Source organism: Cydia amplana, chromosome 21 (assembly GCF_948474715.1).
Source record: "Cydia amplana chromosome 21, ilCydAmpl1.1, whole genome shotgun sequence".
Classification (NCBI taxonomy): Eukaryota; Metazoa; Arthropoda; class Insecta; order Lepidoptera; family Tortricidae; genus Cydia; species Cydia amplana.
In genome coordinates, this window is record NC_086089.1 from 11,426,077 (window position 1) to 11,498,165 (window position 72,089).

General features: G+C 40.3%; 4 protein-coding genes across 4 annotated transcripts; 2 read left to right on the forward strand and 2 right to left on the reverse strand.

Annotated features, from left to right (window-relative positions):
• Positions 1-3,475: 3,475 nt before the first annotated feature.
• Positions 3,476-7,421, reverse strand: LOC134658143 (uncharacterized). Its single transcript, XM_063513752.1, has 7 exons — positions 7,240-7,421; positions 6,557-6,695; positions 5,865-5,936; positions 5,171-5,239; positions 4,343-4,405; positions 4,014-4,130; positions 3,476-3,510 (listed from the first exon to the last, which is right to left on the reverse strand). Exons 1-7 carry the CDS (start codon positions 7,366-7,368, stop codon positions 3,476-3,478), a joined length of 624 nt encoding a protein of 207 aa, XP_063369822.1. The 5' UTR covers positions 7,369-7,421.
• Positions 7,422-12,875: 5,454 nt separating this feature from the next.
• On the forward strand, positions 12,876-23,456 carry LOC134658257 (large ribosomal subunit protein mL39). Its single transcript, XM_063513870.1, has 8 exons — positions 12,876-13,017; positions 13,092-13,271; positions 13,896-13,996; positions 14,853-14,994; positions 19,003-19,218; positions 20,519-20,632; positions 21,887-21,996; positions 23,391-23,456. The coding sequence occupies exons 1-8, from the start codon at positions 12,945-12,947 to the stop codon at positions 23,454-23,456; spliced, it is 1,002 nt and encodes a 333-aa protein (XP_063369940.1). The 5' UTR covers positions 12,876-12,944.
• Positions 23,457-24,024: 568 nt separating this feature from the next.
• Positions 24,025-31,321, reverse strand: LOC134657937 (gastrulation defective protein 1 homolog). Its single transcript, XM_063513531.1, has 6 exons — positions 30,958-31,321; positions 29,905-30,129; positions 29,069-29,180; positions 28,316-28,511; positions 27,028-27,224; positions 24,025-24,965 (listed from the first exon to the last, which is right to left on the reverse strand). The coding sequence occupies exons 1-6, from the start codon at positions 31,234-31,236 to the stop codon at positions 24,040-24,042; spliced, it is 1,935 nt and encodes a 644-aa protein (XP_063369601.1). The 5' UTR covers positions 31,237-31,321; the 3' UTR covers positions 24,025-24,039.
• A 612-nt stretch (positions 31,322-31,933) lies between these two features.
• On the forward strand, positions 31,934-59,135 carry LOC134657969 (digestive cysteine proteinase 1). The gene is made up of 15 exons (XM_063513575.1): positions 31,934-31,967; positions 33,755-33,841; positions 35,994-36,081; positions 40,491-40,596; positions 41,128-41,251; positions 41,789-41,924; positions 44,201-44,316; positions 46,110-46,224; positions 47,025-47,227; positions 50,158-50,259; positions 52,411-52,537; positions 53,380-53,485; positions 55,692-55,781; positions 57,871-57,968; positions 58,947-59,135. The coding sequence occupies exons 2-15, from the start codon at positions 33,787-33,789 to the stop codon at positions 59,131-59,133; spliced, it is 1,653 nt and encodes a 550-aa protein (XP_063369645.1). The 5' UTR covers positions 31,934-31,967; positions 33,755-33,786; the 3' UTR covers positions 59,134-59,135.
• The last annotated feature ends 12,954 nt before the right edge of the window (positions 59,136-72,089 follow it).

Below are 72,089 nucleotides of genomic sequence, written 5' to 3' on the forward strand. Positions count from 1 at the left end.
ATGGATTATGTAAATATGTAATTTAATGTAAATAGGTTTCAAATATTTTGCATGCCTACTAGTATAGGTAAGGTATGACATTATCTGGACATAATAATATTGACTCTACTATCTTATCTGTACATAATGTTAAGCAAATAAACGCATTTCATTTCATGACAGTATAATTACTAGAATTGATTGTAAATGAATCTATACTTGGTCAACCAGATCTTGACAGTAGAAAAAGGCGGCAAATTTGAAAAATGTAGGCGCGAAGGGATATCGTCCCATAGAAAATTTGAATTTCGCGCCTTTTTTTACTGACATGATTTGGTTGACCGGCTATATCCTTCAATTAAAAGTATTTTTAATTCTAATGTACTTCTTTTCCGTACCTTTCCTAAACACTGACGCATAGCACGTTCTCTAAAATCAAAAAATAGAGCAGTGGTTTCCTAACCTTTTCAGTCCGGTCACCCCTATGACTAACTAGGGAACCTGATTTTACCCCTCCTCCTAATGGTAATAAAAAATAAAACGTACGTTTGTTGTATTGTTATATTAGGTTAGCTTATTACCCCCGTAAAATACCAGTTTTACCCCCAAGGGGGTAATTACCCCAGGTTAGGAACCACTGGAATAGAGTGTATAGAGAGTTACTGTCATACTTGTCATAGGCCAAAGGTTATGGCGCCATTGCTCGAAAAAGATTGCACATTACCTTTGGTTTACTGTCGAGTAGATGGCGTTAATTTTAACATTTAAATATTAACACATCAGTGAAAGAATAAGGATCAAAGTCAAATGGCGTTCTAACAGTTTTAAACTTCTGTCGAAAGATGGCAGTAAATTTACTGTGGATACATAATTTACTTTGACAATTCGCCTCTATTTCAAATTCTCTTTGCTAATATCAACCAGGGATGTTGCGAACATCCGCATTCGCAACCGCGGAACTTCCGCATTATTTTCAACATCTGCATCCGTATCCGCATAAAATCGATGCGGAGCTTATGCGGATGCGGATGTCGAACAAGTCGGTACAGGAACGTCTTAGCATCGGCGTAAGTGCTAGACTGCTAGGTAATTTAGTCATTAGCCAAAAAAACCTATTAGAAATGAGCAGTCAAGCGTGAGTGGGACTTAATGTACGGAACCATTGGAACGCGAGTCCGACTCGCACTTAGCCGGTTTTTTGAAATAAAAATTACTAAAATGTAATATTTGACGTTTTTTATGTACCTATCTTGACATCCGCATCCGCGGATGTGAGCCTTTAAAAATCCGCATCCGCATCCGCGGATGTCAAAAAATCGACATCCGCAACATCCCTGATATCAACCGTCTCGGGCTGTCACGTCGGCGACATTTCGTCGTCGAGCGGCGCCACAGACATACAATAAATAATAGTACTAGGTACAGAGGATTCACTCTAACACGTCTATTACGACAGGTATGACCGCTAGGTGGCGCAAGCGCGAGCAGGCGTCCGTTCCGTAGCGGTGCGCGGCTGTCTTCATGGTTTACAACAAGCTCAAAACTAATGGTTGGCAGAGCACGCCTGTCTACCAAGGGCGTATTTAAAGGTCATGCAGAATTTGGTTTCAACCACTTTCTACATAGCTTAAAACCACTGTTTTTCTACCATGTTGCAGAAACTGGTTGTCTGCCGTCTGGCACGTGCTTAACGCCCTTCAGGCGCGTTAATTTTTAGGGTTCCGTAGCCAAATGGCAAAAAACGGAACCCTTATAGATTCGTCATGTCTGTCTGTCTGTCTGTCCGTCTGTCTGTCCGTCCGTATGTCACAGCCACTTTTCTCCGAAACTATAAGAACTATACTGTTGAAACTTGGTAAGTAGATGTATTCTGTGAACCGCATTAAGATTTTCACACAAAAATAGAAAAAAAACAATAAATTTTTGGGGTTCCCCATACTTCGAACTGAAACTCAAAAATTTTTTTTTCATCAAACCCATACGTGTGGGGTATCTATGGATAGGTCTTTAAAAATGATATTGAGGTTTCTAATATCATTTTTTTCTAAACTGAATAGTTTGCGCGAGAGACACTTCCAAAGTGGTAAAATGTGTGTCCCCCCCCCCCGTAACTTCTAAAATAAGAGAATGATAAAACTAAAAAAAATATATGATGTACATTACCATGTAAACTTCCACCGAAAATTGGTTTGAACGAGATCTAGTAAGTAGTTTTTTTTTATACGTCTTAAATCGCCTAAATACGGAACCCTTCATGGGCGAGTCCGACTCGCACTTGGCCGCTTTTCCTACATTTGATCGGTACGCGCGTTCGCCTACGCTCGTATAAAAAGCTAGTCTGAATCGCCCTAAAGCGTTTTAAAAATAAGTGACCAAATCGTCTATTTGACGAAAAAATATCTATAATAACAGTTTTAGATGATTAACGGTTAGTTTCACTAGACTTATATGGAACGTGATTACCTTTTGTATTGTTTTCGAGCTCACGTTATTTCGACGCAGTTTCATGCATATTGTTGAAGCTGCGTCGTGTGTGTGTGTGTGAAATATTGCCTATTAGATCTGTGCGGAAAGAGAAGAGTCGTGGAATGTATGGGGCCCAATACATTCCACGACTCTTCTATTTCCGCACAGACTCTATCGATTCCACTTCACGCACAATATTATTAAGAACTTATATTAGGTGCCAAGTTTGAAGATAATTAGATAAACACACTGCGGATAATTTTTAAGTTAAAAAACAATAATGTGCTCCTGTTATTCATTTATTATTCATTCATTCATTCATTATTCTACCCTTCATTCGAGACCTCGTCTGCGTACAGTCAGCAGCAGAAGTTGCTAAGCGGGCGAGGTGTTCCAAATGATCTTGACGCGCTCTTATTCTCTTAATAATAAAGTAGCTTCAAGATCATTTTGAACACCTCGTCCGCTTAGCAACTTTTGCTGCTGACTGTACTGAATAAAAAGGTTCAACTCCATTTTCACGTTTCTTTCTGTGATAAAAAAACACAATGCGAAGACAGGCATGTTACAAATTAAACTTAAATAAAAAAATATATTAAGTAGAGTCAAACTCTAGCCTCGTAAGGCCCAATGTGCATTACAATGTACACTCTGTTTCAATCTGATTCGAACCTTTTAAAAACTAAATAAGGTAGGATTTCTTTTGTTTCATTGTTTTAAAGCAAACGAATGTCACCCTAATCTACTATACAACAACGTTCAAATTAAAAATAGGGAAACATTAGTGAGGCTGTATCCACCGTGTTTCCTCTTCTGGTGTCTTGTCAAATATGATTTCCGACTGAATTTGTAATCACACTGGCTACACTGAAAAGGCTTCTCGTCAGTGTGTGTCGTTTCGTGATTTCGTATGGTTGTCCTTTGGCTGCACTTGTATTCGCAGTGACTACATGTGTACGGTTTCTCTCCAGTGTGTGTCCTCTGGTGTATTAGCAAGTTTCCTTTCTGCCTGCAGCTGTAGTCGCAATAGCTACATTTCAATGGCTTCGCCCCAGTGTGTATCATCTGGTGTAATTGTAAGTGTGATTTGCGACTGCATTTTTTATCACAGTAGTTACAAGTATAAGGTTTCTCGCTAGTGTGTGTTCTTATGTGACATTGAAAGTGCCCTTTGTGACGAGATTTGTAACCGCAGTGACTACATTTATAAAAAGGTTTCTCTCTGTTGTATGTCCTCTTGTGTATCTTCTGGTCACCAACAATCCCAAGGTGTTTATGTAAATCACTTTTAAACGGACTTTTGTATTTACAGGGAGTAAAATTAACAAGCTTGTCTTCAGTGTGAGTTTTTAAATGAGCGTGCAAATTTCTCTTGTAAATCGTTGTATACTCACATTCGGCACAAGTGAAATTTGTTACACCGTGTTCGATTTTCTCGTGCTCTAATAAAAGCGATTCAGTTTGGAATGTAGAACTACAAAAATCACAAGCAAATTCCTTAGGTCCACTAGATAAGTGAGTGTTTTGTATGTGTTTCCTTAAAATAGACTTGTTTTTGAAATGCTTGCCACAGTGTTCGCATGTGTATGGTTTGTCTCCACTGTGAACAGTCGCGTCGTCGCGGAGGCGCTCGAGCACCACGGAACAAGCCTTCGCGAGCTGCTCCCTGGCGCGGGCGTCGGGCACTGAAACACAAATTAATTTAACTAATTGTTAATAACCTTTGAGAGTATTTGTGGGCACCGGTAGGGTGAAAAAATTAAAAAAGTGTGTGTGTGTGTGTGTGTGTGTGTGTGTGTGTGTGCGTGTGTCAGTTGAGACGAACGCATTTTCAAAACTCCGCAAATTTACAGTTTAACAACTGTAGGGAAAAAATTATATCTAAGTATGTACTCACCTGACAGCGGCTCATCCTCCCCGCTCGCCCCTCCGGCCGCCATGTTTAACCGGAGCATGTCATCTAGAGCAACACACACTATATTAAACCCCATGTTCTGCGCAGTAACCAGGACTGAGTGAAAATTCTTCAATGCAATAGTTCAGGGGTCACCAAAGGCACCAAATGGCAGACCGCCGGAGCCGACCTATTTTATTTTCTGTTAATTTAATAAACTCAAGGAGAGACGGACCGCGATGGTCATTTTATTTTAAGAACCGGACCCTTGAAGAAACTAATTGGTGACTTCTGCAATAGTTGATTACTTCATTTACTTTTACATTTTTTAGTGTTCTTACACAATACGAAAGATAATATTAAATACCATACAAAGATTATATGTTATCCTCATACCCATATATTTTGAGTATGGTCAAGGAATTTAATTTCAGTACCATTTCGTACCTTGTCACAGTGACAATAGTATGGGGTCCCTAGTTACTTTTACATATTGATTGTTGCTGTGACATGGTACTGAAACTAAATTAGGTGCACTCCTCGGTTTGTCCTTATAAGTAAACTTGACGTTGGCAAAGTGCCCTGGCAGCAAAAGTCATTCTTACAAAAAAAAACTAAATTCTTTGACTGTACATAACTTCACTGGGTGATCACATTATTTATGCAGATATCATAAATATAAATTCAGCCAGCTGCTGCTCTAGTCACATCTTCTAAATCTGTTCTTAGAAAGTTCCCGTTCAGATTAGGTATTATTTCTCAATGTTCTTAACTATTGACAACTGTTTTATTGAACACTAGCCTAGCTACCCGCCCCGGATTCGTACTCACGCAGTATTTCATCAGGTGTCCCGTCCATCCATGCATCCAGTGTCTCTAGCTTGAGGGGGGGCTCTTCACCTGAAGCAAACATACAAGTTTATAAGCAACAGGCTAGTTAGGTCACAAGCTATTCAAACCTAGCAACCAATACTATGAACCAAAGACCCATTAGCAACAAAGACCAACCAACAACAAACACACATGCCACAAACAAACAAACAACAACAACAAACAAACAAACGGCCACAAGATGTCGACTAGGCCCACAATGTCAACAACTTAGACAAGCAAATACATGTGTCTTTTAATACTTAACTATTTCAGGGCGGATGGCACGACAGGTGTGTCACCAATGTTTTTAACGTGTGGCGCATGACACGATAGGCGTCCCATCATATTCTATGGCGTAAGGCACGCCTGTCGTGTCATGAAATAATTGTCCGCCGCCACAACCAAGTTTTCGAAAATCCAACATGCAACAAATCAGTTAACAATGACTTTATCTGAGGATTGCTAGATACAGGCAACATCAGTTGTGGTAACTGCCTGCTTATTAAACACTAATTATTATTATTATATTGTTTAATACACTAGCAGCTGAAAGCTGATGCGTGTATATCACTGTACTTGTTTTTTTTTAACAATTAACGTTCATTTTTTTTTGTTGTTTTAAGTATTGTTATTCATTGCACGGGAGACTCACCAGATACAGGCTCACTGGCCCCGTCTTCATCCTGCATTTCTGGATATTCTGCCTCGACTGCAGATTCGTCCTCTAGACCAAACAAACAACACAAATCACATTATCTTCCTCTTAAATATACATTCAAACTGAGATTTTAAAGAAGTCCTATAACACTATCTGTCAGGACAATGTGCAGTCAATCCTTAGCACGGGCCCCCTGTACACTCTAGGCACAGACAAGTTATCCTCTAGACTGAGCATAGTAACGCTACCCCCTCTGCCAATTATACGGTAGTTTTACTCCATCTTCGAGTCAATCACGGCACGGGATTCGCTCACCTCGTCCCCCGCACCCCCGTATTTTTGTCAGCATCGGTTTCATGAAATAATTGCTCTAAACTCAGTCTAGAGGATTCCTAGTCTATGACTCTAGGCAACGGTCCATCACATATGAGCTAAGAGCGGTTGGGTTGAGCTGGAGCGAGACCAGGAGGGTCACAGAAGATAGGATGGTGTGACGCGAGCTTGTGAAGACCCTTTGCAACTCTGGGGTGCCATAAAGCAACAACCCTTAGCAAGAGTGTGTATGGTGGCGCCATCTAGCATTCAAGTTTAAAGTGTGATTGTAGCATTGTCATTTAATGGACTTCTGTAAGTTCTGTAATCTGTATAGAGCTCAAATTCACTACTTGTTTGATGTGTGGTGCTACCTTTGATGTTCTCTTCCTGCAGCAGCGCCTGCAGCTCCTCCTGGCTGCGCTGCACTTGCAGCTTGAAGGCGCACGCGTCTCGCAGGCGGCACACACACATTGAGCAGATGCCGCACGAGCTTGAGCCGCCTAGCACCAGCTGCAAGCACAGAATAAATAACAGTACTAGGTACAGAAGGTTCACTCTTTAACACACGCGTCTATTATGACAGATATGACCGCTAGGTAGCGCAAGCGCGAGCAGGCGTCCGTTCCGTAGCGATGCGCGACAACTACTATGGCTAGACACCACACCAAAATTGGCCTGGGCCGCATGTACTTGTAGCGACGCGATGAAATCGCGGAGTGAGCCATGCCTGCTGCAAGGTAAATTTAATAATGAATGAAGTGATAACTTCACAATGTTTCCAACAATAACATCCAACTCTGACTTACCATTTTTTTTAAATGTATTATTATTTATAAAGCAGGCAGGCAGTTCAAATAACTGATAATGCCTGTATCCAGACTATCCAGAGTCATCAACAGAGTTTTCCGTGTTGAGTAAAATTTGCGTTGTGCTTATCTAATTTGTTCTTGAACTCATTGACACTTTGGGCCGATACTACGTCTTTTGGGAGTTTGTTCCAAGCTTTGACCACTCTGTGTACGTTTTGCTATACTGACAAGAATATTGTACTTACATGTATATCGAAGCTCTCTTTGATCATGTCGGCATACATCTCCGTTATGCCGAGATGTGTGTACGGCGTCATCAGGTCCTTGTCCGGAGCACGCCGCAGGCAGCAGCGACACGCATGCATCACGTCCATCACGGCAACCGCTACGTTGTTTGTATGTACATGGTATGTACTCGCCAATCGACACAAGTAGCCCTCCGTGTGCCTTCGTCTGACAAACTCCCAGAGCGGGAATGTCTATATAAATAAAATAAACCGAAAGTAAAAATTCAAATCATTCTAAAGTAATCTAGCCACGAACGAGCAGTGTCAAAAGTAAATAAAACAAAATGAATTGTGGTTTAGTTTCGTAGTTGTTTTCATTAACAAGCGAAGCTAAGCTAACCTCAAATGTCTCAAAACAGGCAAAAGTGTCAAACTCAAAACCTAAATTTGACAGATACCACAGACACAGATTTCATATTTAAGCAACATCCCAACAACATCCAGATGAAGTTACTTATGAGTGCGACGCATCAAGGTCGCGGTGCGGTGCGATAGTGTGTTAACACTTTAATGTTTATGGGTGCGGTTCATGAAGGTCGCGGTGCGGTGCGGTAGTGTGTTAAGGATATTACACAAAATAAAGTTGGTCAAGCAAATCTAGTCAGTGAAAAAAGGCGCGAAATTCAAATTTTCTTTGGGACGATATCCCTTCGCGCCTACATTTTTCAAATTTGCCGCCTTTTTCTACTGACAAGATCTGCTTGACCATCTATAGATACGTAGCAGGGATGTTGCGGATGCAGATTTTTTGACATCCGCGGATGCAGATATTTAATGGCTCACATCCGCGGATGCGTATGTCAAGATTAGGTACTTAAAAAACGTCAAATATTACATTTTTAGTATTTGAGCAAGAATATAGGTGCGTTATACTTAATAAACAGTAACTTGGCCGACTTTTCTGGATCTAGACGATTTCGTTATAGGTAATGACGAAATTACCTAGCACTTACGTCGCCGCTAAGACGTTCTTGTACCGACTTGTTCGACATCCGCATCCGCATAAGCTCCGCATCGATTTTATGCGGATGCGGATGTTGAAAATAATGCGGAAGTTCCGCGGTTGCCGATGCGGATGCGGATGTTCGCAACATCCCATACGTAGTATCTTCTTAAGCCCTCTACACACTCGTGCGTGAATCGGGCTATCTCAGAAGCTGGGGTTTTAAAGCAGAGTCTAGACGAGTTGAGCAAATCGACCGATTTGATCAGGAAAATAATTGGCGCCAATCTCATCTAGCGTTCACACGTACACAGTTTAATCACCAGAGATTGGCGCCAATTATTTTCCTGATCAAATTGGTCGATTTGCTCCGCTCGTCTGGACACGGCTATACACACACAAAAATAACACTAGCTACTAGCTAGAGGAATGAAAAATAAAACAATAAAAATTAACAGCACCAACATTTCATTTCCTGCAAGTTTTTATTCATTTAAAAATTTATGATGTATTTAGTGGCAAAAATTCAAAACTAGTTATTAGCCTGTTTGGCCCGAATGGCCCGTGTAAGCAAAATATTAAACAAAATAACAAAAAGTTCGTATGTATGTATTGAGTGTTGACACATATACGCAAACAGGATATCGGCACACCGGCACGACACCGGGAACTAATGGGGCTGTTCATAATCTATTTTTGACCCCCCCCTCCCTAAAATCATCCAAAAATCATGCTTCGAATGACACAGTTTCCTCCTACGTCATGCTACCATCATCCGATGTCTGTTGTCCAGATCCCCCCAATTTGAAATGACGTAATATATTAATTTATAAATAGCCCCTAACCCTATGCCGAGAACACATGGGTCATCCTCCAGATTTGCGCATGCGTCTAAACTCCGTCAAATCATACTAAATGTATGAAAACTTTGACGGATTGAGTCTGACCGCAGTCACAAAGAGAAAGACCCACATCGTGCACGCGCGTGTATGGGAACCGCAACACATACATCACATAGCCCACACCCGACACATGCTCTATCGGTGACTAACGCATTATATTTCCGAACGCTTTCCTAATTATTTCAGGGTTTTTCACCTGAATGTTTCTTTTTTAGATGTCTTTGTAAATCATATTTATATCCACTCCTGTAGTCGCAGTGGGTACAAATAAACGGCTTCTCGCCAGTATGTATCATCTGATGTTTTAACAAGTTTTCTTTCCGATTGCTCTTGTAGTCGCAATTGCTACATTTAAATGGTTTCGCCCCAGTGTGTATCATTAGGTGTGTTTTTAGTTGTGATTTCCGGATGCATTTGTAATCACAGTGATTACACTGGAAAGGCTTGTTGCTAGTATGTGCCATTTCGTGTCTGCGTAAGCTTGTCAAATCACTGCACTTGAAGTCACACTGACTACACGTGTATGGCTTCTCTCCGGTGTGTGACCTCTGGTGGAACAGCAGGTTTCCTTTCTGCCTGCACCTGTAGTCGCAATCGCTACACTTCAATGGCTTCGCCCCGGTATGTATCATCAGGTGTAGTTGTAGACTTGAATTCCAAATGGATTTGTAGTCACAGTATTTACATGTGAAAGGCTTCTCGCCAGTGTGTCTTCTTATGTGATTTTGTAAATGATATTTTCTACTAGTTTTGTAATCACAGTAACCACATTGATGAAAGAGTTTCTCTGCACTCTGTATCTTCTTAAGTATTCTATTGTGTGTCTTCTGGTGACGTCGCAGGTTTAGTTTGGACCTGCATTTGTAATCACATTCAGTACACCTAAAAGGCTTGTCTCGAGTGTGTATCGCCTGGTGTTTGTGTAAATCACTTTGGAACAGAGTAGTGTAACTACAGTGACCACAATTAAAAACGTTGTCCCCAGAGTGACTCTTCAAATGAGTCTGTAAACATCTCTTGGACCTTGTTGTATACTCACATTCATCACACATAAAATTTGTAACATCGTGTTCCCTTTTTTCGTGCTCCAATACAAGCAGTTTAGTCGGAAATGTAGAACTACAAAAACCGCAAGAAAATGTTTTTTGGGTAAAACTGTGAGTGTCTTGTATGTGTTTTCTTAAAATAGACTTATTTCTGCAACGCTTGCCGCAGTGTTCGCAACCGTCTGGGTTTGGTCCACTTTGAACAATCGCATCGCTGCGAAGGCGCTTAAGCACCACGGAACAAGCCCCTGCGAGCTTTTCCCTGGCGCGGGCGGCGCTATCCTTCGAACACACTGAAACAAATTAACAAAACAGTTTAAAGGGGACCAGGGACCCGAATCACTTACCGTAATCGAGGTTATTTAAACGGGAACGGGAGGTTTTTAATCGAACCTTAGATTTAGATTTCTTTATTTCAAGATGAACATTACACTATAAATTTGCTACATCCATGTGGATTAATTGTATCCCAATTTATTGACTGAGAGCAAATTAAATTGATTTTAAAATTGGTAACACACTATCGCATCGCACCGCGACCTTGGTGCGTCACACCTATAAGTGAGAGCGAGAAACAGATATCTCTTTCTCGCTCTCACTTATGGGTGCGACGCTCCAAGGTCGCGGTGCGGTGCGATAGTGTGTTACCACTTTAACAGTTGTTAACTACAATAAAATCGAGTTTAGGTAAAATTGTCTGATGTCAAGTACTTATCAAATACCCTATGATAGACTTTTAATATAGAAAACAAACAATATTAGTTCTTAATATAAAGGTGCGACCACACCGCTGCTTAAAAAACGGTAACGGTGCGGAATCGCAGTGACGTGCCGTAAACTTTACGACTTTACTAGGAAGACGTGTCAAAATCGTGACATTTACGACGCGCCACTGCAGCTCAAGCAGCAGTGTGGTCGCACCTTTACACTATCCCTCTGTCTATCTTAACTCTATGCAAAAAGCTAACCAAAACAGAAATTAGCTCAGCTCCTGGTGGTCTGAATGTTTAAACAAGGAATATGAAATGGTAAACTGACCTGGTGGAAACACTTGAGGGCGGTGCCACTCCTCGGGGCCCAGCACTAGCTCTTCCTTGACCTCATGGTCAGTATAGAGTCCGGCCTGTGCTGCTGTGCTCACTCTGCGCGAGCCTGCGCTGTCCGTGCACTCTTCCTCCGGCTTCAGGCACATCTCTTCAATCTCCATCTTCACACATATCTCTCTGGGCTCCATCTGCACGCATATCTCTTTAGGCTCCGTTTTCACACACACCTCTCCGGTCTCCGTCTTCACACACGCATCTCCAGGCTCCATCTTCAGACATTCCTCTCCAGGGTCCGTCTTTACACACACCTCTCCGGGCTTTGCCTTCACACTCATCTCTCTAGGCTCTGTCTTCAAACCTGCCTCTCCGGGGTCTGTCTTCACACACACCTCTCCGAAGTCCGTCTTTACACACACCTCTCCAAGGTCTGTCTTCACACATGCTTCTCCAAGCTCCATCTTAACACATACTTCTATAGGCTCTGTCTTCACATACACCACCTCTGCCTTAACACACACTGTCTCTGGTGGCATGTTGTGAGCTCACAAGTTGGTTACAGTGAAAACCTGCTACTCCTGCAAAGCAAGTAGTACATGATGATTTGTGGAGCCTCACAGCAAACATCATAGATCAAGGAGTGCTGTGATATGTTTTTTACACCAAGTATTTCTATTTTTATATTTAATTTTAATTACGATGCGTTTTATTTAAGCAAGACAAGTACAAAATGTTTAATGTTTTAGTAACACCAAGAAAAGAATTATATGACGAACTATTCATTCATTGCAAATGCGGCGCGAAGCCGCGATTCACGCACAGTCTGGACTTCTGGAGGGGGCTAAACAAGTCACACTAGTTTGACTAGTTCCACAATGATTATATACATGTATGTCTATGACTATGTATAGTATAGCCAGAATGTTACATTGCTACTGTGAGTTGAGATACATTTTAAATAGTAAATGCGATATTTCTAGTGTGATTACGTTAAGATTAAGAAGTACAAGTATAGCTACATCATAATAAAAAGTCATTCTAGGTCCATGGTAGTTTGTACCTTTCTTGCTATAGCTTCGAACACACGATGAACGAAAGCGGAAGTTTGTTTACTTGTACTTGGCAAAAACTGCAAAGCAACTATTTGATTTAAATCGAAGTTAAGTTAACATGCAATTCTCTTCGCGATGAAAACAAATAATATGTAAACGACTTGTGAGTATATGTAAGACAATATGTAAAAGCTTTTGAATAAAAGTACTCTGTGCTTTTGAGAAACGGGCCCCATGACCTCAACACTTCCTCAACATTTTGACATTGACCACAGACATAGAATAATAGCTATAACACACTACCGCACCGCACTAAGTTCACGGTGCGCCGCACCCATAAGTGAGAGCGAGAAGGAGATGTTTCTATCTCGCTCTCACTTGTGAATGCGGCGCACCAAAGTCGCTCATATTGAATCGATTAGGACTTTACGACTGGTGCTCGATTAGAGTACAGAAATTACGATGTTTACCGGTTTAGACACCACTACTAATGTCAGAATCTCTGTTTGAGTCAAGTGAAAAGCCGCTATTGCTTACACATTTCAATTTCTAAAACTCAAACTTGTAGTCTCTCAAACGTCATAAAAAAGTTAGCTTAACCTAAAAATATAACCTTAAAAGTCTTAAAACGTTACTTCTTCATAATCTTTATTTATAAATAATTTAAAAGCATAAAAATGAAACGCCACTTGACGCATTTATCGCGAAATATATTACAAAATAAATGCAGTAACACATTTTCACTATCAAGTAAGAAGAGTACCGTAAATTTCTTATAGAACTTTTAAAATTACTTGTTATGTTTATTTCCATGATATTTTCAGGATATTTAAGTACACAAGAGGCGATAGAGCGTCGTCACCACCTCTTCTCGCTGGAAAAGAAGCGTCAGTTGGACAATGTGGGCCGCATTGAGAAGATTGAAGTTAATTACAAGGGTGTTCCTAAAGATTGCACTCTGATCATGAATAGAGACATTTCGACTCCTCATGATTGTGCGAAACGTAAGTACTTTGTAACAATTGGGATATGAACACAGAAAAAAAAATTGCAAATAAAGAATCTTAAAAGCTATTAAATTTGTGCGTGACATTTTTTTGTAACTTGTTTTTACATTTTATAATATCGTTATCTTCTTCCTCGCGCTGTCCCGGCATTTTGCCACGGCTCATGGGAGCCTGGGGTCCGCTTGGCAACTAATCCCAGGAATTGGCGTGGGCACTAGTTTTTACGAAAGCGACTGCCATCTGACCTTCCAACCCAGAGGGTAAACTAAGCCCTTATTGTGATTAGTCCGGTTTCCTCACGATGTTTTCCTTCACCGAAAAGCGACTGTTAAATATCAAATGATGTACATAAGTTCCGAAAAACTCATTGGTACGAGCCGGGGTTTGAACCCGCGACCTCCAGTTTTCAAGTCGCACGCTCTTACCGTTCAGTGGTGTCACTCACAAATTTGAACTAATCATGCAGTCTAACGAAACTAGTTGCGACCAATCGCGCGCGTGATGCGAATTAATCAACCAATCGCGTTGTAGCGGTATCGCACTGCTGTACTGGCCCCATTCTTATTGCCAGTAAAGCCAGTCCTGAGATATACGTCAATGGATTATATGGATTTGTTGCAGATCTCAGTGAGTGGCACGCAGAAAGCAGCGCGCTGGCACTTATCGATGGAGCCGTACATTGGGACATGCACAGACCTCTAACAGAGAACTGCACACTTGAAGTAAGTACTTTTAAATAAATAAATATTATTGCACAAATTGACTAACAAGGAATGTGGTACCCAATTGTCCGGCTCCAGTTTGATATATTTTTATATATGTTATAGAGAAAAAAATACATAGAGTGCTCACTCCATACATCAGTTTTAGTACCAAAAAGACTATTAGCATCTAGCATCGAGTAGCGGAACTATCAGTACTGCTACTTGACAATAGATGTAGCACCGACCGGAAAGTCTTATGCTGTTGAGATAAGACTTTCCGGTCGGTGCTACATCTATTGTCAAGTAGCAGTACTGATAGTTCCGCTACTCGATGCTAGATGTAGACACTGAAATTAATAGTCTGAACTGATGTATGGAGTGAGCACTCTATCTCTATGATATGTTATAGAGTAAGGTGAGTTCGACTAAGATCGGACACCGGGTAAGATCGTATGATTCAAATTTCTGCCTGTTTCCCGGGACCCGGGTTTCCCTTGTGTCCCGGGACAAAACACATTGCAAAACAGCGCATTGCATCACCTTGCCAGCATTAAAAAAAAAGCCCCGCAACAGGCAGAAATTTGAATCATACGATCTTACCCGGTGTCCGATCTTAGTCGAACTCACCTTAGTCTAAAATAACTGACACGAATTTTTTCTTAGCTGCACATACTCAACCTACTTGGAGAAGTTGGCCTCAAAAGTACTGAAACGTGACAAAACCCTCTAACTTCTGTAGAGAGTTTTGTTCAAGCAAATTGCTAGTTAATTACTGGTTTGATTATATGTTGGAGAACATGAAAAAAATGATGAAATGATGATGTTAATAAATGTGCACTGTCCGCTTCTGTTTAAGTGTAGATTTTCTTCCCAGTTCCAGATGTACAACAGCGCAGAGCCACAGCAAGTGAACAAGGCGTTCTGGCGCACCTGTTCTTTCCTGCTAGGGGTTGTGGCCACGCGCGCCTTCAAGGACAAGGTGAAGGTCAATCTGCACAGCTTCCCGGGACCCGACAGTGAGTATACGAGCGCAAAGGTTGCGTCGAGCATATAGAGTTGACTAGACAACGCTCGGGATACACTAGTGTGGGGACTGTGGGGTGGCCCTACAAGCGAACTAGGTGTTCTGGGGCTGTGGTCACGCTTCAAGGATAAGGTTGAGGTCAATCTACACAGCTTCCCGGGACCCGACAGTGAGTATACGAGCGCAAAGGTTGCGTCGAGCATATAGAGTTGACTAGACAACGCTCGGGATACACTAGTGTGGGGACTGTGGGGTGGCCCTACAAGCGAACTAGGTGTTCTGGGGCTGTGGTCACGCTTCAAGGATAAGGTTGAGGTCAATCTACACAGCTTCCCGGGACCCGACAGTGAGTATACGAGCGCAAAGGTTGCGTCGAGCATATAGAGTTGACTAGACAACGCTCGGGATACACTAGTGTGGGGACTGTGGGGTGGCCCTACAAGCGAACTAGGTGTTCTGGGGCTGTGGTCACGCTTCAAGGATAAGGTTGAGGTCAATCTACACAGCTTCCCGGGACCCGACAGTGAGTATACGAGCGCAAAGGTTGCGTCGAGCATATAGAGTTGACTAGACAACGCTCGGGATACACTAGTGTGGGGACTGTGGGGTGGCCCTACAAGCGAACTAGGTGTTCTGGGGCTGTGGTCACGCTTCAAGGATAAGGTTGAGGTCAATCTACACAGCTTCCCGGGACCCGACAGTGAGTATACGAGCGCAAAGGTTGCGTCGAGCATATAGAGTTGACTAGACAACGCTCGGGATACACTAGTGTGGGGACTGTGGGGTGGCCCTACAAGCGAACTAGGTGTTCTGGGGCTGTGGTCACGCTTCAAGGATAAGGTTGAGGTCAATCTACACAGCTTCCCGGGACCCGACAGTGAGTATACGAGCGCAAAGGTTGCGTCGAGCATATAGAGTTGACTAGACAACGCTCGGGATACACTAGTGTGGGGACTGTGGGGTGGCCCTACAAGCGAACTAGGTGTTCTGGGGCTGTGGTCACGCTTCAAGGATAAGGTTGAGGTCAATCTACACAGCTTCCCGGGACCCGACAGTGAGTATACGAGCGCAAAGGTTGCGTCGAGCATATAGAGTTGACTAGACAACGCTCGGGATACACTAGTGTGGGGACTGTGGGGTGGCCCTACAAGCGAACTAGGTGTTCTGGGGCTGTGGTCACGCTTCAAGGATAAGGTTGAGGTCAATCTACACAGCTTCCCGGGACCCGACAGTGAGTATACGAGCGCAAAGGTTGCGTCGAGCATATAGAGTTGACTAGACAACGCTCGGGATACACTAGTGTGGGGACTGTGGGGTGGCCCTACAAGCGAACTAGGTGTTCTGGGGCTGTGGTCACGCTTCAAGGATAAGGTTGAGGTCAATCTACACAGCTTCCCGGGACCCGACAGTGAGTATACGAGCGCAAAGGTTGCGTCGAGCATATAGAGTTGACTAGACAACGCTCGGGATACACTAGTGTGGGGACTGTGGGGTGGCCCTACAAGCGAACTAGGTGTTCTGGGGCTGTGGTCACGCTTCAAGGATAAGGTTGAGGTCAATCTACACAGCTTCCCGGGACCCGACAGTGAGTATACGAGCGCAAAGGTTGCGTCGAGCATATAGAGTTGACTAGACAACGCTCGGGAGACACTAGTGTGGGGACTGTGGGGTGGCCCTACAAGCGAACTAGGTGTTCTGGGGCTGTGGTCACGCTTCAAGGATAAGGTTGAGGTCAATCTACACAGCTTCCCGGGACCCGACAGTGAGTATACGAGCGCAAAGGTTGCGTCGAGCATATAGAGTTGACTAGACAACGCTCGGGATACACTAGTGTGGGGACTGTGGGGTGGCCCTACAAGCGAACTAGGTGTTCTGGGGCTGTGGTCACGCTTCAAGGATAAGGTTGAGGTCAATCTACACAGCTTCCCGGGACCCGACAGTGAGTATACGAGCGCAAAGGTTGCGTCGAGCATATAGAGTTGACTAGACAACGCTCGGGAGACACTAGTGTGGGGACTGTGGGGTGGCCCTACAAGCGAACTAGGTGTTCTGGGGCTGTGGTCACGCTTCAAGGATAAGGTTGAGGTCAATCTACACAGCTTCCCGGGACCCGATAGTGAGTATACGAGCGCAAAGGTTGCGTCGAGCATATAGAGTTGACTAGACAACGCTCGGGATACACTAGTGTGGGGACTGTGGGGTGGCCCTACAAGCGAACTAGGTGTTCTGGGGCTGTGGTCACGCTTCAAGGATAAGGTTGAGGTCAATCTACACAGCTTCCCGGGACCCGACAGTGAGTATACGAGCGCAAAGGTTGCGTCGAGCATATAGAGTTGACTAGACAACGCTCGGGATACACTAGTGTGGGGACTGTGGGGTGGCCCTACAAGCGAACTAGGTATTCTGGGGCTGTGGTCACGCTTCAAGGATAAGGTTGAGGTCAATCTACACAGCTTCCCGGGACCCGACAGTGAGTATACGAGCGCAAAGGTTGCGTCGAGCATATAGAGTTGACTAGACAACGCTCGGGATACACTAGTGTGGGGACTGTGGGGTGGCCCTACAAGCGAACTAGGTGTTCTGGGGCTGTGGTCACGCTTCAAGGATAAGGTTGAGGTCAATCTACACAGCTTCCCGGGACCCGACAGTGAGTATACGAGCGCAAAGGTTGCGTCGAGCATATAGAGTTGACTAGACAACGCTCGGGATACACTAGTGTGGGGACTGTGGGGTGGCCCTACAAGCGAACTAGGTGTTCTGGGGCTGTGGTCACGCTTCAAGGATAAGGTTGAGGTCAATCTACACAGCTTCCCGGGACCCGACAGTGAGTATACGAGCGCAAAGGTTGCGTCGAGCATATAGAGTTGACTAGACAACGCTCGGGATACACTAGTGTGGGGACTGTGGGGTGGCCCTACAAGCGAACTAGGTGTTCTGGGGCTGTGGTCACGCTTCAAGGATAAGGTTGAGGTCAATCTACACAGCTTCCCGGGACCCGACAGTGAGTATACGAGCGCCAACGTTGCGTCGAGCATACAGGGTAGCTAAAAAATAACTGCATTCCCGTTTCCAGGGAGGTTTTGGGAACTTTTACTATGGGACCAACTCGGAAATCGCGAAAAAAAATTTGGCTGCTTCATACAACTTCAACTTCAACATTTATTCAGCAAATAGGCCACAGGGGCGCTTTTACACGTTAACATTGAATTTACTTACAAGCAAAAAAATAATACATCAACAATTGGGTACTTTCCTCTACTTAAAATAAATTATTTCACACCATGCACGAAATAAAGCACCAGATAATTATTAGAAAAACATAGATAGCAGTTATTTTTAAATACTATTAGGGTTCCGTACCCAAAGGGTAAAAACGGGACCCTATTACTAAGACATCGCTGTCCGTCCGTCCGTCCGTCTGTCACCAGGCTGTATCTCACGAACCGTGATAGCTAGACAGTTGAAATTTTCACAGATGATGTATTTCTGTTGCCGCTATAACAACAAATACTAAAAATAGAATAAAATAAAGATTTAAGTGGGGCTCCCATACAACAAACGTGATTTTTGACCGAAGTTAAGCAACGTCGGGCGGGGTCGGTACTTGGATGGGTGACCGTTTTTTTGCTTGTTTTGCTCTATTTTTTGTTGATGGTGCGGAACCCTCCGTGCGCGAGTCCGACTCGCACTTGGCCGGTTTTTCTATTTAATAGATTGGATTGAAATATAAAAAGTAGGTGAGTTGATCGTGACGTCATTACACACGTTTTCATATAAATTTCAAATACACGAAAATTGCTTCCTAATGAACAGCCTTTAAATAAAATGGCCCCAGCCCCCACGCAAACTGGTGGTGGTGCTCAGTGGAACACCGCCCTAAATAATAATTAAAAAAAAAAAACATAAACCATCTGATTATGGCTAGAACAGCCGATTGCAGAAAAAAAAAAAAAAAAAGGCCACCAACAATTTGTAAAAAGAAAACTTTTTTTTTGTCCAGTCCGCTCGGGCTCGTTCATATACGACGTGGCGCTCTCCCTACCCTCCTGGCAGCCCACACTCCAGGAGCTGCACACGCTGACGGCGGAGTGCGTGTCGTTCTGTCGCCGCGGGGACCCCGTAGAGCGGCTCGAGGTGTCGGAGCACCTGGCTCTCGAGATGTTCGTAGATAACGAGTATAAAGTCAAGCAGATACCCAGCATTGCCAAGGCGAATGGTGAGGTTTTTATTTTTGAAACTTCTTTAGCGGCGCTGTGCACTTTTTGAGGTGGGGAAAAAATGTTAAGAGCCAACAAGAGTGGTCATTTCTCCATACAAACGTACTCGACTGTTTCCTCCGTGGATTTTGAAGCTAGAGCAATGATTTTTTCAACACAGATTAATATTGTCAATATCTGTGTCGGACCGTTTTGCTTTTTTTGATATTTTTGTTTTTTAAGGCGCTAGAGCCCTTCAAAAATGGCCAAAATGGCCTAATTGACTATGCCGCAATGAGAGGCGCGCTATTCAAAACTTATATCAATTAGCCAAAGCAAAACGGTTCGACACAGATAATGTCATAATCATTTAGATTTCCAAATTTGGTTACGATTGGTTAAGTTTTGGAGGAGGAAACAGTCGAGTACGAAACCTCGATTTTTTGAGATTTTTACGCAGGATTTTTCGCCTTGTCCTTATCGCACTAGTTTTAGGAGCCGCTTCCGTTAGCGAGACGGGTATATTTACCTAAAATATTTAAATCTCAGCTCCTGTTGGCTCTTAAACTCGCGACAGATCACGTGACCGTAAGACGGACACGTGACCTGGTCGAAAAACTGTTACAATGTCATAGAGTTCTTCCCCGGAGTGCAACCCGTTGTTTTTTTATTTTATTATTTTGTTTCACTTAAAATAATAGCCGTTTGCACAATATTAGATTTTATTGTAGTTAACTGTGTACAAATGTACTAGACAAATGTGAAAGAGCGGGGCTTCCTGTCACAGTTGTTGACCAGGAAGTCCCAATCCCAACCATGAGAGTGCTATGTTGTACCATTTACCGAAAAAATGCTTTTTTTTTATTAAACTGTGGAATTGATTCATCATCATCATCTTTCTCGCGTTGTCCCGTATCTCAAAAGTGGCCAATTACTATGTGTAGTGGCTCCGTACCTCAAAAGGAAAATGAACCCTTATGATCACTCGTGCGTCTGTCTGTCTGTCCAACAATCCCCCCTCCACTTTATATCCGAAACTACTGGGTCTAAAATATTTGAAAAAAATACACAAAAAATAGTTACATACCTGTAGATGCAGGAAAACCGATTAGAAAACCCGGACCCTTGGAACGCGAGTTCGACTCGCACTTGGCCGGTTTTCGGTGTAAACACTAAACTTTTATGAATAATGTGGACGGAATGAATATATTTACCATAAAGGTTTTGAACTGTATTTCAAGGTTCAAATTTCGTATTTTTTTTGTCAAAAGAGGTGTCCCTCTATGTATTAGTTTAAAAATCCTCATTTGTTGTTTACAGGCAAGGTGACGTTATACAGGGTGGACAAGCACGTTGACATCTCGAAGGGGCCGCTCATAAATCACGCGGCGCAGGTCGGCCGTGTTGCCGTGACCGCCGTACACAGGCTAGAGGGTGAGACAACTTTTTTATAATGGATATTTATACATTTTATAATATTCACTGCTACGGGCAAGACTCGAACTTGTGATCTTTCGGAACACAGGTTCGGGAGCTCTTAAGAGCTCCCAACCAACCAACTAACTTTAACTTGGTTAACCAACTTTAACTTGGTTAACCAACTTTAACTTGGTTAACCAACTTTAACTTTTCCATTCCTTCCTTTTTGTTTACACGCCTTAGGCGGCTGCGTTTCCATTTCCAGGGGCCCGTTTCTCAAAAGCTTGTAACTTGTAATACAAGCGGATATCACTTTTTGACAGCTTTTGTTAGAAAGGGACTTCCATTTGCACCAGTCAGAAAAAAAGTACCAATAATTATATATTATCTCAAAAACTTTTTGTATTGCACCTGTTGGCAAACCTAAATCCATACTATAATATCACTAATCACTACATAGTATAAAACAAAGTCGCTTCCCGCTGTCTGTCTGTACGTATGCTTAGATCTTTAAAACGGATTTTGATGCGGTTTTTTTAATAGATAGAGTGATTCAAGAGGAAGGTTTATGTATAATTTGTTAACCCGTGCGAAGCCGGGGCGGGTCGCTAGTAATATTATAAATGCGAAAGTGTGTCTGTCTGTCTAGCTGTTACCTCTTCAACGGGCGGAACGGGTTTAGTTTAAATTTGACACAGAAATAGTTTAAGTCCCGGGGAAGGACATAGGATAGTTTTTATCTCGGAAGTCATCCCCATGTGAAAATTAATGAATTGCCTGTTACTTGGTAAATAAGCATATTATGCTCAAAATTATTGCCATCACATTTTATTCAGGCGCTATAGTTACTCTAGCAACTGGAACCAGGCTGGAACTGATTCCACGCGCGAAAAAGCTAATAAATACAAATACAAATAATTTATTGAGAAAAGTATAGTACAGTGGTTGCTCTTAAAGACTAAGAATTTATAAGAAAGAAAGAAGAAAAAAAATACATTTATTTAACGCCACAACATATTACATAATTGAAATGAAAACATACAGGCATAAAAAAAACATTGGACGCTAAAATAGGACCCCCACTCAGCATAATGCCGCGGCAATCCGTGGCGCTGGTTTTCAGTGGGGACCTGACTTAAAACTATGAGACGACACATACGCCAACGACACTCAAAAAATAAAAAATAAATAAAAAAAGACAAGTGATTTACAAATGCCTGAACTAGGATTCCCTGTGTAAATAAATAAACTGTCATCGGTACGTCCCAGGTCCGAGCGATTCGCCACAGCTGTACCGGTTTCAGGGCGTGGCGCTGCCGGCGGGGGTCATCTTGAACCACTTCGCGTTCAGAGTGCTCACTGAACGCGCCAAGAAACTGGTAAGGTTTTGCATTTTGATGTACCGTCAACCGGGGTGAATACGGCTGGGGTGAATGTGAATAGAGACAAACCTTAAAATGTGAACTACCCACAGACTTAAAAGTCTGTGGAATTACCTTACAATTTCTTAAAAAATATCAACTCAAACTGTATCACTCGATTGAAAATAATAGTAGAAACACTTTAAACTCTCGCGTTTTGTACACATATTTAATTACACAAACGGGTCTATCGCGATATATAATAATAATAATAATAATAATAATATTCTTTATTGTGCACAATGAAAACATGATTAAATACAGCAAATTAACATAAAACTAAGCAACAACAGGCGGTCTTATAGTTATTAGTTACATTGTTTTTACCTTAAATCCCGACTTTTCAGCTGAGTTGTTGCTGAGTTGGTCTTTCCGTGACCACAGCTGGTGCAACTCAGCTGAAACGTCGGAATTTAAGGTAAAAACAATGAAACTATATCGCGGTAGACCCGTTTGTGTAATTAAATATGTAATAATAGTAGATTTTGTGTGATACAATTTGTGTGGGTATTCTTTAAGATATTGTCAGGTAAATCACATTTTAAGTTTTGTCCCTATTCACCCCAGTCATCCCTATTCACCTGGACAGTATCTAAATACATATGTGACATTTGGCGAATGCAGTTTTTTTGTAGACACATCAATTACGCGTTTTACGCGGGCCTAGCATTACTTGCGCTAATTAGGCATAATAATCATCTTTTTAAATTAAATAGTACGATTTACGATTATTACATTTTTAATGAAAAATTTATTGTAAGAAAATTTTGTATGAATATAAAATAAATTGCTTCGTAGTTAGATGATGATACCTATAACTATAAGAGAATTTCCAAATAATCCTTTTTACGAAAGTCGTAAAAAATGTCAACGTGTAATAAGTAATGTGTTACGTATTAGCCTATTACATATTAGAACAAATTAAATTATTTTCAGTAAATATTTTAATTTGTTGTTATTTCAAGTAGAAACACTACTACTACTAGTTTATTTCAGTTTATGTGTTACCTACTCTCAGCTCCCAGGTTAGATTTGATCATAGACTAGGAATCCTCTAGACTGAGTTTAGAGCAATTATTTCATGAAACCGATGCTGCCAAAAATACGGGGGTGCGGGGGACGAGGTGAGCGAATCCTGTGCCGTGATTGGTCCGTTCAAAGACACGGACCAATCACGGCACGGGATTGACACGAAGATGGAGTAACGCTACCGTATAAGTGGCAGAGGGGGTAGCGTTACTATGCTCAGTCTAAAGGATGTCTTGTCTGTGGATTTGATTCAACCCCCTCCCCCCCCCTACATGCCTCACGTGAATAATGGACGTCCCCTCACTAGAAATGTATTGTTTCAGAACCCGGCGCGGTCTCCTCTCGGCCCCTGGGAGGACCCGCGAGAGGCCGTGGCGGCGCGCGCATAAACTTTATTACATGTATTTATCCTACTGTAGCGATACATAGTTAGATTTGTTATAAGAAATTATAGAAATACACTCATAATAAGTTACCACGGTGTTTTATTTTTTGCATACTATGTTATCTTTTAGTTCTGACACTTAGAGACATTTACACCTCTAAATAAGTTTAGATTTTTTTTCCATGTATCTGTTTTGTTTTTATTTTAATATTTTTTTTTTTGTGTAATTCGACATTAAGAGATCTTATACATCTCTAAGTAATTGTATTACGTTAGTTTGATTTGGTAGTTGCAGTTGTATTTTATAATTGTTGATGTATTTTGTTTTTTTTTTGCGTGTATGTAAATTCAATGTTGACGTGTAAAGTGCCCTTGTGGCCTATTTGCTGAATAAATGTTGAAGTTTGTATATATACGCAAACACTTCCGGCTCCGCCATTTTAAAAATAATCCAAAAAGTTCCGACAAGAGCGTCCATACAATGATACAATAACGAAGTAGTTTATCAAAACTTAGCAAATACACTGCCACTTGTAAATAAAACTAAAACAATATTAAATATGAATATGTACTTTATTTCTATAAAATTACGTTTTCGATTTCTTCGGATCCGAAGGCCCGTCCTCATCACCGTTCTGAAAGATCGGTTTCGGCTGAGTTTTCTTGTAAGCCGGAGCGACCCAGAACGGATTTTCCTCTGCATCTTTAGCGTACTTCAAAATGGCTTCCCTCGGGTCCTGGTCATCTTCTACACGTTTACTTAAACCTAGGTTTCTAATCACAAATGAACTGAGAGTACTACCGGAGGCAGCAACTCTGCCTCCCTGCCCGGAGGTTATCGGTAAGTCAGGCCGATGAGATTTCACCGGATCCAATCGTTCTTTTTCCATCTTTTTCTTACTAGTTCTTAGTTTCTCTTGTCTAAACAGAGGTAAAGCGTGAGGAGTGATTATCTGCTGAGAGCTTACTACTTCTACGGAGTGTTTCTTTCTATGTGTCTTCACTATACATAGCTTTGCACCTCTTAAACTTCGCTTTTGGTCATAATAACATTTAACAACTCCGTTACCACAACTGACGAATATTTGATTTAATTTCGCATGCCAGATACCTTTAATAACATGTGATTTGGACACACCGATCTCTGTAACCTTTTCAAAAGTCTTAGTATTGTAAAATATGAGTCGACCGACATCTTGGTTCCGCTGTAGAGACTCTCCGGTGAATATCATAGCATCGTCCGGACTGAAACAGCAGTCGGTTTGTTCGTATCTTGAGAATAGATTGTCGAAGACGTGTAGCGGTTTTTTGAAATTTCTTAAATCCCATAGTTTTAGTGTTTCATCGTTGCTCCTGCTGGCGAGATAGGAGCCTAGATAGGAGTAGGCTATGCTTGAGATTTCGGTCTGTTTTTGATGGGCGTCTCTGAGCAAGACTGATGTGTTGACGAAGGCTTTCCTGTGGTCCCACATTTGTATGGACCCGTCGTAGCAGCCAGCGGCGACCGTGTTACCTGTTAGAGTTTCAAATTTGAATATCATTTTTAGGGTTCCGTAGCCAAATGGCAAAAAACGGAACCCTTATAGATTCGTCATGTCTGTCTGTCTGTCTGTCCGTCTGTCTGTCCGTCCGTATGTCACAGCCACTTTTCTCCGAAACTATAAGAACTATACTGTTAAAACTTGGTAAGTAGATGTATTCTGTGAACCGCATTAAGATTTTCACACAAAAATAGAAAAAAAACAATAAATTTTTGGGGTTCCCCATACTTCGAACTGAAACTCAAATTTTTTTTTTCATCAAACCCATACGTGTGGGGTATCTATGGATAGGTCTTCAAAAATGATATTGAGGTTTCTAATATCATTTTTTTCTAAACTGAATAGTTTGCGCGAGAGACACTTCCAAAGTGGTAAAATGTGTGTCCCCCCCCCCCCTAACTTCTAAAATAAGAGAATGATAAAACTAAAAAAAATATATGATGTACATTACCATGTAAACTTCCACCGAAAATTGGTTTGAACGAGATCTAGCAAGTAGTTTTTTTTTAATACGTCATAAATCGCCTAAATACGGAACCCTTCATGGGCGAGTCCGACTCGCACTTGGCCGCTTTTTTAAATATATCAAAATTTTTTGCGTGTCCACAATGAATAAAAAAACTATTACAAATAAATTTAAAAGTGGAAAAATTACTGTTTGAACTCACTGCCTCTGTTTTTTTTCCCACTTTTAAATTCATTCTAAGCTTTTAATAGCATCGTTCGCAGACGTATCTGCTTGTTTAAAATTAAAATTATTACAAATAACTCAGAATATCAAAGAATCAGTTATTTGTTTTGCAAGGGGGCAAAGTTATTCAAAAGTTGACATTTTTGCAAAGCAGACATTTTGGGAAAATGGACACATAACCTTATGAAAATATTAAATTTTACGGCGTTTTCCACTCTGACCACCAAAAACGTCAACTGTCACGCGCTACAGCCCAATATCAACCTTCGTGCATAGCGACAAGGTTCACGATAGGCGTGGCGTTCAAAAAGATAATAAAACCGGCCAAGTGCGAGTCGGACTCGCGTTCTAAGGGTTCCGTACATTAAGTCCGACTCACGCACATTTCTAATAGGTTTTCCTGTCATCTATAGGTAAAGAACTATACTGTGTATTTTTTTCAAAATTTTAGACCCAGTAGTTTCGGAGATAAATGGGGGGAATGGTCGAACAGACAGACGCACGAGTGATCCTATTGGCAAGGTGCGAAGTCGGCGGAGGGGGAAGTGGCGCTGATCGTCACAAACACAGGTAATCTTATGGAACGTCCGACATTAGTACTAGCGGCAGCCGCTTGAACTAATTTTACTCCATAAGATTTAACGTAGAAAGTCCGACAAAATGAGGGCAGCACCAGTCGTGCACCTAGCGAATAAGGGTTCCGTTTTTCCTTTTGAGGCACGGAATCCTAAAAAGTAAACATTTTCGGAAAGCGGACATTAGTGGTTACCAGGGGTCGGACAAAAAGTGCGGATCACGTCAAACCACATATAGGATGATTTCAAATAGTATTTTTGATTTACATAAACAATTATCACTTATCATTTATCAACCTCTTTATTAAACGATATCGCCACTTGAAATGAGTAAGTACGTTTTTGACTGACACATTGTCAATCAGATGAACAATAATTTGACTTCGTTATTGTTTAGCTATTGTATCTTCACGATTATATTTAGCTAAAATGTATATTTACTAATGTATAAGAAAACGCTCTAAAATGTCATCTGTACTCGAATATTGTGGCAATTTTCCGTTTTTGGAGGTACGTGACAAACACGTATACTGCTCTTGCTGTAATCAAGATATACCAACGAAGAAATTTATTTTATTCACTACATCACCCTACCACCTGTATTATTAATTCCATGGATTTATTTACGATTATTTTGTTACTTCATTAATACTACTTTGTTACTACATGTCACACGGAAGTTTAAATACAAACTCAAACATCATCCTGTGTGCAAGATTACGTCATTTTTACGTCATCGGCACTTTTTGTCCGACCCCTGGTGGTTACCGTCTCTGGAGAAAGCGCAGGCGGTCGGGTTAGTCTTGAGCCCGCCCCGCTGCCTGGGCTTGATGAGGGCGCGGTGTTGTCGCGGCGCGGCGGCGCGCCACAGCCGCAGCGTGCCGTCCTGCGCGCACGTCAGGAACTCGTCGCGCACGTGCGGGTGCCAGCAGCCGCTGTTCAAAGCCGCCGTGTGGCCTTTGGTCCTGAGAGCAGTCGAAGGTGGGTATATAATGTTTAATATCTGGTAGACCGAGCTAGGAAAACGTATAAAAACTCGTAAATGCGCGTTTTCCCAGGGATAAGACCTAGCTAGATCGAATTTTCGCCCCCGAAAACCCCCATATAGCAAATTTCATCAAAATCGTTAGAGCCGTTTCCGAGATCCCCGAAATATATATATAAATAAATAAATAAACAAGAATTGCTCGTTTAAAGGTATGTTTATGAGGCAGACATTTATGGAAAACACATCTTAGATGGTGATATTTGTCGAAAATGTTAAACATTTTTAAACAATTATCACTACATAGTATAAAACAAAGTCGCTTGTCTGTCTGTATGTATGCTTAAATCTTTAAAACTACGCAACGGATTTTGATGCGGTTTTTTTTGAAATAGATAGAGTGATTCGAGAGGAAGGTTTATGCATAATTTAATAATGGCGGGTCGCTAGTATTTTTATATGGCAGACATTTTTGGAAAACACATCTTCGTAAAGTGTCATTCTATGGCACTTGCTAACTATGTAAACAAACCGCCATATTAAATCTGTCAAAAAATATGAAATTACTAGTGACTTTTGTTTACATAGCGAGTTCTATACTATAGAAGTGTCATTCTATAGAATGACACTTTAGGTGATATTTTCCGAAAATGTTAACATTTTAAAGCAGTTTCAAGAATATATTTTTTAGAAAATATATTTTGCAAATTAAAATATTCTGAATAATTCTGATCGTGATAAAACCAATGTCATGTTGACACAAAAATGGTGTACCATTTTGTAAGTCAAGTGTAAAAATATGGGTGCATACAACTTACTCAAAAATATTTATATATTCTTTATTCGCAACTAAACATAAGAGCTATGAGACATATTTTTGAGTATGATAAATGCACCCATTTTTTTACACTTGACTGTACAATACGAAAGTATGATTGCATAGTAGATTAACCAATGAAACTGTCATTTTAGTAGGGATATAAAACAGCGCTTAAACATTTTTGAAAAGCAGACATTTTTGAGAAGCAGACATTTTTGTAAAGCAAAATAAAAGTTCAAAACTGATCTTACCTAGCCATGTCAGCAATATACTGGTCTCCCTTAACGCACTCAAGTATTTCAAATCCGTCTCGATCCAGAACTTTAGCTTGGGCAGACCCGCTGACCACAAGTATGGAGTCTCCGGTGGCGGAGTACTGGAGCGCCCGGATTGGGTGTGACTCGCAAGGCTGAAGGGTGCGGAAGGAACGCATTGAGGAATCCATTCCTGTAAGAACATGGTATGGTAAATACAACGTTAAACTGATTTATTACTAAAAAAATGTGCTGCTCGCACGGTTAGTGCTTAATAAGGGAGACCTAGGCACAGAATAAATAATAGTACGTACAGAAAGGACACTTCCTACAAAACCGAAGATTGACAGCGATTCAGGAACGAATATGGCACTGTCCGTTTCGGCTAGTTAGGGTTGTCAAAATTCAAGTCTTTATCTTGTCTGTGGTCGTGTACGCAAAAGGACGTGAAGTGGTGCCAACCCTAATAATTGGTCGGAGCAATGCTGAACCGAACGCAGCCGAGTTTGTCCGAAACGAGGAGTGTCTCCCCACTGACCTAGGCTCTCCGAAACATCGCGCGACTAAAAAAACGTGAGTCTAAACCGTAAAATTATTTCAGTGTTAGTATGTCTCACAGCAGTTTAAATTCGAGAATGAATATGATTAGTAATTACATATACAATGGACAATTTTATTAGACAACGGTGCTCATATAAAATACAATTGTGCAACGGTATTCAAGTGAAATGTAATATTAAGATGAAGTACCTGCAAAATCCCAGAAGGAAACTTCGTAGTCCACGGATCCCGTTGCCAAGCGGGCCCCAGACGGGTCTACTGCTAGAGCTACCACAGCTTTCGTGCCATGCAGCATTTCCACCTGAAATACAAAATATTTACATATGGACATATTGGACATGTACACGAATGTTGTGGCTTGATATTCTTGTTGCATCTGGCATCATTAAACTATTGTATAAGTTGTAATGGGAAGTTTTCTAATACCATAGAATGCCATTGCACGCACATAATTATACTTGGAAAATATCGACCTATGCGCTGTGGCCGGTGGCCGAATGACTACAGGCACCTGCAGCGATAGCAGAGGGCGCTGGTTCGATTCCAGCCTGGGGCACTGGAGGCCTGGGTCACTTTTTCTTAGGATATGACATTTATTTCAGTTCATAATTATATTGAGAGTGAGTTAAGAGTTAAGAGTGGCCCACGACAGACCCCAATGGAAAGAGCTAGAGGAGGCCTTTGCCAAGCGGCACACCGAGTTAAAAGACATACTCTAACTCAGAATAAAAGGGCTTAATAGATAGATAGAATTATATTGTTGTCACGCTCGCAGTGACGTTGATAGCTGGCATCATGGGTTTGTTGCGAGCGTCTTTTCTTTAGCAATAAGACCGCCTGATATGTGCAGTGCCTAAAACCCGACTATCTGGTATTTTATGATTTCGTTCCCAGGCCGGACGACCCGATAGTCGGGATTGTGGTAGTACACTTTTATATGAAGAAATTTTTGTGGCCTGGCGCGGATGTCTTGTTTGGCTGGGTGGCAATGAATGTGTTAATAACCTTCGGAACATCATACGAACCTCATGACTATTAGGTATCCTCTTCTCCAAGCTCAGTTCCTCCTCATCCTCCGAACTGCTGAGCTCATCGTAGCTGTCGTCTCCGTCCTTACTCATCACCGGTGGGCTGGTCTCACTGGCCGACGGTGGTAGAGGGCCAATGATGTCTTCGTCTTCGTCGGGGGGCGTTTCTTCAGGTTCTGCTGCTGCTTTGGCAGCTTCCTCTTGTAACTTCTTTTTGCTGACCTGAAAAAAGGGTTTGTATTGTATTGTATTGTAGTACGGGCGATTGTCCGCAACTCGACGACCTGCGCCTATTTTGCGTGATATTTAATAATATTTATAGAAAGGGTTTGATAAAACTGTTGCGGATCAGACAGTTTGAAATATACGGTAACGCTGATGGCCGGAATGGGTAAATATATTTTAACACATCTTTGTAACTGTAGAAATAAGGATGTGTCCCAATATATTTGGCCACTCTGACCATCACTATCAACTACTATTTAATGTTTGTATGTAGTATATATAATGTAGTAGTGGTGTTGCAAACTTGCTCAAAATTGCCAATCATATCTCTGTTTTTACAAATCAGACATATTTTTGGCATGGTCAGTAATGTCAATCAAGTTAATGGAAGTAAAGTCTGTGCGGAAAGAGAAGTGTTGTGGAATGTACGGCGCCCAATACATTCCACAACTCTTCTCTTTCCGAACAGACTCTTATAGGATACAAATATAAAATGTCATTCAATAGAAATTGCTAACTATGTAAACAAACCGCCATACTAAAATTGACACTGAATGTCAAATTACTAGTAAGTTTTGTTTACATAGTTCGCAAGTTCTATTGAATGACACTTTACACCTTAAATTCTTCATCTTAATATTCCATTTTCAAATTGCTTGGCGTTTGAGATACTTTTACAATTTTTGATATACATATTATAATGGATTTTTCTGTTTTTATGACTGTAATAAAGAATATCTATGTTATTAACGCCCCCTGTACCCAAAAAAAAGAAACAGAAAACAATTTTGCTTATAATTATAAAAGAAAGCAGTTTATCCTAACCTCTTGTGCAGTCTTCCTTGCCTGTTCCAGCATCTCTTCCACATTGAAATTCTTAGCTTTCTTCCCAAAATTCTTGATCCCCATCACTTGCTGCACATGCTGACTCTCCAAATCATCCGTTATTTCATCAATCTCCTTCTGCTCCTGTATCGGAGTGCGCCCAAACGTTCCAAAACCTGAGGTGGATGTATCTGGGTCGTTTTCTTCATTGTTAGCATTTTCTGGTGCTTTGGCGATGTTGAAACTGATTTTGCCGAATGATATGGGCTTTTTACTCATGTTGGTATGGTAATTCAAGAGGTTTTTGAGAGATAGAGCTAGTTTTTGCTAGAGTAAACAAATTAGATGAGATGATACACTAAAACGAATATTATGGTTAGAATAATTTCATTAGCACGGATTCGATTTGATATGTTTACAATATAGTAGTATATTACTAACAATTAAATTAATTAGCTGGCTCAATGTTTTATAATTCCGGATATTAATCAACAAATTGGAATCAATCAATCAATGCAACAACCAAAGAGTAAAGTATATAGGCAACAACCAAACGCAGCGCAGGTTGTCAAAATGGACAGTAATGACAGTTTTATATCATAGTGATGTACGACGCATCGTTACTTGTTACCGGTTTTAGAAATCGATTTGTAATTAATGAAAACAAAATAAGAATTTAAATTAAAACTTATTTTAATTAGTTAATATGAAAACGTATTTAGGTATTTCTTTTTGAATTAATTTAATATTTCATCGCTGCAACATCTATGGAGAACAAAAATATATTTCTATGAATTGATTCGATAATCGATAGTAAGCGAAACAAACCATCGAGTACGCATTTGTGATTTGTCATTCGTTTTGATTTATCGAATGTATTGTAATGTATCCTTGAGTTGAGTTTATTTCATTTATTTGCTTAAATTTGCGAAGAAACTTGTATTTAAGACTAATCAGTTAATAAGTAACCCCGTTAAATATAAAAAGGACTAGCACAGGAAAGACTTAAGGTAATGAACATAGATTTTTTAGTTTCACGTACCTACCAGGCATCGAAATAAATTTTACATCCACCGGCATTTTTTTTCGCACATACAATCACGAAACTTAATTTTATTTGATATTCTTTTGATGTAAAGAAAGAGGCAATCATTTCTTTTGTTTTGTAATATGTCTATAAAGTTTTCTCGAAGCATAATTAGATCTAATTAGACAATTGGAGTAGGCAGGTACTTCATCTTGGGTAAGACAATTTTGAGTAATAAAAATCAATTTTAAAGTGAATTCATATAATTATAGTAGATTAATATCTTAATAAGCCTGTAGGTGCTTGTTCATACATGTAGCAACCATAGTTGAACACTAAAATGTATTTGTTTCTCTAATAAGTTCTTATTTTTTATAGCATAATGTTAGGTAGGCCACAAAAACGATTAGTTCTACTTAGGATATTGTTTAAAGCAATCCCCGGCAGGAAGTTCCTGTATACTTAAATAAGAATTATAAGAAGCTTTTAGGAAAAATATTTCATAGTAATATCATATGTTTTTGATCTACCTTCAATTGCAAAAAGTTAAGTTCTGCCTACAATTTTTATGTTTTTAACCACATATTTCTAAAGTTAACTATCACATACTAAATATAAATTATATGCAGTGATCATTGTTACAATTTCTACTAATGACGGCATGGTCATTTAAACATTCTTATATATTGACACTAGCGACCCGCCTCGGCTTCGCATGGGTGAACACATAAACCTTCCTCTTGAATCACTCTATCTATTTAAAAAAAAACGCATCAAAATCTGTTGCGTAGTTTTAAAGTTCTAAGCATACCAACCCACAACTCAATCCACATTGGGCTAGCGTGGGGACTATAGCCCAAGCCCCCTCGCGCATGAGAGGAGGCCTGTGCCCAGCAGTGGGACGTATATAGGCTCACATTATTATATTATTATTTAAGCATACATAGGGACAGACAGACAGCGGGAAGCGATTTTGTTTTTTACTATGTAGTGATTGACATGATCATATTATATGAATGTTAACAAGTTCAATCCATTTCATAAAATGACTCTTACAGATAAAAGTAGCTTAAAGTAAGTTAGTTGTAAAGAAGTTTTGAATTGGCTTTGGTAAAGAAATTAAAAATACCTAAACAACTTGTAGTTGGCTTTAACGTGTACACAGTTATTTGCTATTGACGTAAATTTAAACAGAGTTTACCTATTTTTTTATTGCCATTAGATATGGCGACACATGTTGCTGTTTTATCATAATAATATGTAGTTAAAATATTTTCAAAGTAAGCATGTTGGTAATTAAAATGAAACTTCCTAAATACCTTTTTGGTTAATACAGTCATTTTTAGGATTCCGTACATCAAAAGGAAAAAACGGAACCCTTATAGGATCACTCGTGCGTTTGTCTGTCTGTCTGTCTGTCTGTCTGTCTGTCTGACCATTCCCCCTCCGCATAAATGCGAAAGTCTGTCTGTTACTTACCTCTTCACGCTTAAACTGCTGAACCGATTTAGTAGAAATTTGGTATATGTATAGTTTTAGTCCTGGGGAAGGACGTTTAAGATACTTTTTATCCTAAAACTCACCCCTTAAGAGGATGGAAATTTGCAGAGAAAATAGTGAGTGGGACCCAAATTAATAATTCCACGCACACGAAGTCGCGGGCAAAAGCTAGTTTTATACATTGCACGTTCCTCATAGAACCCTGCATGCGTACGCGTCACATAAGATAAGAGTAATATAACCAACTAACGATGGATGTGTGCCATTCAGTCGCCGCCCGCCGCGCCGGACGGACGTCTGCGATGTTGCTCCTCGTGTTGTGTGTCGCGGCCGCCGCCGCCGGCTACGTTGATAAACGTAAGTTGTTTTCGTTATTGCGTGTTGTTATACTTTTGTCTATATTGTTGATTATATGGGGCATTATCTATGAAAAGGGACCTTTTTTGTCGATGGCGCTTACGCCGCGCATCAGCGTCGCGCGGCTTTGTATTGATATCGGAGCATCGTTAATAATGGCGTAAGCGCCAGCGACAATAAGGTCCCTTTACATAGATAACGTCACATATTAACTCTATTCACCTATAAACAGAATTCATTTTATTATAAGGTTTCAATAACTGGCCAGCCTTCAATAACTAGCCGCCTTATACTAAAATGAATTCTGTTTATAGGTGAATAGAATTCATCATTAGTTTAGGGTGGCCAGTTACTAACAGGCGGCCAGTTACTGGCGAATTATCCTACTTTTGTCTAAGTTAATTATTCGTTACTGGGTTACAAAATATGATCTTTTCTTTGAAACTAATTAAGTTAACGCATTTTTACGGTTCCGTACCCAAAGAGTAAAAACGGGACCCTATTACTAAGACCTCACTGTCCGTCTGTCTGTGTGTCATCAGGCTGTATATCATGAACCGTGATCTTTGAGTATATAGCCTAAGGAGATGTGATAACGTAAACTCTTCGAACAAATTTTTTCACCACTTTTAGCGGGGGGCAAGGTAAACACGTACAGCACACCACCAAAAGATAAGTAACTCAACAGACACAGATTTTGCTGTTGCGACAAACGCACACTACAATAAAATTCAACACATCAAAAATTACACGCACACAGACAGAGTTTTCACATAACTATGCAGCATACATACGAACATAATAGTGATGGGTCACATCTGAAGAATGAGTCAAATTAGTTTGATGAATGAACTGAATTGTCTTATACTATTTATTATAAAATTGTAAAAGTGAAAATTCGGTACATTGAAGATATTAGGTAGCCATTAAAATGATTGTTTGTATGTATGGTTGTCTGTATTTATGTGTCTTTGTGTCTTAGCCCGCACGCACAGCTAAACTGTGGAATGAACTGTCGCCCGCGGGTTTTCCGGGTTTATAGAAAACTAGCTTTTGCCCGCGGCTTCGCACGCGCAGGAGAGTTTTTTTTTTAATTTTGGACCCCCATTTCATCCCTTTAGGGGATGAATTTTGAAAAATCCTTTCTTAGTGGACCCCTAGACCTTATAAGGAACCTACTTGCCAAATTTGGACTTTCTAGTCCCAGCGGTTTGGGCTGGGCGTTGATTTAAGTCAGTCAGTCAGGTCTTTCACGTTTATATATATAGATTTGAATTTCACGCCTTTTTTTTTACTGACATTATTTGGTTGATCAGCTATATTAAACAAACTGCAGTGATTGAATGAATGAATGATTCATTCAATCATTCAAATGTTGAGTCGCTTTTTTGACTTTGTCACATCCCTTAAGACCGATTCGTCCCCGTACCACTGTATTCATGTTTACATTTTTCTGTCGTTTATGTATCGCAACGGTTTTTTCTTTAAATGGAGATTGTACTTCAATATACATTTAATAGTTAGTATAAATACTTATTTATGATAGGAAACGCAATCTTGTTGCGAATTTGAGCTATCAGATCACCTTTTACACGATAATACTGAACAAGTCACCATTTTTTAAGAGAAACGTCTCGCGACACGGAACGATGCAAAATGGCGGTGAAGCGACTTCAAGTAGTTTTATATAACGTGTTTGAACAGTTGACCAATGTACTTTGCCGGAGGGGGTCGCCCGTGTATCACATCTCCTTAGGCTATATACTCAAAGACCGTGATAGCAAGGCAGTCGAAATTTTCACATATGATGTATTTATGTTGCCGCTATAACAACAAATACTAAAAACAGAATAAAATAAATTACTACAAGAACTACTCGTAATGTATAATAATTATAATAAAAAAAATCACCTTACGCCCATGTGACGGTAGTGAAACGGCCAAGGCACATATTTTGACTAAGGTGTAGTGTTTGTGAAGTTAGGGCTTGTAGAGTTAGAAGCTTGGCTCTAGGCTCTACAAGAGATTTGATTACTTTTTGACATTGCGAGCCTTATGGTTTCGTCTTGGCAACATTGTTTTTGGTGGAATGCTTTTTTACAATTTTTAGTTATTTATTTCGGTCATGACTTCATGTCCCCGATGTTTTCAGAAGCCCCCCCGCAATGGAGCCCCGTGTACTCGGTGAAGGGCGCGCTCATGATCCCTTACGCTGAGCTGGTCGAGCCCTTCTCTGCCTGGTAAGTACAACTTTTTCGAAAATATTGTCGATAACTCAGCGCTTTTATTGACGACTGTACTATTATTTTGAGTTTGCTTTGTTTCGTTCAATTTTCAAACAACGCAAAATCAACTCTAGCTCCTACAATTTAGGTTTAAATTTCAGTGGCAAATTTTGGATGTTTCGTTTGTATGGCTGGGCCTTAGTAGTTATAGAACTACAGTCAGCATCAGAAGTTGCTAAGCGGGCGAGGTGTTCAAAATTACCTTGACACGCTCTTATTTTATTCTCTTAACAATAAAGTCGCGTCAAGATCATTTAAAACACCTGGCCCGCTTAGCAACTATTGCTGCTGACTTTACATATACTTTGCACCTTATTTGTGGTTTTCCTGTTGTTCACAATTATAAATAACATAGTTAAACATTAATTTGATATGTTTTGCTTGTGTTATTAATAACAAATTCTTGTAACTATGCCTACGGTTTCGTATCCTTTTATGACAGAGCCTCAAAATAATACATCTCAACCTTAAATGTTATGAATGTTTCACATAACATTAAAAAACAGGAATATAAGTTTTTTTAATCATCTTTCATGTAACTTATGCTAAACTATGTTAGTGGCTCATGGTATGCGGTATCGGTTTCAAAACACGATTAATAAATTACTGAAATCAATTCTGTACCGATACCACAGGGCGGACACGCCATACATCAAAAATGATTTGCGTTTATATGTGTGCGCGGCACGTCTATACAACGCGTCATTGTGTATCTGACGGACTTCTGGCATGCTCTCAGTAGAGCGACTTACGCACACATTCATGTCGCGGCCAGTCGCGGGGCGAGGTAATCCGAGTCGGGGCGGGGCGGTGCGTGTCCGTTCTGTATGATAATACTATTACTTATTCTGTGCCGATACTTAGCAAGTTTCACTTTCTTGACGGTATAAATATCAAACACTAAAATCGCATTGACTAAATTATTGTTTACTCAGTTGTGTAATAATTTAATAAGTAAACACCTGCGGTAACGACCCCTAATAAAAAAATAATTTAAAAATTCTTTAAAAAAAAATCACATTGTTTTTTAATGACATAGATAAGTACTTATACTGCGACGGAGACAATGATATTATATAACCATAGATAGGTTATACTCATACTTGAGGAGCACAAAAAATACTTCCATATTTATTTCTGTGCCTACGAAGAAATCTGTTATTTTTGATTAGTTTTCTCATTACATCCATCTTTGTCACACTCGTTAAACATAAGGTCGTCTCTTTCTCTTTCGGTGTGCGGGAGCTCGTTAGCACGTGCACATTTCTCGCTTGTCCAGCCGCGTCTAAAGGCAACTTCTCCAATTTGTCACAAGGTAAGCACTTCAATTTTGGAACGCCTATAACCTATCTTGAGTTATAAATCATTGGATGGAGACGTAGAAATGTTTACCTCGACGAAATTCGAATCACCCCACATTGGTAATATAACCTTGCATGTTTAGCGTTCAGTACGTCGTTCTTGGAGCTAAAGTGCAATTTGACGCACGGAATACATGCACTCTGTAATATCAATTGTGTGATACGCTGAATCGACATTTTTATAAACATATGTCTTGGTCCCTATGAAAGTTCCATTTAACTCTCTTTAGGTTGATATACGTTTTTTCCATCTTCAGTAAATGTTACATTTCTAAATCATTATTCAGTATTCATAAACGGCTGCTAACTTAATCAGTTGATGATCGTCGTTTGTCCCTGTCCTCCCATAGAGAGGCACAAACGACGATCATCAGCTGATTAACTTAGCAGACGTTTATGAATAAGGGGCTAAATGTCTACAAACATTCTACGTGACAGCTAATCAGAACCCCTAGTCTACATGTACATTTCATTCAATAGCGTGACATGCGTTCGCGTTTGTGTTATGTCTATTTTTGTATGGGATTTTGAACAGCGCGCCAAGCGGGACGTTTTGGAAACTCAATCCCATACAAAATGAGACTAAACGCAAACGCGTACGTCACGCTATCGAATTAAATTTACATACTACGGGTACTGTATAAAAACAAATTCATAGGGACTATTAATACGACACGAGAGGTATGACATTAGTCGTTCACTCTTACACGACTTATACTTGGAAGAAGTCGCAGGCAGAGCCTATAGTTAGTTTTTGGCATTAGAAAAAACTACGCGATCTCTACGTCTCTTTTAATTGAAAAACGCTTTTTTTTAATCAGTAACTATTACTTATGGAAGCAAAATAATGTATATAAAATAATCGTAAATGAATCATAATTGTTACATATTTGCCGTGACTTATTTTTCAAAAGTGTTTTTCAATAAAAAGACACGTCAAGATTTTTCACCTTTTTTCTAATGCTAAAAAAACGAACTATAGTCAGTATTAAATTCTTAGATTAATCTGTGGTCAGACTGTAACAAAGAGCAGAGTCTTGTGTTGTGTGAACTTTATCTAAAGGTCGCAGGTCACTGATAACATGGCAAATACGCAGAGATTGTACCTACTAGTTAATATGTTTACCTATTTTTGTATATAAATCTATCAATATAAGTTATTAAGAGTTTTATAAACAGAAACATGAATATTTGTAACAAGCTTTTATTAGGTCGACCTGTATGTAACTATGTAATGGAATCTAAGGTAACTAATTTAACCGTCTTCCAAGGATCGTAGCGTCATGAAAATTGGCAGCTGTATGTAGTTCTGATGACAATACAATAATATGGTACTGTCGAACTGATCTGATGATGGAGACAGGAGGTGGCCATAGGAACTCTCGACCTGTATGTAACTAACATGTAATGGAATCTAAGGTAACTAATTTAACCATCTTCCAAGGATCGTAGCGTCATGAAAATTGGCAGCTGTATGTAGTTCTGATGACTATACAATAATATGGTACTGTCGAACTGATCTGATGATGGAGACAGGAGGTGGCCATAGGAACTCTGTGATGAAACAACGCAACCTAATTGTGTTAGGAGTTTTTAGAATTGTCTCGATGAGTATTAGTTGTCTGTCGTAAGAAAAGTACAGTCAGCGATAAAAGCTTGTACCAAAAATGAAATTTTTGCCAAAAACTTATTTTTATTTGTGACATTTCTTATACAATACGAAAGTATGACAATGTAGTAAATACGTAATGTCAGAGAGGAGTATTTGATTGTAGAAGAGTTACTCAGTCAATTCAGTTACCACAGTTTTGTGGTAACAGTTTGGCAACCAGTACGGCTACCATGAGTCCTGGTTGCCACCGGCAAGTTTGCTTTCTATTGTTATCAAAATAATCGTTATCAGAATTTAAGTATAATGACCGGGAGCTAACTATAAACAAGAATAGGTTAATTCCTTGACCAAGTTTCACATTATCTTAGGCGGCGAGGCGTTGACCGTAGACATTTACATGATAGATTTATTTAATGTCTAAAATATTTATTTATTTACGTGGAGAACCAACAGCTAATGCTAATAACAACTAAACATAAATAGTGATACATACCTAATTATAGGATCTCACATACAGCATCATGTTAATCTAATTGTTTTTACACATTCTTCTATTCTTATTCTTTGAATTTTTAGGGTTCCGTGCCTCAAAAGGAAAAAACGGAACCCTTATAGGATCACTCGTCGGTCTGTCTGTCTGCCCGACCATTCCCCCTCCTTTATCTCCGAAACTACTGGGTCTAAAACTTTGAAAAAAACACACATAATAGTTTTTTACCTATAGCTGTCAGGAAAACCTATTACAAATGTGCAGTCAAGCGTGAGTCGGACTTAATCTACGGAACCCTTGGAACGCGAGTCCGACTCGCGTGTGGCCGATTTTTTTCATCTCTCCAGTTCCATAAAGAAATAAGCAAGCTTAGAGAGCTCGCATAGCGGAATTTACAAACAGAATGATTAATAAGTTTTTGGCAAAAGTTTCATTTTTGGTACAAGGTTTTATCGCTGACTGTACATTTCTTACGACAGACAACTAATACTCATCGAGACAATTCTAAAAACCCCTAACACAATTAGGTTGCGTTGTTTCATCACAGAGTTCCTATTGCCACCTCCTGTCTCCATCATCAGATCAGCTCTATGTTATAATAATATTGCATTGTCATCCGATTTATATATGCATGCAAAATTTCAGCTCAATCGGAAACCGGGAAGTGGATCAAATTTAACTTGCAAGATTTGATTACAGACAACGGGACAGGTGAAACTAAATAAAAGCTTGTAAGAATACCGTCCTCTTGACTTGAGGTACCAGATACCGTCGCCCACACTGTTAACTGTACAATGTACATCTGTGGACCTTATGCCTTTTGTAATAAGGTCCACCGACGTACAGTTATAAAAGTGTTGCTGTCTGTACAAATCCATGTTAATTTGACTATGTTTGACAGGTTCGATAGCAAGAATGGCAAGTCCCGCATCGACTATTACGGCCAAATGGTCAAGACCTACCAGATGTCCTCGACGGTGTACCCGAAATACGGAACAATGATCAAAGTGAGTCATAAATTTAATTAAGTACCGTCAAACGGGGTGAATAGAGACGGCTGGGGTGAATAGGGACATAACTTTAACCTAAATACAGTTAAGTTATTAAAATCATATAGGTACGTAAGGTACGTTCCAACTTTGATTAATAAACATCTTATAGTTTCTGCTAACAATGGCTGTGACATACGGTCGGGCATACTTTGGTGAAAATATAAGGGTATTTTTCCATTTTAGCTACGCAACCTTAAAAAAACTTTTTTTTTTCATTTATATGTAACTAGCGACCCGCCCCGGCTTCGCACGGGTTAACAAATTATAGATAAACCTTCCTCTTGAATCACTCTATCTATTAAAAGCGGCCAAGTGCGAGTCAGACTCGCCCATGAAGGGTTCCGTATTTAGGGGATTTATGACGTATAAAAAAAAACTACTAATTAGATCTCGTTCAAACCAATTTTCGGTGGAAGTTTGCATGGTAATGTACATCATATATAGCGATTTTGTTTTATACTATGTAGTGATTCTATTATTTTTCAGATCGCGCCGGTAACCACAGAGACCGTCTTGAACAAGGAGACGTGTCTGCAAGTGAACGGGACGGACGGACAGACGGTCAACATACAAAACGTCCTCCCCGATATGACGGACTTTAAATACATTGGTCAGTTATTATTGAAATTTTTACTCCTTTCTCTACACAGTCTACACAAAAGTGCAGTTTTCAATCAATCAATTAGTATATATGTATTATAGATGCGACATCCCACGAATATTCACCAACTATTCGGTATTCGGCCACTGACGAAATTAAAAAAAAAAAAAAATAACCAAAAACTAGGTTTATTTAATTTTCAAATTATAAGTATTCTTGGAAAGTTAATATACGAAGACCCTTTTTTGAGCATTTGTTGAATACAAAATAATTTGATCATGGGTCTGATTTTATTCATTAATTCTGTTCAGTAAAAAATATATCTTAGCAAACGTTGTGCTTTGTTGGCGAACAGTTTTCATAATAATTGTGACACAAAATGTTCGAATGTTGTTCGGCCAAAACCACTATTCGGGGATCTCTATTATTTCAGTCCAAATACAAAAATAGTTTAAAGGCCCGTCCAGACGGGATGGTCAAATTGACAATTTGGTCAAACATTTTTTATCCTTTAATTCATGTATTTAAACCTTGATCGCATTACAGGCACTGAAAACATGCGTGACACAGAGGCGTCAAAATGGCGTATGACGACCACTGTGGGCGACAAGATCAACAAATACACCATGTGGGTCAAATACAAGAAGGACTTGAGGGGAGACGCCCTGCCCATACCCATCAGGTAATATACAAAATGGCGGATGACGATCACTGTGGGCGACGAGATCAACAAATACACCATGTGGGTCAAATACAGGAAGGCCTTGAGGGGAGACGCCCTGCCCATACCCATCAGGTAATATACAAAATGGCGGATGAAGACCACTGTGGGTGACAAGATCAACAAATACACCATGTGGGTCAAATACAGGAAGGACTTGAGGGGAGACGCCCTGCCCATACCCATCAGGTAATATACAAAATGGCGGATGACGACCACTGTGGGCGACAAGATCAACAAGTACACCATGTGGGTCAAATACAGGAAGGACTTGAGGGGAGACGCCCTGCCCATACCCATCAGGTAATATACAAAATGGCGGATGACGACCACTGTGGGTGACGAGATCAACAAATACACCATGTGGGTCAAATACAGGAAGGACTTGAGGGGAGACGCCCTGCCCATACCCATCAGGTAATATACAAAATGGCGGATGACGACCACTGTGGGCGACGAGATCAACAAGTACACCATGTGGGTCAAATACAAGAAGGACTTGAGGGGAGACGCCCTGCCCATACCCATCAGGTAATATACAAAATGGCGGATGACGACCACTGTGGGTGACAAGATCAACAAGTACACCATGTGGGTCAAATACAAGAAGGACTTGAGGGGAGACGCCCTGCCCATACCCATCAGGTAATATACAAAATGGCGGATGACGACCACTGTGGGCGACGAGATCAACAAGTACACCATGTGGGTCAAATACAGGAAGGACTTGAGGGGAGACGCCCTGCCCATACCCATCAGGTAATATACAAAATGGCGGATGACGACCACTGTGGGCGACGAGATCAACAAGTACACCATGTGGGTCAAATACAGGAAGGACTTGAGGGGAGACGCCCTGCCCATACCCATCAGGTAATATACAAAATGGCGGATGACGACCACTGTGGGCGACGAGATCAACAAGTACACCATGTGGGTCAAATACAGGAAGGACTTGAGGGGAGACGCCCTGCCCATACCCATCAGGTAATATACAAAATGGCGGATGACGACCACTGTGGGCGACGAGATCAACAAGTACACCATGTGGGTCAAATACAGGAAGGATTTGAGGGGAGACGCCCTGCCCATACCCATCAGGTAATATACAAAATGGCGGATGACGACCACTGTGGGTGACAAGATCAACAAATACACCATGTGGGTCAAATACAAGCCCTGCCCATACCCATCAGGTAATATACTTAACTGGGTTTTAAGTCATCTGTTGGATTGGCTATAGTTAGTTTTATTTAGCATTAGCGACCCGCCCCGGCTTCGCACGGGTTAACAAATTATACATAAACCTTCCTGTTGAATCACTCTATCGATTAAAAAAAAACAACGGGTTGCACTCAGGAGTGCCGGCAGAAGTGAAAACTCAATCACTATTGCAAAATGTCTGCAGCACTATGTATAATTGAGATTAACACCATCTAGCGCTATTTCGTCGCATTACTTGAAACCCCTAAGCACATCACTGTTAGTATTCGAGTTATATTAATACCAGTTAGATCGAAACTCGCTAGATGTAATTTAAATCAATAAAGAAAAACTCAATGACATTGAAGTAACAGTTTTTCGATCAGGTCACGTGACCGTCTTACGTCTTACGGTCACGTGACACCTGTTACGAGTTTAACATTTTTTCCCCATCACAAAAAGTGCACAGCGCCGCTAAAGAAGTTTTCACTTCGAAAACCGCATCAAAATCCGTTGCGTAGTTTTAAAGATCTAAGCATACATAGGGACAGACAGCGGGAAGCGACTTTGTTTTATACTATGTAGTGTGTTATATTTTTGTGTGTTTAAAGTGTAATATTTTTATATTGTAAATATTATTTTTATATTTAAGGTTAATTAAGATAGTTATATAGAATGACATTCAAACACAATGTATATTGTTAATGAATAAAATAAATAATAATAATAATAAATAAATAATAAATATTATAGGGACATTCTTACACAAATTGACTAAGCCCCACGGTAAGCTCAAGAAGGCTTGTATTGTGGGTACTCAGACAACGATATATATAATATATATAAATACTTATATACATAGAAAACAACCATGACTCAGGAACAAATATCTGTATCATCATACAAATAAATGCCCTTACCAGGATTCGAACCCGGGACCATCGGCTTCACAGGCAGGGTCACTACCCACTAGGCCAGACCGGTCAAATGCATGAATGAATGAATGAATGTAGTGACTATACCTTCAATTTCAGATACGAAATGAAGGGGTTCAACTCCCTGCTGGGCTCGCACTATGATCACTACTACATCGAGTATATGGACTACGATGTTGAAGATATCGACCCCGATGTCTTCAAAGTTGACCCGGGTAAATATGTTTATTTTATATCCGGCCATAGAGAAAAAAATACATAGAGTGCTCACTCCATACATCAGTTCAGACTATTAATTTCAGTGTCTACATCTACCATCGAGTAGCGGAACTATCAGTACTGCTACTTGACAATAGATGTAGCGCCGACCGGAAAGTCTTATCTCAACAGCATAAGACTTTCCGGTCGGTGCTACATCTATTGTCAAGTAGCAGTACTGATAGTTCCGCTACTCGATGCTAGATGCTAATAGTCTTTTTGGTACTAAAACTGATGTATAGAGTGAGCACTCTATGTATTTTTTAGGGTTCCGTACCCAAACGGTAAAAACGGGACCCTATTACTAAGACTCCGCTGTCCGTCCGTCCGTCCGTCTGTCACCAGGCTGTATCTCGCGAACCGTGATAGCTAGACAGTTGAAATTTTCACAGATGATGTATTTATGTTGCCGCTATAACAACAAATACTAAAAACAGAATAAAATAAAGATTTAAGTGGGGCTCCCATACAACAAACGTGATTTTTGACCGAAGTTAAGCAACGTCGGGCGGGGTCAGTACTTGGATGGGTGACCGTTTTTTTGCTTGTTTTTTGTTGATGGTGCGGAACCCTCCGTGCGCGAGTCCGACTCGCACTTGGCCTATTTTTTATATCCGGTAAAATATACGGGCTTGATTTACGCGATGGATATGGCACGTAGGGACACTGACTGCCATCTTGTGACCTAAATCGGAAACATAAACATGTACATTGCCATAGCAAAGTGCTGCCATCTATCGTTCTCGTACGTTTTGTGCATAGTAGGCTCTGCCATCTTGTGGGCTACATCGGAAGCAAAAACTTCACATTTACGTCTTGCGCCAAAAATCTGACGACTCCTGTGCTGCCCCCTATAGCAGTTGTAACTACCACGGTAAATTTAAATACCATAAAATCAGGGGTTTAAAATCAGGGGTTTAAAATCAGGTACAGTCACCTACAATAATATGTAAGATCGGGTCCGATATTTTTGCGGCCTTCCTAATGTAACATATTATTGCAGGTGACTGTACTAGCTGTTGAGTCTATAAATGTTCCTGTGTATATTTCGTGTCACTACATATACTAGTGGCTCTGTGAGCTGTAGACCTCGCGAGCATAGCTTATTGTGACCGTGCACGATGACAGCGCCACACAGCGGTTTGATCAATCAACAATACAAAGGTTTTAATTTATTAAAAAAAATACAAAAAGTTATGTCTTACTGGGGATCGAACCCAGACTTTCTGTGTGCAAACAAAAAAAGCGATTGTTTACAAAATGCGCCAAGATAGGTCTTAGCTAAGCTGACGAAATTCGGCTACTCATTCTCGAGTACAAACGAAATATCTAAATACCGCCTAAACCAGCAATACAATTTTTCTGCATTTTTTGCCATTTACTATGTAAATATGTCTCAAAAAGAAAATACTCTTATGATATCGATACGACTATTTGTTTAAGCGCGAGGTATCACAACTCCTCCATTTTTGAAAATTTCCGAAAACGGGATCGACAAAAAAATTTTATTTACTCATAGAATCTGGTCACAAAATTTCGCAAGAATCGGTTGAGAATTGTGACCTGTAGAGGAGAACATCCGGACATACAAAAGCAAAATGCCCGAGTCAAAACGTAGACCTTCGCTACGCTTCGGTCAATTATTATGGATGTCATTATAATATTTTTTATTTTTATTGAAACGGTTTTGTTAATGTAGGCATCTGACAATTATGGATGTCAAAAAGCTACCATTGTGTTTTTTGTTTAGGTATGGAGTGCACTTCCTTCCCCGGCCCTGGCATCCGTCACATGGCCACCTTCAACCCCATGAAGGAGTTCGTGCACCCCGTGCACGAGGGGCACGTGCACGACGAGTTCAACAGGTACGTCAGGTATCTTAAGGTAGCTTCCCTGATGGCAGTCGCATGGCCTTCAACCCCATGAAGGAGTTTCCGTGCACGAGGGGCACGTGCACGACGAGTTCAACAGGTACGTCAGGTATCTTCAGGTAGCTTCCCTGATGGCAGTCGCATGGCCTTCGACCCCAAGAAGGAGTTCATGCACGAGGGGCACGTGCACGACGAGTTCAACAGGTACGTCAGGTATCTTAAGGTAGCTTCCCTGATGGCAGTCGCACGGCCTTCAACCCCATGAAGGAGTTTCCGTGCACGAGGGGCACGTGCACGACGAGTTCAACAGGTACGTCAGGTATCTTCAGGTAGCTACCCTGATGGCACTCACGAATGTGATCTGTCTGTCACCAGGCTGTATCTCATGAACCGTGATAGCTATAGGCAATTGAAATGTTCACAGATGATGTATTTCTGTTGCCGCTATAACAACAAATACTAAAAACGGAATATAATAAATATTTAACTCCCCACATACAACACAAGTGATTTTTTTGCCGTTTTTTTGCGAAATGGTACGGAAACCTTCGTGCGCGAGTCCGACTCGCACTTGGCCGGTTTTCTAATTTGGAGCGATTAAACAGTTGGTTGTAATACTAGACTTATATCGACCGGGATATGTACCGTGATTACCTTTTGTATTGTTTTCGAGCTCCCGATTGATATTCCGACGCAGTTACACATGTAACTTGTTCGTTCATATAAGTCTAGTGAATCATCGTGAATCATTAAAAACTGTTATTGGTTGTAATAATATTCCTATCATTTGTCAGATTCAAAAACAAGCATGGCAAGACGTACAACAGCGACGTCGAACACGAGAAGCGTTTAAACATCTTCCGTCAGAACCTGCGCTTCGTCCACTCGCACAACCGCGCTCGACGAGGCTACACTATGGCGGTCAACCATCTGGCTGACAGGACTGATGATGAACTGGCTGCCTTGAGGGGCAGGAAATACAGTGGACCCAACCCAGGTACACTTATACTCTAGCTATGTGAGTCACTAGAAAAAGAGAGAGACATATTATATTAGAATCTTCGCTTCGTCCACTCTAACAACCGCGCTCGACGAGGCTACACTATGGCGGTCAACCATCTGGCTGACAGGACTGACGATGAACTGGCTGCGTTGAGGGGCAGGAAATACAGTGGACCCAACCCAGGTACACTTATACTCTAGTCTAGTATATCAGTTAACATATTCTATTAGAATCTGCGCTTCGTCCACTCTAACAACCGCGCTCGACGAGGCTACACTATGGCGGTCAACCATCTGGCTGACAGGACTGACGATGAGCTGGCTGCCTTGAGGGGCAGGAAATACAGTGGACCCAACCCAGGTACACTTATACTCTAGCTATATGAATCACTAGAAAAAGAGAGAGACATATTATATTAGAATCTTCGCTTCGTCCACTCTAACAACCGCGCCCGACGAGGCTACACTATGGCGGTCAACCATCTGGCTGACAGGACTGACGATGAACTGGCGGTCTTGAGAGGCAGAAAATACAGTGGACCCAACCCAGGTACACTTATACTCTAGTTATATCAGTCACTAGAAAAAGAGAGAGACATATTATATTAGAATCTTGGCTTCGTTCACTCGAACAACCGCGCTCGACGAGGCTACACTATGGCGGTCAACCATCTGGCTGACAGGACTGACGATGAACTGGCTGCGTTGAGGGGCAGGAAATACAGTGGACCCAACCCAGGTACACTTATACTCTAGTTATATGAGTCAGTAGAAAAAGAACGAGACAAATTATGTTAGAATCTTCGCTTCGTTTCACTCGAACAACCGCGCTCGACGCGGCTACACTATGGCGGTCAACCATCTGGCTGACAGGACTGACGATGAACTGGCGGTCTTGAGAGGCAGAAAATACAGTGGACCCAACCCAGGTACACTTATACTCTAGTTATATCAGTCACTAGAAAAAGAGAGACATATTATATTAGAATCTTGGCTTCGTTCACTCGAACAACCGCGCTCGACGAGGCTACACTACGGCGGTCAACCATCTGGCTGACAGGACTGACGATGAATTGGCGGTCTTGAGAGGCAGAAAATACAGTGGACCCAACCCAGGTACACTTATACTCTACTCTAGTATATCAGTTAACATATTCTATTAGAATCTGCGCTTCGTCCACTCTAACAACCGCGCTCGACGAGGCTACACTATGGCGGTCAACCATCTGGCTGACAGGACTGACGATGAGCTGGCTGCCTTGAGGGGCAGGAAATACAGTGGACCCAACCCAGGTACACTTATACTCTAGCTATATGAATCACTAGAAAAAGAGAGAGACATATTATATTAGAATCTTCGCTTCGTCCACTCTAACAACCGCGCCCGACGAGGCTACACTATGGCGGTCAACCATCTGGCTGACAGGACTGACGATGAACTGGCGGTCTTGAGAGGCAGAAAATACAGTGGACCCAACCCAGGTACACTTATACTATAGTATATCAGTCAATAAAAAGAGATCATATTCTGTCAGAACTTCCGCTTAATTCAGTTGAACAACCGCGCCCGACGAGGCTACACTATGGCGGTCAACCATCTGGCTGACAGGACTGACGATGAACTGGCTGCCTTGAGGGGCAGGAAATACAGCGGACCTAATCCTGGTAAACGGATATTTTACTCTAGTACAGGAGATGCAAGAATTATAATGATAAACTTAACATTTTCTGTCAGAACTTTCGATTTGCAGGGCTAATCTCTTGAAGTCTCTTTAAGCGACAAGCTGCTGTTAAGTCGTCCAAGGATATAGTTTACGTCTCTACAAAATGATCCATAAAGCAGCTAATAACCTTGTGCTAGCCTTTAAGCTAATAATGTGCGTATGTACATCGAGTTTGAAAAGTACATTGCCCACTTAATTACTAGGTAGGCGGACTATTCCGTACAAATAATTTTATTTCATATCATCATTTTGCCACGGCTCATGGGGGCCTGCCCTAGTAGCACGGTTGCATTTTTATCGTTTATCACCATGGCTGTCACGTTCTAAGTGCGAAAGTGACGGGCATAGTGATAGTCGATAAAAATGGAACCGTGCTGAGCCCGCTGGGGTCCGCATGGCAACTTTTACAGTACACAAAATCCTACAAATATATTTATATCATATTCATATTCTGTAGATGGATTAAGAGGCCGGTATCAATTTTAGTCGCAAAAATGTAAAATTGATAGATTGAGTCGATGAAATTGTCCACCTTTTGTTACGTAATAGAAACAACTAGTATCTATTAGCACGTCTTCTTATCTTGCATTTGTACAGATAATTTTTTTGAAAACTGACTCACTAAATTAGTAATGATTTTTTTTCTGATGGACGTTTAGGTAAACGCGCGTAAAGCACTGATTTAATCGATCTTATTTGTAAATTTCGTAAAGTTTGGACTGCTAAAAATGATAATTTTGTATTACACATATCCTGTACTCCAACTTTCATAGACTACATTTTTGTTATATGATATTGAACAAGAGTAAATGAAAGTTAGACGAAATCAATTTTCACCAGAAATTACTTCAAAACAAGTGAACATTTTTCGTGAAAATCGACTTAATTTCAACGTAATTTTGATACTTAAACAATCTACAACATTTCCTGAAACTGTTCTTATACATCATTTTTTATAATTTATAACTATAATTTTTTGATGAATTTTTAAAAACTGCCCCTTCTCGTCATATATTTCCGGTGACGCACGCTTGGGACCTGATTATTAAAAGGCAAAATGAGAAGACGTGTTAATAGAAACCAATACTTGTTATTTAGATATTACGTAACAAAAGGAGTACAATTTCAACGACTAAATCTATCAATTTTACATTTTGGCCCTAAAATCGTTAACGGAGCCTTAACTGATGTGTTGTTTCAGGGCTGCCGTTTCCGTACGCGCGAGAGGACGTTGCAGAGGAAAGCGACAAGTTACCCTCCGAGCACGACTGGAGGCTGTTTGGCGCCGTCACCCCTGTTAAAGGTAATAGTAGTTTATGTGACTGCTACATAATGAGAGGCATTAAAACACGAGTGTGGGTTTAAGAAACGAACGTTAGTGAGTTTCTTAAAAGGATCACACGAGTGTTTTAATGCCTAATTATGTACAGTTACATACACTACTTTATCTAAACACATACTTAACACTAACCAAAAAGATAAACTGTACGTCAAATGGCGGCGAATGAAAACTTTTTTCACGCATGTCACACATCCGTAGTTTTTTTTAATTCCTAAACAAAAGAATGAAGTCCCTATTCTCATGTCACTCGAGATCAAATATCGTGCGGTTTTAATTTAAAAAACATACTAAATTGACGTTTCGTATCGATAACTGTTTTAATATCTATGGATACTAGAATAGAGACCCACTTGAGTTTTGACTGCTGTTCCAAATTTAAACTCGTAACCTTACAAAAATCTATAACGTTACGTATGTACTCGTACATTAAAGTACAAATTTTCCTACTACCACAGATAAGAAAGTTCTCATAGTAAAATTGGTTGTAATAAAGCTTGTCATTTCCTACGGTTTCTGAACGCATTATAGAGCACTAATGACATGTGTGTAGATAAACTTTTATATGGCGTTAGTCATAGACGCGTCACTGGCCTGAATTAGCTATGAATCGTTTGTCTTTATCTGCCATTTTGACGTGTATTTGTAAGAAAGGGATAAAACATGATTCGTAATTAGACAAGTACTAACTTTTGACTATTTCATCTTTTCCACTGATTTTTGTTGACGTGATCTTGGTTCTGGCAGAATACCAGTGTCCATTCCAAGTAATACTGAGCCAGAACCCTTCTGTTTCGCTGCGACGCACACAACGTTTTTATTTGTATGAAAAGTATTTATATGCATGTTTGCTTTCTTTTTCTATTTTGTAAATATCTGTGCGACTATTATTCGTTTTTGTAATTTTCTATATATTTTTTTTAACTACATTCTAATTTATTATACTTATTATAAAGTGACTTATAATGAGAAAATTAACTAAATTAATTAAAAAAAAATTCTGGTTTTTTTTTTAATGTCATTTTTGTATTTTGGATATCTTGTGTGTATTGTAACAAACAAATAGGTAAATAGATTATCTATCTTTCTAATTTAACTAAATCGGGCCCGTAAAGTTTTATGAATAAATGGATTAGATTTCACGGATTTCGATTCAATTCTTCTGGTTTTGTTATCCTGAGAAATGGAGAGAATACTTCCATTATTATAAACACTGTGAGCGATGTGTGATGATTTGATGAAGGCGGGATTATAGGTACTGATTTGTCAACTTGGTTTTTAGGGTTGCGTATCTCTAAAGGTAAATTACGGTCCCCTCGGTGGGCTAATCCGATTCGCACTTGGCCGATTTTTAGGGTTCCGTAGCCAAATGGCAAAAAACGGAACCCTTATAGATTCGTCATGTCTGTCTGTCTGTCTGTCCGTCTGTCTGTCCGTCCGTATGTCACAGCCACTTTTCTCCGAAACTATAAGAACTATACTGTTGAAACTTGGTAAGTAGATGTATTCTGTGAACCGCATTAAGATTTTCACACAAAAATAGAAAAAAAACAATAAATGTTTGGGGTTCCCCATACTTCGAACTGAAACTCAAAAATTTTTTTTTCATCAAACCCATACGTGTTGGGTATCTATGGATAGGTCTTCAAAAATGATATTGAGGTTTCTAATATAATTTTTTTCTAAACTGAATAGTTTGCGCGAGAGACACTTCCAAAGTGGTAAAATGTGTGTCCCCCCCCCCCCCCTAACTTCTAAAATAAGAGAATGATAAAACTAAAAAAAATATATGATGTACATTACCATGTAAACTTCCACCGAAAATTGGTTTGAACGAGATCTAGCAAGTAGTTTTTTTTTAATACGTCATAAATCGCCTAAATACGGAACCCTTCATGGGCGAGTCCGACTCGCACTTGGCCGCTTTTTTACGTTACGTTGACAATCAACGCCGTCTAGGAAACCGCGCCATCTTGTTTACATAGACAACGTTCTAGTGGCGTCATTCACCGCTATATAGCGGCCGTCATATGACGGCACCGTTTTCGGAGGAATCCAAAGCTTTAGCAAGCGAAGTTTTTTGTTAATGGTTATTATCTCCCTGTTTTTCCTCAGACCAGTCGGTGTGCGGGTCGTGCTGGTCGTTCGGCACCGTGGGCGCGGTGGAGGGGGCCCTGTTCCTCAAAAACGGGAACCACCTCGTGCGGCTCAGCCAGCAGGCGCTGGTCGACTGCTCCTGGGGGTATGTTCACCAACACTTAAAGCATTCACTGCCAGCAACCCGCCAGGCGGGTGCACTATCCGTAGTCGCTTTTCGCCACATACGGTTTTACCCCGGTGTTTTTTTCTGCTTCATACAGCAGGGTTGGGAGGTTTGATCACCACACACATGCATATAATCACGGTCACGCCTATTTCCCGGAGGGGTAGGCAGAGACCACGGATTTATACTTGCTACGATCCTGGCATACCTCTTTCGCTTTCACTTTCATAACATTTCTCTTACCAAGTTTTCTGTTTGACCCAGTGGTTGACTACCTGGTCTTTCTTTAGGATTTCCCCGATCTGACCAGAGAAAGTCCCATTCCAACTTTCTCTTTTACTTCTCCCTTATACACTCTTTGTCAGCCTTCTTTCCAAATGCCCAAACCATCTCATAATTCATAATTCATTTATTGCATTTATAATCATGTGTTACATAAGGTCTTACAAAGGGCATTTTACAGCTAGCGTTCACATGAACCCCGTTAGGGTACATAGCAATGTACTTAACTAAAACTTAATACTAAAGTAACGTACCTCTCAACATACCTTTCTCAATTTTTGTCGCTACATCTTCGTTCAGTCCACACTGTTCCCTTATAACACACTTAAATGTTATGCTTAAAATTTTAATCATTTCTACATATGTACATATGTTTTTTGCATGCCTGTTGGTCAAATATAGCGACACCACTTATTATAAGATCACTGTATGTACTACCTATATTTGCGAATAAAACATTTTGAATTTGAATTTGAATTTGAATTTGAACAACACACATAATATGAAAGGTTAATAAAATTGTCTTATTTATCGCACAGTTTCGGTAACAACGGTTGCGACGGAGGCGAGGACTACCGCGCGTACCAGTGGATCATGAAACACGGCCTGCCCACCGAAGAAGAGTACGGCGGCTATCTGGGACAGGTACGGACATTTATATACATACTCTATGCTTTTTTACAGGGACCGTGCGCGTTGGAGGGTCTGCCATCTTGTGGCCTGAATCCGAAACGGGGTCCCTTTGTTTTAATGTATTGTTTGTCATATTTATCATTAGTCATAAAACTGAAACCGTTAACTTTACAGGATTTTCGTAAGGCTATCCTATTAGGTTAGGTTTGTTTTATGGCAATCCTGAAAAGTGACCCGTTTCTGAACAAAATGAATTATGACTAACGAAAATGCGGGCAAACAATGCATTATGACTTAAAACTATTTGGGAAACAATAGAGACCCATCGGAAACATAAACATGTACATTGCCAAAGCAAGTGCTGCCATCTACCGTTCTCGTACGTTTTCTTGTGCATCGTAGGTCCTGCCATCTTGTGGGCTACATCGGAAACGTAAATTTCACATTTACGCCTCGCGCCAAAAATCTGACAGCTCCTGTGCTGTGCCCTATAGCCAAAGACATATGTAATATGAATAAAGTCTAAGGAATAAACGTGCATTGGAAATCAAGAAAAAGTAATTCTCGGATAAATGGCGCACTCACCTTTGGCCTATGCTCGGCTAGATGGCGTTGACGACATCGTTTGATATTTAACAATTTTAATACATAGTTATCAGTGAAAGAACATGGGTCAAAATGATATAAAAATAATAAAATCATTTATCCATATAATATACAAGGTGTCCCAAGAAGTAGTGATATACTGAAGCTGGGAGGTAGAGGACCTAGAGGGCTATCTGAATCACCCCCATGTATGTTCCGCGATTTTTCGTATTTTCGGAGTTATGATTGTTTTTAATTTTTCACCTATCGCCGAGTACGATGAGATTTTTATTTATGGTGACGTGAATTATTGCGGTAGATGCTTGATTTTTTTTGTGTGCTAAGCTGATAGATAGGCCAATTCAGTATGGTAACATTTACTATCGTTAGATCTTTGAATGGAATAAAAAAAAAATGAATGCCAAGAAAGATAAAATTACCCAGTATGTTTTATTTTTTTAAGCGCCCTTGAAGTTGTGAACATACTGGGTAATTTTATCTTTCTTCTCATTAATTTTTTTTTAAATTCCATTCAAAGATCTAACGATAGTAAATGTTACCATACTGAATTGGCCTATCTATCAGCTTAGCACACAAAAAAATCAAGCATCTACCGCAATAATTCACGTCACCATAAATAAAAATCTCATCGTACTCGGCGATAGGTGAAAACTTAAAAAAAATCATAACTACGAAAATACGAAAAATCGCGGAACATACATGGGGGTGATTCAGATAGCCCTCTAGGTCCTCTACCTCCCAGCTTCAGTATATCACTACTTCTTGGGACACCTTGTATATATTTTAATTTTGAGTTTTAATCGTGTGTCGATAGATGGCAGTAAATTTACTGTGACTACAAAATTTACTATGACAGGACCCCTCTATACTATCTATTCTTTGCTATAGTCGTGTAACTTATGTCATAGAGAAAAAAATACATAGAGTGCTCACTCCACACATCAGTTTTAGTACCAAAAAGACTATTAGCATCTAGTGATGGGTAGGACATCAATTTAAAATGAGTTTGTATGAGTACCTCATTTTCTAAAATGAAATGTTACATTGTCTTACTTCAAATGAGGTGAGGTACTAGCATATTTTCAGCGTCGACTATTCCATTAATTCCAACGGCGACAAAAATATTTAATGTATATACGTATTTATGTATTCATAACTTCCTTTATAAATAAATAAATAGTAACATTTAATTGGAGTGCAATTCTGGAGGTTAAGAATAGAACTTTTAGGAGAAAGATAATTTTAGAATGAAGTAAAATGAATAGAGGAGTGAAGTATGACATTTTTGCGTTACGAAGTACTGCGACAAATTAACAAAATGAGTGGTACAAATGAGGTGCCTCACGAGTGAGCGACTCAACACTATTAGCATCTAGCATCGACTAGCGGAACTATCAGTACTGCTACTTGACAATAGATGTAGCACCGACCGGAAAGTCTTATGCTGTTGAGATAAGACTCCGGTCGGTGCTACATCTATTGTCAAGTAGCAGTACTGATAGTTCCGCTACTCGATGCTAGATGTAGACACTGAAATTAATAGTCTGATGTATGGAGTGAGCACTCTTGTCTTACTATATTTCTCTATGCTTATGTTTATGTTTGTTGGCAGGACGGGTATTGTCACATCGACAACGTGACCCTAGTGACCTCCATTAAGGGCTGGGTCAACGTCACCACCAACGACGAAAAGGCTCTCAGGGTCAGTACTTTATTTTGTCAGGTTTATTTGTCAGGTGACAAGCAAGTCACTAAGTACCTCCACAAGTTCATAGCCATAGTGAACCATATTAGCAGGGGTGTGTCACTCCGCAGTTTAGGTACATTTGGCCGGCGCGCCCATCGGACAGGCGTATGGCAGTGGGCTGCCGCGCGGCGCGCACGATAGTCGTGTCACGCGGCGCTCGCGCAAAATTGAAAATACACAATGGCTTCGAAACTTACTCCGCGAGAATCAGACATGCTATTTTCGGATAAAACATGTATGTTTACATAATCAACGTTTGTAATTCCTACATATTTATCTTAAAAACAATAAATCAGTGGGTATAGGTATAAAAACTTGTCAAATGATAACCCCGTGCCGACACTCACAGCTCGGTCATAAAACTGCGGCGCGCAAAGGAGATTCACGGTTCGTGCGCGGTTATAAGTTACAATTTTGCTTGCAGGCGGCGATATAGGTGTAATTTTATACCTAAACCTGACTTTTGTGAAGGGGTGAATTTTCTGTACGGTAGTACTATTAGTTATTCTGTGATATTAGTACGAAAAGAAGGTTGATTTTTGTTTAAATATTTTATAGTAAGCTTCGAAACAAATTAAAAGTGGAAAAATTCACTATCTTGGGTGGGACTTAAACCCGGTCTTGGTAGCTCAGATGGCAGAGCACTGTACTAGTGATCCAGTGGTCGTGGGTTCAAGTCCCACCCAAGACAGTGAATTTTTCCACTTTTAATTTATTTCGAAGCTTAATAGCATCGTTCGCAGACGTTTCTGGTTAATACAAAATTAATTTACTTTATAGTAATTAGTGACTTTTGCTTGTCACCTGACGAATAGTCATCTTGGCGTTTTCCCGTTTCGATTAAATCCCAATAATTCACGCAGAAATACGACGGAAGAGAAATACAAATGTAGTGCATAGTTATTTTCCATCGTATTTTCACGGAAACGTACGAATGTATCTATTTCAGACAGTCTCGGTACAAAAAGTACTGAGGTGGACTGAAGTAGCATGACTAATACTAACGTTTCCGAGAAAATACGATGAAAAACAACTATGGGCGTTTTTTTTTGTGGTCCCTTACACTTTTTTTTCAAATTTGGGATTTTTTATGTTATTTTATTCAGAATCACGAGCTCTTTCTATCCTAATAGGAGAAAAATAGTTTCGCAAGGTTTTTATTTCCATTCCGTTACCATTTTTCATAGACTTTGTATGGTGGTCGCGGAATGGAAAGATCGAAAAATGTATGGAAATTTTGGGACACTTTTTTTCTCCTATTAGGATAGAAAGAGCTCGTAATTCTGAGTAAAATAACTAATTACACATGACTAATGGCTACATGACTAATTTTTTTTATGGTATCAATCGATTGGGTTTGTTTTTAGGATCAAATGTCTATATGGGACCCATTGCATTAAAGTAACACAAAAGTCAGAAATTCTAGTCAAAGTCCGACAGTCGCACTTCACTCGCGAAACGCCCTATACAAAACGGCCAGAGGCCGTGACGTCATCGCCCATCTTGTAGTATGGACAAAATCACAAAACAAGAAAATTGCGTTTTGTCGGTGAAATATTGCGTTTATGTATATAGTTGCTATACAATATTTTTTTGGATGAAATGTAAGGAATCGAATGGTACCCTTACTTTTATCGTTTTTGGAAGTTAAAAAAAACTTAAATTTTGCTACTTTCAGGTCCTGTAATTTTCAATATTTTATTTTAATATCCGCATTATTGTGATAAATTGCTCGTTTGCTATCTATTTTACTAGATTTTGTTATAAAATTCAACATGTGTCATCATCCCTATTGCATATGATTGAAAATATTATTACATGTATTTTTATTTTTAATTTTAATTTTTATTTTTGTTTCATTAGATTTTATTATATAATTAAGAGTTTTTGTTAAAATAAGAGAGCAGTACCTCTTAACACAGGTAATATATAGTTTACTTAAAAAGAGGTACTAAATACTATAATGTTATCTGTAATTTACTCTTGATTGAATAAAATAATTTTTAATTTTAATTTAATTTAATTTAATTTAATGTGATTCCAGCTGGCCATCTTCAAGCATGGTCCCATCTCGGTGGCCATCGACGCGTCGCACAAGACGTTCAGCTTCTACTCGCACGGCGTCTACTACGAGCCCGAATGGTAATATACTTAACAATAGTTATTCATTTTGTAAGAAATATAGGATCGTGTGTCTGTCAGTCTGCCTATCTGTCCAGCCGTTATAACTGAATTTTATACATGGGGGCCACTTTTTAGTATTCAGTATTCATTTATTTCTTGCTTCCATGGTAAATTTTTGGGTAGTATATGTACGTATACATATTTCTTATGGTATTCACTTTAAATTGTGTAGTGTTTAAATTTTAAATACTGTTTGCTTAAATTAAGTTGTGATATAGTATACATATAAAACCGGCCAAGTGCGAGTCGGACTCGCGCATGAAGGGTTCCGTACCATTATGCAAAAAACGGCAAGATAATCACGTTTGTTGTATGGGAGCCCCACTTAAATATTTATTTTATTTTGTTTTTTGTATTTGTTGTTATAGCGGCAACAGAAATACATCATCTGTGAAAATTTCAACTGTCTAGCTATCACGGTTCATAAGCTACAGCCTGGTCACAGACAGACGGACAGACAGACAGGCGGACAGCAGAGTCTTAGTAATAGGGTCCCGTTTTTACCCTTTGGGTACGGAACCCAAATGAAAACTGTTGGTGCACAGTAAAATAGATATATTTTAGGGTATTAATAAATATGTTTAAAATTTTAATCATTAAACAAATAATCATAAATAAGTTCGAGTAGTGTTCATCATTATATTATACATATATTTTGAGTATGTATGAAATATGTAGTAGTATATTAATTATATATATTCTAGTGTTTTTATTTGTGTATTCTACATGTAGTTTATCAGAATGATTAATTGTTTAGTTGTTTACTAAGTTCCAATAAGTAAATTCCTTTCTTCTCCTTGCACCAATTTTACATGTCTCTGTTTGGCCCGATGGTTGACTGGTAGAGAATGCCATTAGGCATTAAGTCCGCCATTTGTACATTATTTTTGTGTATTGTGCTATTGCAAGTTTAAATAAATAAATATTTGTCTGCAGCAAAAGCAAAGTGGAAGAGCTCGACCACGCGGTACTTGCGGTCGGGTACGGCATCCTCAAAGGTCAGAAGTACTGGCTGGTGAAAAACTCGTGGTCCAACATGTGGGGTAACGACGGCTACGTGCTAATGTCGTCCAAGGACAACAACTGCGGGGTCATGAGCGCGCCCACCTACGTACTCATATAGATTGTATGGCAGATACTTGAATTTACAGTCCGATTGGCCATGTTTACAACCCAGTAATACTGCTTTTTAACTAATTGTGTATAAAATGTACCAGTTTTGAACAAAATGTACCAGTTTTGTACAAAGTGTAGGTACCAATTTTGTACAAAATGCACCAGTTTTGTACAGAATGTACCAGTTTTGTACAAAGTGTACCAATATTATACAAAGTGTACCAGTTTTGTACAAAGTGTTCCAGTTTTGTACGAAATGTACCCGTTTTGTACAAAGTGTACCAATTTTGACTAAATAACAGATACGTCGGACAAATTGGGGCAATCGACCTGTCATTTCATATTTTAATAATAACAGAAATAACGTCATATAAAAATAAATACAGGTATTTTTTCATCTGTGTAGATATCACTTGTTTTTTAGTTTTATGTAATATTCTACTTTTTGTCTTATATACTACGAAAACTATTGTTTATAGTGATATCAGTTTAATTAAAGAAATACTTTTATAGTTATTAGTTACGTCAAAATGAAAAGACCTAGACCTAGAGCAATCCATGTCAAACATATAATGTGTAAGTTTATTAGTTTAAGAGTTCTTAAAGGTTACGCACACAGGCTGCTATGCGTAGGCATGCACGTGCGTGAATATGTTGGAACCGTGCACGCACACTACACGCAAGCGGTGTGCCGTCTCTCATAAGAATCTGTATATTACAACGCGCATGTACACGTGTACACACACGCATCCGGTGTGCACATTACTTAACATTGTGTAGAACATTTAAAAGAGCTTTGGTTTAATTAAACCCACAATGAAAATAAAAAGTTGCCTTTAATTATTTTTGTATTATTTTCAATAACGGAAAACTCCTTTACGTTTATCAGACACCTACTAACATTATAAATGTGAAAGTCACTCTGTCTGTCTCTTAACTATTCAAGCTTAAGAGCCTTGGAGGATACAACTAAACGGAGTAGCCATTAACAAGGTTTCCCCTCTGTCGAAAATAGGCGGCCAACGGTCATACACAATGTATGGACTGACGTTTATCTGACATGGTTATTTTTACGTTACGCATACATTTGAGGTTCCCCTCCCCCGCAAAAATCGGCAGACTGTTTTGTACAGAAAATTACAGACAAGGCGTCTCCGTTTGATTATATCCTCTAAGTTAAGAGCCCATCAGCGTGCGTACTAGCGCCACTGCTAAATAATAGGGTAAGTATTTAACTACTAGTTAAATCAGTTTCTTTTTTCGAACTGTCAAAACGATTACTGGCTACTTGCGATTTTATATGAAACACTAGCATGTGACGTCACAAAAGTCACAATCAAATTACCCACTCTTTAGTTTTATACGTGTTTTAAAATAGAAATTGTGTCTAAAAATAACTGCTGTCTACGTTTACGTTTACAATAATTGGTCTGAGTCTGCTCAGACTCGTTTAAATCGATGCTATTTGTGCATGACATGGCGTCAGCGTTCATCGTTTCCCGATATTGTGACAAAGGCCGAAAGTTCAATTAATTAAGCGAGCACCGTTTGAGGGCTTTATTTACGGCATTATTCGCAAACAGGAATACCATATAACATTTAAAACTTTCGCGTTTTGAACACATATTAACTCACATTAAAACTTTTTCATACACTTTTCGTCGGGTAGTTGCACAAATCTCTGTTTTGACATTTGTGACGTTCCACGGCAAAAGGTACCTTATGGCAGTTGGCGCTTACGTCGCATAGCGCCGCAATAATAATAGCGCGCGGCGGCGGAGCGGCGTTAACAATAGCGTAAGCGCCAACGGCCATAAGGTACCTTTACCCGTGGGACGTCACATTTTGCTGGGACATCAGTTAGCCGCGACCATGACCAGTGAAACCTGTGTCGAAACGTCGGTAAATAAAGGTAATTGAATAAATTTCGCGTTAGACCCGTCTATAAATGTGAGTTAATATAGGAATACAATAGCATTTTGCAGTGGAAAACCAACCAACATAAATACCTATTCACGATAATAATTTCAGCCTATATACGTCCCACTGCTGGGCACAGGCCTCTCATCGAATGAAATTTACACTTGGGCATAGAGAAATATAGTAAGAATAGAGTGCTCATTCCATACATCAGTTTTTTTACCAAAAAGACTATTATTCTTCGATCTGCTATGCGATGCTATCTAGCATCGAATAGCGGAATTGTCCGTACCGCTCCTTGAAATTTGACTATGAAAATAATAGTCTTTTTGGTACCAAAACTGATATATGGAATGAGCACTCTATGTATTTTTTCCTATGACTAGGGGGTACTGTATTATGACTGTAATAATAGACTACTAATATTACCATCTTCGATATATTTTCATAACTTTTTCAATAACATTTACCAACGCATCCTTATTCCTCTTCTTACTTCTCGCAATATAAAGTGGCACTTCAAACCAGGGATGTTGCGGATGCCGATTTTTTGACATCCGCGGATGCGGATGCGGATGCGGATTTTTAAAGGCTCACATCCGCGGATGCGGATGCGGATGCGGATGTCAAGATAGGTACATAAAAAACGTCAAATATTACATTTTAGTAATTTTTATTTCAAAAAACCGGTCAAGTGCGAGTCGGACTCGCGTTCCAAGGGTTTCGTACCTTAAGTCCCACTCACGCTTGACTGCAAATTTCTAATAGGTTTTTTTAGCTAATGACGAAATTACCTAGCAGTTTAGCACTTACGCCGATGCTAAGACGTTCCTGTACCGACGTGTGTGTTCCACATCCGCATCCGCATTAAATCCGCATCGATTTTATGCGGATGCGGATGCAGATGCGGATGTTGAAAATAATGCGGAAGTTCCGCGGTTGCGGATGCGGATGCGGATATTCGCAACATCCCTGCTTCAAACAGATCCACTCTCTCCAATTTCTTCGGCTTTTCCGTTCTCTTTTCAATCTTTTCCTCTTTCAAATTACAATACGAACATTTCACAGGCTGCAATTCCATATATCTTCTTTTCGGTGGCGGTTCAATACATCTCTTTTTGATAAAATCATACGTCCATGTTGTGGGACAGAGATAGGTATCAATCATGCCCTCGCTGTCCACAAAATTTTTGGCGGCAAATTTGAACCTTTCCGCGTACGATTCCATTTTGAGAAATTGCCGCCTAGTTAAACTATTTATTAATGGTGTTAAAATGGTTTCGTGACATTTTTTGTCATTTTCATCGTATTTGGACCCGATAGGACACAACGCTGACGCTTGAACGACGAGACACGACAGTAAAATTGTAATGTCCATCTGTAAATGAGATTTTAAATTGAAAGTTTGTTGAAACTAAATTTGCATGCTGTAATGAGATATTGTAATTTTTTGCTTCGTAAAGTCTGGTGAACTTAGGCTAGCATCCCACGACCTTTAAGCTCTCATCACAATAACTGGTAGCCTAGCCAAGGTGACGATCGCTTGCGCTTTGCCATCGAATCGCTTTGTGTCTCTCTATCACTCTTCCATATTAGTGCGACAGTGACAGTTGCGTTTCGTTCGCTACGTAGCGTTAGCGATTGGCATGTTGTCTATGGGGCCTGAGTCCCTTCATACATAGTACAAATAGATACATCTAATATTTATTTGTTTATTTATTTATATGTATATATATTTCGGGGATGTCGGAAACGGCTCTAACGATTTTAATGAAATTTGCTATATGGGTGTTTTCGGGGGCGAAAAATCGTTCTAGCTTGGTCTTATCTCTGGGAAAACGCGCATTTTCGAGTTTTTACATGTTTTCCGAGCTTTGCTCGGTCTCCCAGATATTCATAGTAGAAAGAGTTGCGTTACATAGATTAGGGCCGATACAGACGGACTGCAAAATATAATTTGATATTTACCAGTCGCTTTTCAGTGAAGGCAAACATCGTGGGGAAACCGGACTAATCCCAATAAGGCCTAGTGCCTAGTGTACCCTCTGGGTTGGAAGGTCAGATGGCAGTCGCTCTCGATATAACGAGTGCCCACGCCACGCCAATTTCTGGAATTAGTTGCCAAGCGGACCCCGCTCCCATGAGCCGTGGCAAAATGCCGGGATAACGCGAGGAAGAGGAAGATAGACGGACTGCAACCCGACTGCAACTTATATAGGAATTGAACACCGACGTTGCAGTTGGCGTGCAGTTCTTATAAAAACCGGCCGGTCTGTACCGGCCCTTATATACTTGCTTTAAGTCAAGGAACAGTTTAAACCGCTGAAGAAACAACCATTAAAGGTATAAACAATTTAAATACAGCCTTAAAATGTTATGCAGCTTTCAATATTTTTTTTACAGAAATACGAGGCCTGCCGTTCTAATTCGAAATCAAATAAAGCTTGGCTCAGTCCGATCTTCTGACAATGTGGTTCCTCACCGAAAAGTTGCTGGTTACCATTTACTCAGTAATGTAAATTTACACTTGAAATATTTTCTAATATTGATGTTCTGCGGTGTTTTGAAAACCAGTCTGTCTTAGTTGTTAGTGACCCTGCTTGTTTTAAGTCGCTGACACTATGACACGTTTGGTTCTCGGTCTATCTAAAATTTAAATGTACCTGTACGAACAGCAGTAAAGTGTACCTACATTATTGCGATTTTCGACGGTCACGGACCGAATTATGATGTTTATGCCGCTGGCAAGCTTGAGTTCATTTTAGTAATGGGTTCCATAAGATGAGGTTATTCAATATTTTTACCAGCATTTATTTATTATTGCAATGTTCGTACGAGTATATTGTATAAAACTATGCGAGATAATTTCAGAATTTGATAACCATTTTTCGACCACTTGTTGGTATATTTTCGGCCACTCGACTAATTACTAACGTCTAAAGTAGTCCGAACTAGGCTTAAAGGTTGACTCACGCTAGACCGGTCCGGGGCCGGGCCGGAGGTTCCAGCGCTTCGTTTTCTATGGAGAGCACCACGTGATCACCGATCAGCCGTCATAGATAATCTTTAATAGAAAAAAACCGACTTCTCTAACTACTAGCCTAACCCACTTAACGGCGCTTATACTTTATTTGGTAATATGTACCTATACATTTTATGGTAATCATAGTGTTTTTTTAGTTTAAGTATCATAGTGGTTTTCCGGGTCAAGATCCGGGTCCGGGTCCGGATCCGAGTCCGGGTCCGAGTCCGAGTACGGGTCCGAGTCCGAAGTCCGGGGCCCAGTCCAAGTCAAAATCGAAATTCAAAATCACTAAACGTGTAGGTACTATGCGTCGTTGAAGAGTTCTGTTCTGATCATCATCAGCAGTTCCACTTCATCAAATCCCACAGTTTTTAATGTAAATGCTTGATTTTCTGATGAAAATATATAAAATTCTATACATATGCCTTTAAAATTTGAGGAGTTCCCTCGATTCCTCATGGATCCCATGTTCAGGACTTGAGATTGACATAAATGTGCCTAAAAACCTAAATTGCTTAACAAACATAACGAAAAGGACAAATCGCCAAATGCGAACTATGCGTCGTTGAAGAGTTCCGTTATGATCATCATCAGCAGTTCCACTTCATCAAATGCGACAGTTTTTAATGAAAATGCTCGATTTTCTGATGAAAATACAAAAACCTCTATACGCATGCCTTTAAGATTGGAGGAGTTCCCTCGATTCCTTGTGGATCCCATCATCAGAACTCGAGCTTGAAAAAAATTTGGCTTAAAAACTTAACTTGCTTAACAAACATAACGAAGAGGACAAAACGCCTAACGTGAACTATGCGTCGTTGAAGAGTTCTGTTCTGATCATCATCAGCAGTTCCACTGCATCAAATGCGACAGTTTTTAATGAAAATGCTTAATTTTTTGATGAAAATACAAAAATCTCTATACGCATGCCTTTAAGATTTGAGGAGTTCCCTCGATTCCTCATGGATCCCATCATCAGAACTCGAGCTTGACAAAAATGTGGATTAAAAACTTAACTTGCTTAACAAACATAACGAAGAGGACAAATCGTCAAACGTGTACTATACGTCGTTGAAGAGTTCCGTTCTGATCATCATCAGCAGTTCCACTTCATCAAATGTCACTTTTTTGAATGTATATGCTTGATTTGTTGATAAAAACACAAAAATCACTATATGTATTGTAACGTCGCACTCTCAGTGTACGCGTTAACATAATCTTTAATACGGAACCACGGTATTTACTTAAAGCGCTTAAGGTTTTAATCGCCGCGCGCCGCGGTACGCGGACAAGAGCGGATCCCTAACACTAACGAGCATCTCCGAAGATGCGCGAGCGCCGCCGGCTAGCGGCATTCGGTTTTCTCTGCCTTCACACCGCTCCGAGCCATCGAACGGGGAGCGCGTGTTACTTTTTATCAAAATTCCGTTATTCGACACGTCGCTTGTCGTGTCGTGCATAATATTAATATCATTAGTTTTAGTGTCGAGTGTTTCCCGCTGGGGTGAGTTCACATTATGTAGCTTCTGTGCTTAATTGTATATTAGGGCTGTGCTAAATACTGTTATAAGCTTTTAAAGTTGCCGGTTGAGCTAGGTAATTGCGCTTCCCTTCAATCCTTAACACTGGACCTTGACCGGCACAAACAGATGACATGGCCTGCACCCTAACGCTTATCTCTGGGACTTCCAGGATCATTTACTCGACGCCTAAGTACCGGCGTAAGGGCTGGAGTTGCCGTACTACAAGCGGTCACGGAACTCACTGGAGCCACGCCTAGCTGACGTGGAGCTGCCTAGTCCCTACAACATCCACCTTGGAGTCTCCGCTACCGGACCCTAGTCAGGCCAGTGTTATTTTCAGTGCGCTCATCTACCCAGTGCTGTTAGGAACGGACAATATAGTTATTTTTAAAAACAATATAGTTATTTTTAAGTAACCTGAGGTTTCATTGACCCGCGACCCTACCATAGCGTGACCTAGCGTTACAGTGGCGCCTATTCGTGGTTGTCTTGTTCCAATGGTACTGGGTGGCATCAGGTCTATCTATCTAGTTCTCAACCTGGCTGACGCAACATTGTGAACGAGGAGGTTCTACGGCAGCAAACTGGTACGTTCTACCCACTTTGTTTTTTATTCATGCTTATGTAAGTACTTAATCAACTAATTTTAATCAATTATTGTGAACTGTTGCGTATAAATGCCAAATTTAAGAAATTAGGTAGTGTATAGATAATTGGCAAACCAGTGTATTGTGAAATTGAGAGTAATCGGACAGTTTAACGAATACCTATTTAATTTAACTGAGTAATTATTGTAAGGGTAAGCTTACGTAACAGTTTGCATTTGAATATCTTTTGATTTTGCATGCTAATTATTCATTCCTTAGCGTAGTTCACAAAACCGAATCGTAATTTAACTCAATTGTTTCTCGTGTAAATCTTATATAGCACAGTATAATATTATTGTAACTCCATTCATTTTTAGTTGGTATAAACCATCGTTGTAATTTACCCTCTTCTATTAGTGTAAAAGTAGTGTGTATTGGGATTAGTTCTGCTTCTCTATTTAATAATCTGCTCTTAATTGTGAAACAAAATGGAAACTCACCCCATCAAATATTTCATGCTAAATAAGAACGAATTAACTTATGAAGTGCTCATTAGGGGCGGTGAGCCAGCATTAAACGTGTTAGGATTGCGAAAACAGATAACTAAACTGGTTTTGTTAGTTCCAAACGATGACGTTCTCGATTCTGGTATTGAGGCTAAGGAGGACTGTGATGGCGTGCGTATATCCTTGAATGAGCTTGCTTCAAAAATTACCTCGCTTGAGGATAAATTTGATAATAATTTATTTCAACGTACAACTGCATTACATAACCATATTTATCATCGTTTGAGACGAATAGATGACACTGACACTTCTCAAGCTTTGGTGATTAAAGCGATACAAAAGGAATTTAACACATTATCTAAGAAAATTAACCAATTTAAAATTAGTCAAACTGCTCAAAGTGCTACATCTGAGCACACCAACTGTGCTCAACAATCGACTTCACTAGAAGGACCGTCTGTGGTCACAGTACAATGCGACCACACGAAGTTTAGCGATTTTAAAATTAAATACGATGGTAGAAGTTGCGTCCATGCATTTGTACAAAGAATAAACGAGTACAAAACCGCAAGGAATCTATCCTCTGAGAAATTGTTGATGTACGCTTCAGAAATATTTACAGGTAATGCCCTGCACTGGTACCGCGGCATGCGTGATTCCGTCACGAGTTGGGATGACTTAATTGTACAACTCGTTTCGGACTTTAGCCCTTTCGATTACGACTATAGACTTATGACGGAAATTCGTAGCAGAACGCAAGGGGAACACGAGAATATCACTATTTACTTAGCGATTATGTCTGAATTATTCTCGCGGTTGACAACGCCGATTACGGAACAAGAAAAATTACATATTTTGCTACACAACATAAGACCGTGCTATTCCCCGGTGTTGGCAGCTTATATAAACGGTATCGATTCTATTGCAACACTTCGCAAAATGTGTCTTAATTTTGAAAAAATCCAATGCCTTTCATCTCAATTTCGCGAGCCACCTAGATCTACCAACACTACTTTGGCTCCAGACCTGGCCTACACTAGGTTTGAGTCAAAAGCACCATATTTTAAAAATAACTACGGCCCTTCTGAGCGTAAAAATTTCCACAATTCTTATGACCGCGAGTATAAATCTAACAGCAACTTTACACCGGTGGCGGCTATCGAGTCAAGACCAGGCACTTCAACTGCAAAGGCTCGATTTTGTCCCCGCTGTCGCAGTGCTGAGCACTCGCTGAAGGACTGTAAACAGGAGCGTTATCCGATATGTTTCAAATGTGGTCTAAAAGATTATACGTTCCCTAACTGTCCTAACTGCCAATCTACTAAAGCTCCAAAAAACTAGAGGCGGAAGGTTGTTGCAATAATATTGCCAAATTCGATTACGAGGACTGGCAAGAGTGGTTAAAAACTATCAAAATTTATTTCTCGAGCTATTCCATTGCAACAATCTTCGATAAAAAGCCATCAGGTGATGTGCGCCCTTATGCAACTGTGAAAGTGGGGGATCAGTCCTTATGTGGATTATTAGATTCGGGTTCGTGGATCACGGTACTTGGAAATAACTCACACTTAGACTTGGCCGCTTCTACTGGCCTGGCTTTCTGTGATACCAACGATTCTAAGTCGTTTGTATCTGCCGGCAATCACAAGTTGGATACTGTAGGTTACATAAACCTTCCAGTGACATTTGAAGGCCAATTTCACATTATTAAAGCGTATGCTATACCTACGGTCACTAGTCCTCTGTTACTAGGGGCGGATTTTTGGACTAAGTTCAACCTCCTTCCAAAATACTGTAAATCGATTTCTTTGTCACCAAATGACCAGCAAATTTCGGCAATTGCGGAGAATCCTGTCATGTTACACTCGTTAAATGAATTAAATGACTCTGAGCTAGCTACCGCGACAGATATTATCAAACAGTTCGAATCTATATCAACCGAAGTAGCGGGGTTAGGCCGTACGCACTTGGTTAATCATCGGATTGATACTGGGGACTCGCCGCCTATACGACAACGATATTACAGGCTACCACCTGAAAAGATGCGTATAATCTGTGAGGAACTAGATGACATGATTAAACTTGGTGTCGTAGAACCATGTGAGAGCCCGTGGTCATCGCCAGTCTTGCTCACACCAAAGAAAGACGGGAAGTTACGATTTTGTTTGGACAGTCGGAAACTCAACTCAGTTACACGTAAAGATGCTTATAAACTACCCTACGTAGCAGAAATTCTAGACAATTTGAAAAACGCTAAATATTTAAGTAGTATCGATTTATCTAAAGCCTTCTGGCAAATTCCCATAGCGGATGAAGATCGTGATAAAACTTCTTTCTATGTCGCGTCTCGTGGAACCTTCCGCTTTGTTACTATGCCTTTCGGGTTGACTAATGCGCCTGCAACTATGCAGAGACTTGTAGATCACCTATTTTATGGCCCAGAATTCGAGAATTCAGTGTTTGTATTTTTGGATGATATTATTCTGGTCTCATCTGACTTCCAAGGTCATATAAACCTTCTTCAAAAGGTTCATAATAAACTTCGGTCGGCAAATTTAACTATAAATTTTGCGAAGTCTGTCTTTTTTCGTAACGAATTAAAGTACTTGGGATACATTGTCAACTCTAAAGGACTTCATGTAGATCCAGGGAAGGTTACGAGGTTACGAGGCTATCCTCAACTTTCCTACCCCAACGAATAAAAAAGAAGTGCAAAGGTTCTTGGGTACGGCCTCCTGGTACCGTAGATTCGTACCAAGTTTTAGCTCTATTGCAGGTCCGTTAAATCAATTAACTTCTGCGAGTAAGAAGGCTCCCCCCTTTGTTTGGTCAAAGGAAGCGGACGAAGCTTTTAATAAATTGAAGGAGTGCCTCATATCTGCCCCTATTCTGACCTGCCCTAACTATGATATGGCCTTTGAGGTCCACACAGATGCGAGTGACTACGGCGTCGGAGGCCTGCTCACTCAAACGGTTGACGGTGTGGAACGACCTGTGGCATACATGAGCAAAGCGCTCTCTCCAGCTGAACGAAATTATAGCATTACAGAGAGAGAAGCCCTGGCTGTCTTGATTGCCATTGAGCACTGGCGTTGTTATCTAGACAATGGTAAAAAATTCGTGGTTTATACGGACCACTCTGCACTGAAATGGTTTTTGAATCTGAATAATCCTACTGGCCGCCTTGCACGTTGGGGTGTGCGACTTTCAGCTTTTAACTTCGAAATCAAGCATCGTCGGGGATCCGAAAATGTAATTCCTGATGCCCTGTCGCGAGCCTGCCCTATCTCTGCAATTGAGGACAATACCAACGCTGCTCAGTCGACTGATCAGTGGTACTTAAATATCTACAACGGTTGTCAAAATTCTCCTACTTCTTTTCCAAACTATATAGTGAGGGATCAGAAGCTTTTTAGGCTAATGAAAAGCAACTGTCCCTTGCGCGTGGAATTTGATTGGAAGGAAGTTGTACCGAGCGAACTACGACGCTCTGTACTGGAGGAGAATCATTCACAGCCAATTGCTGGCCACTTAGGTATTTTTAAAACCTATAAGCGGCTCGCACTGAGATACTATTGGCCGGGTATGCATGGCGATACAGTGAAATTCGTAAACTCATGCGACGCTTGTATTGCTCATAAACATCAAAACCACCCTCCGCTGGGAGAGATGGGTCGGCCGAAGGTATGCGCTAGGCCCTTCCAATCTATAAGCATAGACCTAGTAGGACCGCTACCGGTGTCCAAAAGACAAAATTCATTTCTATTCGTAGTTACTTGCTGTTTTAGTAAATATTGCCTTCTGTTCCCTATTCGACGCGCTACTGCTGCCATAATCACTAAAATTTTGGAGGAAAACGTGTTCCTAGTGCATGGCATTCCTGCAACTGTTATTCTCGATAATGGAAAACAATTTATAAGTGCAACATTGAAAAATATGCTTGATAAATATAAAGTACCTAACGTGCATTTCACTCCTAAATATTCCCCCCATGTAAATACAGTCGAAAGATATAATAAAACAATTATGACTGCAATTTCGACATTCATAGATAAGGATCACCGTACTTGGGACCAACAAATACCCCAGATTCAATTTGCTATCAACAACTCTTTTAATGAAGTTACGCGTTATTCTTCTTCATTCCTTGTGCATGGTCGAGAGTTGGTTACGTGTGGTTCGCACTATATAGATGCAAAATGTGACAGTGTTATCTATCAGCCCCGGGATGCTTATGCTGAAAATCTAGGTGTCCTTTCCAGCATTTTTGATAAAGTACAAGCGGCGTTGATACAAGCTCATTCAAGGAACTGCCAAACGTATAACTTACGAAGGAAACCTGCGGAGTTTAATGTAGGAGACTTAGTCTGGAAGAGAACATTTTATCAAAGTGACAAGGACAAAAGGTTTAGCAAAAAACTAGCACCTAAATTCGTGCCCTGCAGGATCATTGCTAAAAAATCACCTTTAGTATACGAGCTGAGTGACGAGTCTGGTCAGTCGATCGGTTGCTGGCATATAAAAGATCTAAAGTTAACTAACTATGCAGATTAGGAAGACGGATTTCCGTTGATAGTCGCAAATCCTTCCGTTTGCCGCGGGGTACTGTAACGTCGCACTCTCAGTGTACGCGTTAACATAATCTTTAATACGGAACCACGGTATTTACTTAAAGCGCTTAAGGTTTTAATCGCCGCGCGCCGCGGTACGCGGACAAGAGCGGATCCCTAACACTAACGAGCATCTCCGAAGATGCGCGAGCGCCGCCGGCTAGCGGCATTCGGTTTTCTCTGCCTTCACACCGCTCCGAGCCATCGAACGGGGAGCGCGTGTTACTTTTTATCAAAATTCCGTTATTCGACACGTCGCTTGTCGTGTCGTGCATAATATTAATATCATTAGTTTTAGTGTCGAGTGTTTCCCGCTGGGGTGAGTTCACATTATGTAGCTTCTGTGCTTAATTGTATATTAGGGCTGTGCTAAATACTGTTATAAGCTTTTAAAGTTGCCGGTTGAGCTAGGTAATTGCGCTTCCCTTCAATCCTTAACACTGGACCTTGACCGGCACAAACAGATGACATGGCCTGCACCCTAACGCTTATCTCTGGGACTTCCAGGATCATTTACTCGACGCCTAAGTACCGGCGTAAGGGCTGGAGTTGCCGTACTACAAGCGGTCACGGAACTCACTGGAGCCACGCCTAGCTGACGTGGAGCTGCCTAGTCCCTACAACATCCACCTTGGAGTCTCCGCTACCGGACCCTAGTCAGGCCAGTGTTATTTTCAGTGCGCTCATCTACCCAGTGCTGTTAGGAACGGACAATATAGTTATTTTTAAAAACAATATAGTTATTTTTAAGTAACCTGAGGTTTCATTGACCCGCGACCCTACCATAGCGTG

Excerpts from the sequence above, each read along its gene's own strand:
- LOC134658143 (XM_063513752.1), bottom strand. The coding sequence starts at position 7,368 with ATGGACGTGATGCATGCGTGTCGCTGCTGCCTGCGGCGTGCTCCGGAC. Across the intron at positions 5,937-6,556 it reads GCAGGAAGAGAACATCAAAG|AGGACGAATCTGCAGTCGAG; the intron begins GTAGCACCACAC and ends TGTTTGGTCTAG. Across the intron at positions 3,511-4,013 it reads ATACACATGCGAACACTGTG|ATGATACACACTGGGGCGAA; the intron begins GCAAGCATTTCA and ends CAATTACACCAG.
- LOC134657937 (XM_063513531.1), bottom strand. The coding sequence starts at position 31,236 with ATGAGTAAAAAGCCCATATCATTCGGCAAAATCAGTTTCAACATCGCC. Across the intron at positions 30,130-30,957 it reads CAAGGAAGACTGCACAAGAG|GTCAGCAAAAAGAAGTTACA; the intron begins GTTAGGATAAAC and ends CCCTTTTTTCAG. Across the intron at positions 27,225-28,315 it reads TATATTGCTGACATGGCTAG|GACCAAAGGCCACACGGCGG; the intron begins GTAAGATCAGTT and ends GACTGCTCTCAG.
- LOC134658257 (XM_063513870.1), top strand. The coding sequence starts at position 12,945 with ATGAAACGCCACTTGACGCATTTATCGCGAAATATATTACAAAATAAA. Across the intron at positions 13,018-13,091 it reads TAACACATTTTCACTATCAA|GATATTTAAGTACACAAGAG; the intron begins GTAAGAAGAGTA and ends TGATATTTTCAG. Across the intron at positions 19,219-20,518 it reads CAGCATTGCCAAGGCGAATG|GCAAGGTGACGTTATACAGG; the intron begins GTGAGGTTTTTA and ends TGTTGTTTACAG.
- LOC134657969 (XM_063513575.1), top strand. The coding sequence starts at position 33,787 with ATGTTGCTCCTCGTGTTGTGTGTCGCGGCCGCCGCCGCCGGCTACGTT. Across the intron at positions 41,925-44,200 it reads GCCCTGCCCATACCCATCAG|ATACGAAATGAAGGGGTTCA; the intron begins GTAATATACAAA and ends CTTCAATTTCAG. Across the intron at positions 47,228-50,157 it reads ATACAGTGGACCCAACCCAG|GGCTGCCGTTTCCGTACGCG; the intron begins GTACACTTATAC and ends GTGTTGTTTCAG.